Source organism: Primulina huaijiensis, chromosome 8, assembly GCF_012295235.1.
Source record: "Primulina huaijiensis isolate GDHJ02 chromosome 8, ASM1229523v2, whole genome shotgun sequence".
Classification (NCBI taxonomy): domain Eukaryota; kingdom Viridiplantae; phylum Streptophyta; class Magnoliopsida; order Lamiales; family Gesneriaceae; genus Primulina; species Primulina huaijiensis.
In genome coordinates, this window is record NC_133313.1 from 17,089,256 (window position 1) to 17,140,719 (window position 51,464).

The 51,464-nt window shown below is 34.0% G+C and overlaps 2 protein-coding genes and 1 pseudogene across 3 annotated transcripts in view; all 3 read left to right on the plus strand.

The window, feature by feature from the left end:
* Nucleotides 1-7,697: 7,697 nt before the first annotated feature.
* On the plus strand, nt 7,698-36,145 carry LOC140983173 (E4 SUMO-protein ligase PIAL2-like). 2 transcript variants are annotated; one of them, XM_073450101.1, is made up of 16 exons: nt 7,698-7,950; nt 19,487-19,559; nt 20,160-20,225; nt 20,674-20,739; nt 20,826-20,908; nt 21,596-21,647; nt 21,736-21,807; nt 32,151-32,218; nt 32,328-32,376; nt 32,458-32,542; nt 32,628-32,729; nt 32,912-32,963; nt 33,320-33,371; nt 33,983-34,099; nt 34,177-34,998; nt 35,242-36,144. In XM_073450101.1, exons 1-16 carry the CDS (start codon nt 7,790-7,792, stop codon nt 35,914-35,916), a joined length of 2,595 nt encoding a protein of 864 aa, XP_073306202.1. In that variant the 5' UTR covers nt 7,698-7,789; the 3' UTR covers nt 35,917-36,144. The 2 variants fall into 2 exon arrangements, with proteins under 2 accessions (XP_073306202.1, XP_073306203.1); XM_073450102.1 differs by lacking the exon at nt 33,983-34,099 and having other exon boundaries at nt 35,242-36,145.
* Nucleotides 36,146-43,212: 7,067 nt separating this feature from the next.
* On the plus strand, nt 43,213-46,410 carry LOC140982124 (meiotic recombination protein SPO11-2-like; annotated as a pseudogene).
* Nucleotides 46,411-48,129: 1,719 nt separating this feature from the next.
* LOC140982495 (DET1- and DDB1-associated protein 1-like) overlaps nt 48,130-51,464 on the plus strand; it is a 3,967-nt gene continuing 632 nt past the window's right edge. The window contains exons 1-3 of the mRNA XM_073449030.1: nt 48,130-48,416; nt 50,471-50,531; nt 51,248-51,309. Of these exons, the coding sequence (XP_073305131.1) occupies nt 48,333-48,416; nt 50,471-50,531; nt 51,248-51,309 (207 nt within the window). The 5' untranslated portion in view covers nt 48,130-48,332. The remainder of the gene's footprint in view (nt 48,417-50,470; nt 50,532-51,247; nt 51,310-51,464) is intronic.

Here is a 51,464-nt window from a genome sequence, read left to right on the forward strand (position 1 = left end):
ATGTAACGACATCCTACAATCAATAATAAGAATAATATATTATTATTATTATTATTATTATTATTATTATTATTATCATCATCTTCATCATCATCATCATCATCATCATCTATCACTATATTATATAAACAAAACAAATACAATATCAATTATAAAAAAAGNCTACCATCCAATTATCAACAAATAAATTTGCAACTTTTGACCACATTGTATCGATCGATGATATAAATATATATTTTTTAAAATAATTAAATTAAATTTTTTTAATCACAGAAAATAAAGTCACGCCTAATTGGTAGCGTGACTTCCCTTTTTTTTAAAAAATTATTATTTTTCAAAGGGAAGTCACGCCTACCAATTAGGCGTGACTTTCCTTTTTTTAAAAAATTATTATTTTTGGAAGTCACGCCTACCAATTAGGCGTGACTTCCCTTTTTTTAAAATCCAAATTATTATATGTTTTCAAAAGGAAGTCAGGCCTTTTTTTTTTTGAAAAAAAAACAGTAATTTTTTTTTTTAACAATAATGCAAATTATTAATGGAAGTGTGCAAATTATCAGAAAAATAATAAGGAAAGTTGCTTCTTTACAAAAATAGTAATTACTAAAAAATCACGTAATTAATAAAATTGAAAAAAATTTAAATAACTCTACATAATTAGTCTAACATAAATAATAATTTCATTTATAAATTTAATAATTAAAATAATAATTTATGTAAGTATACATACCTTAATATAAGATAAGTTGTCGAAATAAAAAAAAACATGTGCTGAGTCTTCGTCTTTTGAAAAATATGCAAAAGGTAAAAAAATAAATTGAAACATATACAAAAACTTACTGATGAAAAAATGAGAAGAGTGAATGAAAAATATGAAACGAGTGAATGAAAGGAGAGAATAAGTGTTCAATTTATAGAAGAAAATTTATAATATTATAATAAATTCGAAATTATTAAAAATATGGTGTGGCAGCTTTTAACATGTGTTGTGTTGCGGGTCAGAGTTAATGTATCACAGCTTTTAACATGTGCTCATTCCGCGTATTTTGCATCATAAAAGCAAGTCACGCCATGCTTTTTTTTAAAAAAAAATTAAAGGAAAGTCACGCCTTTCTATTATTTTTTTTAAAAAAAAAGGAAAGGCCATTAATTATTTTTAGAAAGTCACGCCTCTTCAAGAGGCGTGACACCTTAGTTTGTTAAATTTTTTTTTTACGTTATTTTATTAAATCGTTAAGAAATTTTTTGTAAACGGTGAAAAAGCCCCATTAAAATGGGTCACCTATAGAATGCAGCCGCAATAGAAAGCTAAGAAATAACGCAAAGACACTTGATTACTAGATTTTATTGAATTAATTTAATATAACTCAACATAATGTATTCATATATTAAGGAGAGCATGACTTCAGAATTGAAAGTCAATTATTAACGAAGATTAAGGGGTAGGTAAAATATAATCCTAACAATTGTTTATTTATTATTTTATATTGTGTTTGTTTCATCATTTTATTCAAATTTCGATTAGTTTATTAAACTTTCACCTATTCGATAAAGTTGACTAAAAATTATGTTTGAGGTAAATTTTTCATATATCAATATCTGCGGGACGATAATCGTACTTGTTATACTGTATTAAAACTTGACCCGTACACTTGCGCTAATATCGAACAACTTGGAGATATTTAACTGTTACAAACTATTGTGTTAGAAAATCACTGTCATAAATTCATATGTTAGAAAATCTGGATCAATGAGAACTTGAAACTCCATTTTCATCTGCTTCTTTTTGCATGAAACCGAAATGCTTTCTCTAGTAGCAAAAAATTTCATCTTCATTTAGGACACAGTAGTGTTGGATAAAGAAGAGCTACCAGACAATACTTTAGTGGGGAGTTTGAAGCTCGAAGCGAGCTAAGCTTCATCAAAATGATCGTCTTGCCACATAGAATACAAGAGATTTGCTTTGTGGCAGTAATTATAGCTTTGGAGTCGAACTCAAACAGAGTATCTTCAAAGGTGATAACATGTAAGCTCAGAAAAGTGCGTAGTCCAGAAGTCTCGGGAGACTTGAACATGGACACCCTGGCAGCAACCTCAATAGAGTAAACAAATTCGAAGTTGACTTGGTTGGCGTTCATCTTCTATGTGATCAGTTTCTGCAAAACTATGAATGAATAGAAGTAAAATATTTCAAGGATGCAAAAATATCGCAGAAAGAGTTATGAATGCAAGAATTCGAAGAGTTGCTGCGAGAGAAAATCAGTAAAGAATAATGAGACGGTGAAAAATTATATATAAATCCAGAAGAAACAAATATGGATCGGAGATACGTGTTGAGTACATGTTTGTGGTTATTTTCCAAAATTTTAAAATAACTTTATGTTAAGTAACCAATAAGAGAAAATGAAGGAATTTAAATTTAAAAAGAATAATTGTCGGTTCTCCTTAAAATTTAATAATTGGATATGAGTCAAGTTGTTCACACTAAATAATAACGTCCGCTGAATAGAGGAGTGCTGAAGATCAGCCAAGATCTAAATTCAATACACCCTTCTGTTTTATCAATGTAACATTAAATTAGTGTTTAGCAAAATTGTGGTAAACACAAATACATGATTCCCCCTAAAATTATGCATGAATTAAAAAATAATTAACATAAATCAATTAATACTAAAATATTTCAAAAATAAAAAAAAAACTTAGACTTAGGTAGTGGTCTGGTAAAGATCTTAACAACTCATTGTTCAGTAGATACATATTTCAATATGATATCTTGTTTCATAACACGATCTCTAATGAATTGATACCTTATATCAATGTGTTTGGTTCTTAAATGCAACTGTAGATCATTCTTGAATGCAACTGTAGATCGTATGTGATCGCAATCACACTTGTGTCGTCACATAATATAAGTGATTCATAGGCATCTATTTCATAATCTCTCAGAGAACAACAACTTTCAAGAGCGAAATATTTAGTTTCTGATGTTAATGTAGCAATAAAAGTTTGATTGTTACTAAACCATGAGATCTATCTGTCACAAATAAATTGACAAGAGTCATTTGTATTTTTTCTGTCAAGCTTACGTCCTGCATAGTCAGCATTTGAATATCTAATTAAATTTTTTAGTATACATTTTCAACAAAATAATGTGATTGTTTAGGGTCAGATTGAAATCTTGAATAGATACAGACAACAAACGTAATATCAATTTTACTGGCAGTTAGATATAACAGTGAACCTATTAGACCTCGATACATTGTTACATATATAAAAATTCCTCCTTCATCTTTGTCTAATTTATTTTATGAACTCAAGGGAGTTGTTCCAGAAGAGCTTATTTTCATGCCAAATTTTTTCGGCAATTCTTTTGTATACTTGACTTATGAAGGTTTCAGATTCAATTTGCTTAACTTGCAATCCTCAGAAGAGTGCCAATTCTTCCATCATGTTCATCCCAAATTTATCTTGTATTAACTTGACAAATTTCTCATGCAACTGAGTGTTAGTAGATCAAAAAATGTTGTAATCCACATAGACTTGCACAAGTAATGTATGCTCATTTTTCATAATTTAAACAGAGTCTTGTTCACAGAGTTATAGTAAATTCATGATCAATCATGAACTGAGATAGAGTGTTACAACATGCCTTAGGTGCTTGTTTCAATCTATACAAGACTTTGTTCAACTTGAATACATGATTAAGAAGTGTGTGCTCAAGAAATCTAAGAGGTTCTTCAACATAAAATTCTTCCTGCAACAATCCATTTAAGAATGCACTTTTAACATCTATTTGAAACATTTTAAAGTTCTTAGAAACAACATAAACAATAATTATTCCAATGGCTTGTATTCTAGCAAAAAGAGAAAATGTTTTATCAATTTTTATTCCTTCCTCTTGTCTGAATCTTTGTGCTACTATTATTTTTTATTTCTTATTACTAATCCTTCTCGATTCAATTTATTTTTGTAAACCCATTTGGTTCCTATAACATATTGATGATTAGGTCTAGATGCAAAATTCCATACTTTATTTTTATCAAACTGATTTAACTATTTCTTCATAGCTTTTATCCAACTAGGATCATCAAGGGCGTCTTCTGTCTTCTTAGGTTCAGTCGAGATATGAAAGCAGTATGCATATATTCATTTGCATTTGTTTTATAGTTTTAAGAGGAGTTGAAGGGTTACCTATTATAATATAAAGAGAGTGAGTTTTACTTCACTTGAGAAGAGGATAAAATATATCATCTACTTGTTGCTGATCAACATCGATATGTACTATGTACTGGAACTTCAGTAAGGGGTTCTTGATCAATATTATTCTCTTTTTCATTGTTTTGTTCTCTGTTGTTATTCTCTTCTGGTTCTAGATCAGGTACTTCAGGTTAAAGAGATTGAAGAGATCTTCTTGGAATAATTACTTCATCGTCACTGTCCTGTATGTCTAAATGAATTTTTTCCATTCTATTACTCAAATCATGTAGATTAGATTGAACTGGAATATCAATTGATTCATCAAATACTACATAAACTATTTTTTCCACATTTAGTATCTTGTTAAATGCTCTAAATGCTTTACTAAGTGCAGAGTATCCCATAAAAACCAACATCAAACTTAACATCGAAGACAGATAGATGATATTTACCATTATTATGAATAAAATATTTACACCCAAATACATGAATATAGGAAATATCATGTTTCACATTATTCCAGATTTCATTTGAAGTTTTACCAGCTTTCTTGTTTACAATTGTTTTGTTTTGACTATAGCATGCGATATTTACTGTTTATGCCCAGAAACATTGATAAATATTCTAGCATTGTTCTTGCAGCTTCTTTTATAGTTTCGTTCCTTCTTTCTGCAACACCAATTTTTTGGGGAGTTATAGCAGCAAAGTACTCATGTCTGATACCACATTCATCTACTAGAGCTCAAGAATTTTTTCAGTAAATTTAGTACCACGATCGCTTCAAATTTTTTAAATCATACATGATTTTTCATTTTGAGCTCGTTTTAGAAATTTAATAGGTCGATCACTTGTTTTATTTTTTCTATGGAGGAAAATTACCGAGATAAATCTAGAGAAATCATCTATGATTGTTAGAGTGTATTTCATTTTTATTAAACTTTATACAGAAATAGGACCAAACAAATCCATGTGCAACAATTCTAAACATCTAAAAAAAGCTTACTTCATTTGTTTCTGAAAATAGATCTGACTTATTTTTCTATTTGACATGCAACACATATTCTATTATTTACATATTTCAGTTTGGGCAGACCAATAACCAAAACTAGTTCACTCAGATTATTACTTGATTAAAGTTCAAGTGATTTAATATTTTGTACCATAATTTATGTTTATCATCATTAAAAGAAATAAAAGAGGTATGATTTGCAGGTTGATCATGTTTCCAATCAATTTTATATGTATTCTCATTTCTTGTTCCAATAAGTAGTGTATCACCATTAGCATTCTTTACTATGTAGGTGTATTTATGAAATTGTACCGAATATTTATTATCACATAATTGACTAATATCGATCATATTATAACACAAATTTTTAATCAATACTATATATTTAATAACAATATTACCATGACTAATCTTGCATTCACACACGATCTTACCCTTTGAGTTGTCTCCAAAAGTGATTCTTGGTCCACTGTATTCATAGTCTTCTGATAGTAGCTTAGATTGACATGTCTTGTGACTTAGCACTATCTAAGTACCAAATAGAACTACATACATCAGCGTCCTTATTTTCTTACATACACAAATATTATTAATTGACACCCAATTTTTTTGAGTCCAAAGCAGATTAATATTTTCTTTGAGACCCATATTTGTTTACACTTAACAGGTCGTGCACAACGTGTGTCCAATATTAGGCCATAAAATCTAATTGCTATGAAGTTAATTGACATGCATTATTTTGTATTTTGTTAAAAAAATGTAGCCAGAATATTATCAAATTTCTGTCTCTGCTACTTCCTATGTGGGCAGCTGTCCGTCCACATTGGGCCCAATGAAAACTCCGTCCATGTTAGTATTTGATTGTGAATTTATGCATTGATTATTTATCACGTAATTAAATATTAATTATTTATTTTACATCAATCTCATCATTGAATATAAAAAAATACATTTGACTTATAACATTTGGTTGCGAATTTAAGTATTGATCATTTATCTTGTATCAATCAAATCATTAATTATTTATCTTAAATCAATCAAATAATTGAATATAAAATTACAATATCATCTTCATATATTTTTAAAATTATATTTATTAATTATTAAAAAATATAAATTTGTAATTTAACACCTTATCCAAAATTTAATAAATCAAACTAAACATGTTATTATCTACCAATTAATATTCCACATCTAACTCAATTTTTTTAAAACGCACACATTTTTTTTTTATACAAAAACATTTGAGAAACGGTCTTATGAGTCAATTTTGTAAAACGAATTTTCTATTTGGTTCACTCATGAAAAATATTACTTTTTATGCCAAAATATTACTCATTATTGTAAACATCAACAAGATGGACATGTTACACGATTAAAGATTCGTGAAACTGTATCACAATAGACTTATTATATTTTTTTATCGCATCCAATCTCATCCATCCAAAAGAAACGAGCCTTAAAGTTACATAAAAAAAAGATCATACATAAAGTTATTAAAGAAATTTCACCATTCTTAATTATTTTTTTATGATATTTGATTTAACTAAATGAAATCATTACGGGATCGAAAAAAATTCATGTAATCTGAGCTATGAAGAAAATAAATTTTTTTAATATTAATTTTATATATCTTTCTCATAAATTTTATATTATTTTTGCAAACAAAATAAAATATGATATTTATGAAACCACGAAAAACAAATTAACACACATTTTTTTTAATGATATTTGATTTAACTAATTCTTAAATAATTAGTTTTTAACTGTCGAATCCAATTATCAAATAACATTTTAAATTTTTTGCAAAAACAAAATAAATTCTAAATCATTTTAAAAATGAAATTCTAAATCATGAAATCAAAATCTAATTTCAATTTCAATTTCAATTCCAATTCAATTTCAAATTTAAATATTTTTTATTCATCTAAATTCCAAACAGCGTTAATTTTTCCTTAGGGAGTTAAATTGAACCGAACCGAAACTAAAGAAAACAATTTTTTTTCGACCAACCAAACCGATCAATTTTATCCATTAAAACCAATTAAATAGAATTGATAAAATATCGATTATTTCAGTTACCGATTCGGTCAGCCGATCAATCGATAACCGAAATAACCAATATTGAATTTTTTTTATTTAACTCCTCATCTAATTTAACTTAATCCAAACACTTAATTAAATAAAATAATAAATTGTTGAATAATTATAATGGTTTATGACTTATAATAATAAAATTGGACTTTTGTTTAAAGCTCAATACTTTTTTTTAGATATGTTTAAAGGTCAATATAAAAAGATTTCATAAAAAGTTGGACTCAATAATAATTATAGATATAAAATATCGATTTAATTGATTTAAATGATTTTTTACATTTAAAATCGAATCGATTAAACTAATTTGATCGGTTTTTTTTATAACCGAACCTAAATAAAAAAAAACCGAACCTAAATTTCAATTTTGATCAGTTGCACACAGCACACCCTTCATTTTCCTGACAAACTTAAATATCAGGAGCCCAGTTTAGTAGGGGTGGAATACAAGGGGTTTTCCCATTCTGACGACGGCAAAAGTTTGAAAAGATGGCCGATACGGTCGGCGCCGGCGTTGGTGGCGCTGTCCTCGATGCGTCGAGAGTGAACGCGTTCCGAATTTCCATGGTGATGGATCGTCTCCTAGGTCACGTCCGCAACATCATTAAAAACGATACGGAGTTCTTAAATCTTTGCCTTTCCCTGTCCAGGTAATCATCCAGTCCATTTTACTTGAAAATCAATTTTTTTTACTATCGATTTTAATATTTTTGTGGTATATTTCTGTATGACTAATAATTCTTATTATAAATTATAATACGTATTGCGAGGGATGAAATGGGATTTTTGATATAGGAGGTTACCTAGTAAAATAAAAGCATTATTAGAGCCAAATCTGCATTCTTTAGATCATTACCCACAAAAATTGTTGTATTGGGGGGTAACAATCAAGCCCGTCTCTTGCTAGTTGGGCTAGTTCAACTCTGATGTGACCTTAAATTGCCGTAATAACACTCGTCGATTTAGTTCAAACTCTAGAAATTTAGCTTAGAATTGAAGAGGAAGAATTGTGTAGAAAGAAAACCGAAGTCTCGAGCAAGGGGATAAGACTAAGAGAAAAGCTGGGGAAAAGGAAGAAATCTGTCAATTCTCATTAGTCTCAAAATACAATATTTTTATTTTATAGCCTTATTCCAATATTCTAACAAACTACTTATCATAGTAATTCCACATCAATAACATCAATTTGTCCATAGCTAATATTGCTAAGTATATATTTATTACAATTTTTTATGGTGACTGTTGTGTGATTTTTGCTCACAAGGGCACAATGTCAAGCTTTAGTATATGATGAGTAGAGTATCGTTATGAGGATTGAAAATTTATATTCACACTAACTAATATAATTAAAATAACCTCAGCTTTATTTAGAAAATCAAGACTTAAAATTTCAATGAACTAAAATAAATTAAATAATTCAAAATTTCAAGGATGACTTTGGGTACACGATCTGAGATGGGTTCTAGATACAAGATTTCACTGTAAATCATATTAATTGATGATATCACCTATTCCAATTTATTGCCAAAAACCAGTAAGTGTTATTTGTTACCTCTCTCGAGTGCCGAGCAAACATGATCATTTTAATGTCAATATCGATATTCCTATCAGAAATCAAACATTAAAATAATTTAATCAAATTATGTGGTTCATCTAAGCCCGCCGAACTCTACAAAAATCTTAGATCGTCTCTTTCTATGATCCTATTTAACACTCCTCTGCCGAGTGTCAGATTTCAAATAAAGTTAACATCTAAATTGTGATCAGTAAATTGAAAAGCAAATAAAATAGGAGTAAACAAATAAATAAGATTATGATGAAATAATTACACATAGACATATTAAAAAATATCATTATAAATCAAGAAAAGGAATAAAAATCACAGATTAAAGTTTATTTTCCGTCCCCAAATGAATTTCTTTCATCTTGTGATTCAACTATCCCTTGTCGTCCGCTCTCATGTCCAAAATTTGTGTCCCAAGCCTCCTTGAATTCGTAGTTGTGTGTTGTATTGTTGGATGTTCTAGGGTGAAAGGATGATAAAAAGTGTCTCCTTGAGTCTTTTAGCCGTCGTCCCTTCAAAACCCGTCCAAAACTCCTTAAAATATGTTAAAAGTCGTTTTTAAAACCATAGCCGCTTAAATTTCCTTGTGCACGACGAATAGTGCGGGTGCACTGCTGAATATGTCTGGAAATATTATTTTTTTCTGAATTGCTGAGAAGCGTGGGTGCACTATTGAATTTGTCCGGAAATATTATTTTGTGAAGATTAGCGCGGGCGCGCTATGCAAGGTAGCGCGGGCGTGCTACTGCTTTTGAATTCTCATCTTTCCTCCGGGCTTTCTCTTCCATATCTTCGTCCATTCCATGCTTTTTTACATCACAAAACGATTGTTGCCTAAATTCCTGCACAAGACACAAACAAACACCAAAACGCATAATACTGCTTGAGAACTACACAAATCCAAGTTAAAACACATAAAAAATAAGTGCAAGCACTCAACAGTGACAAATATCAAGCTACTTGTGCCCCCTTACTCATACAATGAAGATTGGTGATAAATCTTAGGCTACAAGCTCAAGAATAGAGCTCAAAACCCAAAGACTAGTCTACTACATGGGAGAATCCTTTAAGTTTATCAACCACACTATGTTTCAAAGTGAAACTGATGTGAGGGTGAGACACGCAACAATGTTCAACTCTCAGGAAGTCGACACACATGGTGGTCCGCTTTGAATGGTTTTAATTCATTTACCGTCAAAATTGGTTGGGCCTACCAAACACAGTAGGTTGAGTTAGAGTTCGAGTCTTTCCCTCATATATTGAATAACATGTACTAGGATTATTAATAATAAAACCTAATATAGACAAATCAAATTAAATGAGTAACTGAAATTATTAATTTAAATTTAAACTAACAAAACTAAACTAATAAAATATGCCAAATCAATTTTTTTTTATAAAAAAGATACATATATCGACGGGCAAGATATCCACAAGTTCGTAGAAAATAAAAAACAATCTGATCACAACTTCATTGAATGAAACTCCAATACTTAATCAAGTCTGAAATCTATAAATGTTTGAAAACTGAAATATTTCTAGTCCACGTTGTAGCTCTAAGTCTGACGTTATCCCAACACTCGTCAATCGACTCCGCTACATTGTTGAAAATCCTTTTGTTTCTCTCCAACCAAATCGACCAGAAAATGCAATGGACTACCACGCTCCAAAAAATACTGCTACCAATATTACCATCATTAATTAAGACAAGCGTATCACGCGCTGATCTCTGAGTAACCCATGCAAGACCCAACTCGTTCAGAGCTTTAGAATAGATACCAGCCGTATAACAACAGTGTAATAACAAATGATCTCGAGTCTCCTTCTCGTCCCTGCAAAGTAAACACCAATTCAAACAAATTGCACACTGAGGCCATTTTTTTGGCGACATATCAGAAGTCGGCAATTTTCCCATAGCCAACGAGAATACTTGAACCTCATGTGGAATCGGTACTTTCCAAATAGATTGAAAACAAAGGAAGAGAGGAAAGTTAATGATTGGCAAAAAAGATTCGTAGAAAGAGTTAATGGAGAAAGACTCAGAGGAATCCCCTTCCCAAACCCTTGTATCCAAAGTACCCATCTCTGACCTAACAATATCTAAGACCCTGACGAAGAACTCAATTGAAACTTTTTGTCGTCCCTCAAATCCAAGTGTAGATCCCAAGATAAAGATGAATTAAGACCAAGTACATTAACGTCAAAGAAACGATTAATGGGCTGATTATGTAGCGAAGAAATCTGAAATAAGGCTAGATAAAGGTCTTTAAACAAAGAAACTCCTCATAACTTGTCCTGCCAAAATCTAATTATATCCCCCTTTAACCACCGATCTCACTAAAAGATGAAACATCTGGTGAGTTCGAGAGATAAATTTCTAAGTTCTACTAAAAGTAACATTTCTAGCTAATCCCACATCCCATCCATTATATTGCATCCCATATTTGCTTTTAATGACTTTTTTCCACGACTCTTTCTCCACAGAGCATCTCCACCACCATTTCCCCACCAGTGCCTTATTACTCAAACACATATTCCCAATCCCCAAGTCCCCTCTATCTTTCGGCAATCATACTTGTTCCCACGTGACCAAATGTCAATGCGAGTCTCCATCAGCTCTGTCCCATAAAAAAATTGTCATTATTTTCTCCATAACCGTCGGCACACTTTTTGGTACTCTAGAAAGAGACATAATATATTGGAAAGGCACTCAATACTGCCGAGATTAAAGTTAATCGGCCACCCCTCGATAATAATGTTTTCTTCCAACTAGCCAACTTCTTTGACAACTTAGACAAGACATCTTCCCAAAATCTCGCTTCCCTAGAATTTTCACGTAATGGAACCCCTAAATATTTAATAGGCCACTCCTCCCTCCTATACCCAATCTCTGTATGGCCAGCTCTTCCAAATCGACATCTGTTTAATTCCCAACAATTCATTTTTTTCCAAGTTGACCTTTAATCCCGAAATTTGACAGAATGAGTTCAAAATCTGCAACAGATTGAGCAAATGACTTTCAGTTTTAACAAAGAACAAAGTATCATCCGCAAATAGAATATGTTATATCTCCACTTTCTCTTTACCAACTTCCAATCTTTGGACCTCGTTCCTTTCCTTCGCCTTATCTACCAATCTTCCCAGCACATCTATAACTAGATTGAACAGGAAGGTGGATCCTCTTGCCTCAGACGTCTCACCCCTTTGAATTTGCCTCTCGATATGCCATTTATAAAAACCGAGAAAGAAACAGACGATATACAACCTTTAATTCACTTTCTCCATCTCACTCCAAATCCTTTATGTTGAAAAACAAAATCTAGAAATCTCCAATCCACATTATCACAAACCTTCTCCAAATCTACCTTGAACACCCAGCTTTTTTTCTTTTTATATCTCATCTCCTCCACCACCTCATTGGCTATAAGACGACAATCCAGAATTTGTAGCCCTTCGATGAAAGCACATTGGTTCTCTGCTATGGTTGAACTCAACACTTTTTGCAATCTTTTTGATAAAACTTTTGCAATGATGTTATATAGACTCGTTATCAAACTAATAGGCCTAAAATTCTGAACCTTAACTGCATCTTGTTTCTTTGGGATTAGACATATGTATGTTTCATTGGTGATACCATTAACACCACCTCCGTCAAAAAATTCATGGAACAATTTCATCACTTCTCCATTGATCGTATCCTAGCGTTTTTGATAAAATGCCATTGTAAAACCATCTTGCCTGGGAGCCTTCGATCCATCACACTCAAACACTACTCTTTTGATCTACTCCTATGAAAACGGTGTCTCCAAATCCTCTTCCACCCCTTCTCAATATGACTCCACTCCTTAAATATTCCAACATCCCACTCCTTCAGATTTTCTGTAAAGGTTACTGAAGAAATATAAAATAGAGTCTTCAGTCTGTCTCTCATCCGAAATCACCGACCCATACTCCAATTCCAACATCTTTATCAACGACCTACTCCTCCGCTGATTCAGTAGTGAATGGAAAAATTTTGAATTTTGATCCCCATTCCTCAGCCAATTCACTTTTGTTTTTTGACTTTCAATCTGATTCCTTCTAAACAACAACTCTTCCAAATCCCCCTTCACATCCTTTCTTTCTTTTATTAAATCCGCTGTCCAATTACCCCCATCTCTTGCTCGTCCAACATACTGATTTTGTTTCTAATTCCGCAAGTCTCACATTCACATCCCTAAAAACCTCTTTATTCCATTTTTTACACCACTTTTAATTCTTTTGAGTTTCCTCATGAATTTGTACCCTTTCCACCCTTCCCTCCGAAATGCTTCACCAAGAAGGTAGTGAATATTTGAAGTTTTTGTGGTTCAGCCATGCGTTCTCGAATCTGAAAGGAGACCGTCCCCATTTAACCTTTAAAGTATCTAGCACAACTGGAAAATGGTCAGAGGTAATTCTCGGTAGTATTGTATGTCTAAAGATCAGGAAAATATCCTTCCAACCCCCTACGAACAAAAATCAATCTAATTTGCAACAGATCGGTGTATCCCAGAAGTTAGTCCAAGTCTATTTAACATCAGTAAAGGTGGGTCATGCAGTTCCAGATCATTAATCAAATTATCGAAACACAACATGCTTGTGGGTATGGATGAGCTATTCAATTTTTCACTCAAGGATCTCAGGACATTGAAGTCCCCTTCCACACACCATCTATCACCTCAAATTGCTCTTAGCCCGCCCAATTCATTCCAAAATAATACTTTTTCTTGGCTTACATGGACCATACACTATTGAAAACCACCATCTGATGTCACCATTCATTTCAATTTCAATCGAAACCGAGAACTTTCCAATTAAATTCTCCTGAACTGTGACCAGTCTCGGATCCCATATCAGCAATATGCCTCATGATCTTCCTACCGCCGGTAAAAAAAAACCCTTTCGATAAATCTTGTTTTCCACATGGTTGCAACGAAACGTCTATCCACCGACTCTCTTTTGACTTCTAATAGCACCATCATGTCCAGCCGATGTACGAATTAACCCCCGTCGTCTGGCTGCTCTCATTTAATGTTCAAGAGCAAATTTTCATAAAATCACTAGAGAGTCCCTTTGTCCTTTCTCATAACTAATCCCACACTTCAAATTATTTAATTATTTGTTTTTCTTAGCTCTTGACTGACTCTCCCCTTCCACGCCCACTTTTATCGATTTCACCCCGACTCCTTTACCTCATCCTGATGCGTGCTCGCTAGCTTCACCCTTTTGAAAGTCTCTTCCTCCTTACCCAGCTCATCACCCAACCCCGGTTGCCCTCCCCCACCTAAAAGCCCTCTAGACAACCCCAGAACAGAGTGACGATGGAAAGATAGAATTAAGGTTGATGGAATGTTTTAGAATTGAAGACTGGAAACAATAAAGTACCTCTCCTACTATCGGTTTCGTATATTCTTGTTGACGTGGCCTGTAATTATGCGAATTAACTTGTGAAGATTCAAACAACCCCTTAATATCCTCCACGACCTCCTCAAGATGTGCCGAAGTGTAGCGCTCTTACCCGAGCCACTACTAAACAGACTAATAATCATGCAACATTAAAATTTGATAACAACAATTAAACAACGGAAAACAAATAACTTAATCATCTTACAACCTTAACGAAAACAAAACAAATAACAGCAATATTAAACATTAATACAACCATATCGAAAACATAATTCTAAACGAGAAAACAATAAACCACATAAAACCTCCACTGGATCACCACCGAAAACTCAACTGCTCTAGCCACTGCCTTGGTCGTCCGAACCGTCCAACCGAAGACCTGCCCCGTGGAATGGGGTGCCCAAGATGAAAACAAGGACGTGATCGACATTCGCCCAATACGAGAATATACGAGTATACTAACTGATATGATGCATGCTAAATGCAATATGCTCGGATATCATGGATCAAGTCAAGAATCTCATGCTCGGTCTAGAGACGCCTGAGTGTGTAGTCTCCGATCTGCCCTAGGCATGTTTTGGCTCCCACACTCATCATCAAAGCGTGGACCTACAATGTCCAGGTCATTAGAGCCCGCGGGTCCTGTTGGACACTGTAGCTCTCGATGCCCCATCGTTTACAATACAGAATAGGGCTGAGCGGCCCCAACAAACGAGGTATATCTCAAAAGATATCTGGCTCAATATGATATGTCATGCATAATATGCTAAAGCAGTAAAACACGTATCATGCAACAGATAAATATGCAGCATATAAGTGTGTATACTGCGCTTGGATATCTCAGTCAGTACATCACGTACCTCACTAAAACAATCTGACAGAAAGCTCTGAACCTAGACAATACCAACAATATGAAATCACTATCAAACCAGATCCTGAATTACCAAACATGCTATAAAGTTTTCCCTAATGATCCTTAAATCACTATTTAAGGCTTTAGGATTATACTTGCGTCCATCGTCAGCCCGTTGATGATGTCTCGATCTCAGTTCACCGACCTCCCCTCCTCGAGTCGACACTAGCTCCGAAACTTCCCAACACCAAAATGCTCTAGAAACTGACTAGAAAACTAAGACATAAGGCTAGAACTCTCTCTGAAGGATGCGGTGTAGGAAACAAAAGAAATTAGCTTCCATTTATAGGCTGCATCCGGACTAGTTCAAACAATTCGAATCAATCTTATCTCCCACTTGTCAGAATCTCATTTGTCTAGTTGGATTTCTCGGGATAATGTAATCTGAAGTAGATCGGGTTTTCTCCCAACAGCTTGATCCCGAATTATCAATTCCTTAATAATGTTTAATTAACAACCCTTTAATCATCTCTTAATCAATACTTCATTCAAAATAAAGATTCGGGTCATTACACGAAGTTTCTGAATGAAATGATGTAGGGCTATCAGAAACAAGAGACTCATATCCTTCTACATAGCAAACATCTTCTGAATTTTTAAAATTTATGTCTTCCCAATCACCAAAACCATCACCCCTCATCAATTATTCCTCCTGATTCATGTGGCCATTCTTTGCGGAAAAAACATCCGGTGACCTGACCTTATCAATATTTTTGATGTATTTCCTTCTGCAATATGTCTTCTCGAAGATGCGCCCAAAATTCCTTGACCTGTTCTCTACACTGAATCCGTCTGCTCCCTCATTTTCTCGCTTCTTCATAGTTTGAATCGATAATCTTTGGAAATCGCTGACATTATTTAAAACTATCCTTTTTAAAATCTTTATTTCTTTTCTCCCGTGACGACATAAAGGACTTGCTGAACCATTCTATACCGCTTTAGACTTTTCACTGCTTTGTTTAGCCATCACCTCCTACGCACAAATTCCATTCCCATTTGCTTTATCTCTCTCTTCTTGATCTTTTCTGTGATCTTGATCTTCCCCGAAGTCCCTGTCTGCTCTATTTGTACCATTGCTGGAGCCCACCCAAACACATTATCTTCTTCGAATATTTGAATTCCCCTACCCCGCCATCATCCTCGTCCTATTGACCACCACCTGGGCATAAGATTGACTTTCATAATTCTCGTAAGCTGCAATGCCAATGATATTAACAACTAATCTGATCTCTATCAAGCCATCTTTCAATGGAATTTGCAACACACTGTTAATTAATTCACCTTTAATGCCTCTCACTTTAATCTTAGCTGCCCATAGATCCCTAAGCCATGCAGTGTCATTACTAATTTCCAACAAACCACCACAAAGATCCCCGATATTCTTGAAAGTATCAGTTGACCATACGTTCCAAGGAAGTACAAAAATCCTGGCCCGACTGTTAATTTCTGGATTCCATATCTCGAAAGGTAATGTGACCTTTTTGTCAAAAAAAAACCTCTCCTCAAGTTAACGTAGTACTTAGACTCTTCTGGATTGATCAGCCATCACACTGCCTTGTTCGCTTGGAATGGAAAAAGAGTCCTCATCTTGACAGACCACCACACTGCCTTGTTCGCTTGGAATGGAAAAAGAGTCCTCATCTTGACAGATTGAGCAAGGACAATCCGAACTAACTCCCGGTCCGAACTAACTCCCACGGTGATAATGATCGCTTCATTCCAAATTCTTGTTCTTACGTATATTGCAGCAATCCTTCACTTCCTCCTTCCCCGTCTACTGCAACCTCGATGTTTGTTTCTAAGATACAGTATTAACTCTCCCTCGTTCTATACCCTGTTGATTCAAAATCTGCTTCTTTCCTCTCAGAAAATTAGATATAATGTTTGCTAACCTTTTCCAGCCCCACAATATGTAACCACTTGGCAAAACGATGAGTTGTTTACTGCCTTGCTGAGAGAATTTAGTCACCTCCAAATAGCTACCTCGCTTGTTGTATTGAGTAGATCCTTTGTGCACTACCCAAGGTCTGCTTCAAGCACATAACTTGCGTTCCTGGTCCGCTCTGTCAAGCAAATCAATTCCCCCCAAGATCCCATCTTATCAAGAACAACTTTTGTTCAATCTTAACTTCTTCCTCCCGTCGCTTATGAGCTGATACTTGATACAATCTCCGCTGCTGGTAAAACACCCTACTTGGGACGGTCATTTCGTTTCCAAGAAAAGTAAAAGTCCAGCAACAGATGGAAACCCCGACGATATGAAACAATTATAGTAATGCAAGCAGAATAATTTAAAGGTCTGATTCAGAAGAGAAAAAACCCCCTACGGCCAACTGCCTGTGAAGAAAGAAAGTCGCCGGTGGACGGAAGAGATATAAGCTGAACGGTGATGAGGTTTCTGGTCGGAGTTAGGCAAGCCTGAGGGAGACGGCCATATATGAAGAAACTGAGGGAAAAATGGCAAGAGAAGGTGAAACCTCCGACGATCGTCGACCGACGGAAGGAAGAGGTCGCCGATGGACGGAAATGAGAGGATAAGAACGATGATGGTGAGTTAAGGGATAATCTACCGGGAAAAAATGAAGAAAAAGCAAAAGCAGGAGCAGGTAAAAGAAACTCCTGCAACCGTCAGCCGGACGAGGGAGGAGGTCACCAGTGGACAGAAATGAAAGGAGGTGATCTGAAATGGTGGGTAAAGGTCATCTGCCGCTTCCAGTCAATAACGGATGGAGAGAGCATTTTTGAAAAAATCCTCTCTAGGGTCCACATCCAAATCCCTTTTTCAATATAACCGAATACACTTTGCCAAATCAAATTGAGTCACAGGGAATGATTGAGAAATAAATGAAATTCAAATAAAATGACCAAAGCACACGATGTTGCTGGACTCAACTATGTTACACATTTTATAATTCAATTTAATCATTGAAACTCGTACCTGATGAAATCCCCTTAAACATTTATCAATATGTTTATAGAATTGATTAGCCCATTTTTATTCAACTGTTTTTATATTTTTATTAAATAAAAACACTTTAAATTTTTTGGAATCCGAGTTTTCACCTAAAAACTCACACTAAACTCGAATGATGTTTCTAGTAACCAGTATGGAATTGATTCAACTATGGAATCAAAGTTTAACCATATGTTGATCAATATTATGAAGCTAATTTTAATCCCTCGCCTTGTGGTTTGTGAACAAACAATAACTATGCAAACAATAGACCATATTATTCACCGGCAATAATAAACTAATATCAATTAATAATTGAAATCTGGAAAAATAATCTCGCTGAAATTAAAATCAAATATGAAACATAGTCTGGCTTTGGATCTGTCGTGGCCTCATTCAAAAGAAATTTACCCCCTAAATACTAAACAAGGAAATAAATCAATGCATCAATTTATGAAATGAAATTCAAGAAAAGATCAAGCATTAGGGCACGGGCACGTGGGTTCTTTCTTGGCCTTTGACTTGATTTTGACCATTTTTCGGTTTTTTTAGGGAACTTCTCGAGGGCTTTGCTTATGTGGCATCTTTTTGTTGACTTTTCTGCATATTTTATTTGCTTTTCCAAGCTTTGGTCAACACTACAAAACAATTTAAAACACTACGGATAACTGTGAAAATCGGATGCACATAAGCCATATAAGCATGAAAACGACACAAAATTATACACAATACGACGTTTTTTTTTTCATGTTGATAATTCATTTACCAGTATTTGAGTTAATATATTAACTCAATCTATAAGGTAAATACGAACCACTTTACGAATACTGACCCAGTGTTGTCCATTACCAAGAATCTCCTTTCACATCGTCGACTCTCAACCAAGGAACCAATGTTATAGGCCCATGATTTCAAGAGAAGAACACAACACCCAAAAGAATTGCCTATTAGATTGAAGAGCTCCTTAAACATTATAAGTGCTCTGCATTTTGTTGTGCAATCACTGTGGGACACATAGCAGTCATAGAGAGTTGAAGTTTAATTCGATTTTCTGCACGTGTTATCCTGACACATGAGCAACTCCAAAGACTCATGTGTTGAAATAAATGAGGGAGTGCATGGGGTTCAAATTGAGTACTTTCTGTTATAATATTGTTAAAAAACCACTTTTATTAAAAGTTTGAGGCTTTGAGCCAATGAAAGTGGTATCAACAACATTTGCTCTGGAATTGTATCTGTGGCAGAGTGTTATATAGGAGATAACACTAACAAAGTACCGTATTTAACTAGTAGTTTTACTGAGTTATTTTTGTTCATTGGCAACTGCAGAGGTATTGATTTTGCTGTTTTACACTACGAGGTTCCAAGCAGAGTGCAAGAGTTACCTTCTCTGTTAAATCAGGTGACTTTGGATAAAAGTGCTGTTTCTTTGGGTCTTGCCAGAGGAGTTGATTTGCACTGGCAGAATACTTGTACCCTATAATTTTATTATTTTTTGGTCACAAATCATTAATTATATTTAAATGCCCTTAAATCGACTTTATGATCTGTAGGAAGACCAATAGTTCGTTTCAAATTCTGGCTATTAATATCCATTATAAATTGTAATAAAGTCGATATGTGTCTTTTGGACATTTATATTGCATTGCTGAATTCTCATACTATTCCATAAAACTTGCATGCTCGGTTCTGATTTTACATTATTTTTTGTCAAAGCATTATGTAAAATTTGTTTTCTGCATTGCTTTTTCTCTAAGTTCTGAGTAAATTAGTTAGTCCTTGCTTTGTTTTATTTGGTTCATTAGGCTGAACGTCTCTTATCTTCTCGTTACTCACATTGTTTATATGTATAAGTGCATGTTGTCTCTAACACCAGAGTTCTGTCTGACACTTTCATGAACTCATGCTTTATTGGTTATGAACTTTTGATGCCATTCTTTTTATTTCCTTGATATGATGATATAAGGATTTTATCATTTTTCTTCATTGATCATCTGTTTAGGTGTGCCGATTTAAGAACGATGCCCTCCTGCAGTCAGCTATAATGGTTTTGATGATTTCTGTTAAGGTTAGTTACCAGACAATATTTGGTGTGATTGTACAGTGTTGTGCTTCATTTTTATTAGTGTTTGAACTTTGAAGTGATCTTTTTATGGACTCCATTTATTTGAAAAGTGCGAGGAGTTGTATATATGTATAAAGTATTTGGACCACTCCATGCACTGCCAAACATCATCCTTCACTCGTAAGGCAGTGGAAATGAATTTTTCATGCCGAGTGCACCCTGCTTAAAGAAGCCTTTTTCTGGAGTGATTATAAACCCCTGAAGTACATTGCATTATGAAATATGAAATAATTCAGCTTTCCTACTTCTCGCATAATATCTTTGTAGTAAGATATCTCATTTTCCTGTTTTGAATCCTATGTTTACATGAAGGAGTGTTGGATAAAAATCACCTAGAAAACAACTTTATTCTTCATTTTCCAATTCTGACACTTCATTATTTGGCTGGCAGAATGCTTGTGAATGTGGGTGGTTTTCAAATAAAGATTCTGATGAACTAATTATCCTGGCGAAGGAGGTTGATCAGCAATTGAGTATTATTATATACACAACAATTTTTCCTGTTGGTTGGATTCATGTTAAAATTTATTTCTTCACTTGTAGATGGCAAGTAATTTCTGTGGCTCATCAAATTTTGGCGACAAGGCTACCTGCTCTCTTTCTGTTACCTCCACAATTATGTCAAGGTAAAATATTCGTGTCTAATCTTTTAAGAAGTGACACTGTGGTTCCAACTTGTCAGAAACAATTGCACGCCTGTTGTTAAATTTCCGACTTAACTGGAATTTAGGTCTCTGGGTATAAGTGCACACACATTATTTGCTTCTCCAAGACTTACAGTGATGAGTGAAAGTGCGGTATGCAAGCAATGCATCTTGACAAATTCGTTTACCGAGGGATTGACATTAAGATAACATAAGCACTTTTTTCCTGCTGGAGTGGGATGGTTCAAATTCTTTGCCTTATGTCCTCCGTAGCTCGATGTTAACATACTATTAATCCATTGATTCAACTGTCAATAATAGCTTGACATATTTTGATATAATTACTGCAACTCAGTTGGCAAGGTGATTGTGGTATTAAGTCTTGTAACCATGTCCAGTTACAAGAGAGAATAGGTACTCCACAGTTTTATGTGAAATTGTATATGCGCCAAAGCATCTGATTCATTGTGTTAATGATATTTGTATCTTGTATCGAACCTCTAATATTTCTGAACATGTTGTGGTTACTTTGTTACTTCCATTTGCATACTGACTTGGCTTTCTATTTTCTTTCTTTAATTTTTGTAAACTACGTTTTATGTGTCTTGTCAAGTGTTTTTTGCCATTCAACCTGCAACTGAAAGAATTTGGGTGTTTGTGTGTCCACAGGTTCTACCCGAGAATGAGGATGGGGCATAAATTAGTTTTCTTTGAAGTCAAGGTGGCTATTTTGCCTTCCTTCCGCATGCTTTGCCCTCGTATCATTTTAATTGCTGATATCATTAGTGCACTTTATGTTTGCTTTGTAGCCTGGGTTCAATGCTTATGTTAGTGGCTTCCAGATTTCAAAAACTTTAAAGCCTTCTCCGGGCCAAAAAATAGTAAGCATGCAAAGCTCTCAAGTGCAATATTTTATATTCAGGAACAATTCTGTGATTGTGCGAAAACTAGACAAAATGTATTGTTTCTGTAATTTTGCTGAATCACATTACCTGATGTTTCTTTTAAATTAGCTTGACCGCTTGATCACTTAGTATATTATCTATGGGAAGGCAAAAAAATCACTAAAACATGTGAGTTGATTTCAAAATTTTTTTTTCCTGTGTTTTTTGGGCCAAAGTTGATTTTTAAATATAAGTTGCAAATGGTGTTTCTCTAGCAATAGTTGGCGACTAGTTCAAACAGAGTTTTCAGTTGCCTTCTGGTTTTTCTAAACAATTATGATGAAATTGCACGGGTAATTGGTAATGGTCACACGTGACAGCATAGATAAAAACAATTGAATAAAGTAGAAAGAAAAAAATACTAAATAACTATCATCTTGTACACATTGTTCCTTAACCCTTGTACTGCTTATCTTATAACCTTTGATTATATGGAATCATATTATGTGTACTATTGTCTGTTTTTTCTCTGGTCCGACAGATTCAAGATCTTATGGTTTAGGCTACTTTGGTTCAAGATTTTGTGGTGGAAAGTGGAAAAGAAAATCGAAGTCAATTTATCCTGTTTTAAGCTTAATTAAATAAAATGTCAAGAAATGAATGTGAGTAAATTAGCAAAGATGTATATGAAAACATATTCGAACATCCTTCATGTTTTCTCTTATAACCAAACAAAGAAAATGCAAGGGGTGTCAATTCTGGTGGTTTCGGGTCGGGTTGAAGCATGAGTATTACAAAAAATTCCCAACCCAAACCCGAACAAACCCGAAAACTATTAACCCGAGCCCGAACAAACCCGACTCACCTGACCATCCCGATGTTTTTTTTGAAAATATTTTTTTAGATATATGATTTTTTATTATGCAACATTATTATTTTATTATTTAACAAAATAATTAAATAAAATTCAAAACACATAATAAATATTTTAGTTTAAATATATAATAAGAAAATATCTCCTAATCCTAAATATATGATAATTATGTTTCGGATTTAAATATTTAATTTTAAGACTAGAAGTTGTCTAAACCATTAATTATTCCATACAAGAAACAATTGTTTAGAAAATTCAAGTACTTCACAAAATAAATAGTACATGATAATAATTTATGAGGTCAATAACAATAAAAAAATGTTCAATCATCAAAAAATAACTTTCAATTAATTGTTTAAAAAATCAATATTTTACAAAATAAATATTTGATCAAGCATCCTCATTTATGAACAAATTCATTAATTTGAAAGTCTATTTGTGAAAAAATTAAAGTAAACTTACTACAAAAACTAACAATTATTTACAAAATAAATATTAAATGATGAAAATTTATGATATCGATACAAATATAACAATAAAAAAATTCAAAGATACAATATATAAAAATGTAACTAATATTTTTTAATTCTCTATAAAAATTTTAAAAAATTCAAGTCATAACTGACCCAATCTGATTATTTTTTGGGTCAGATTTCGGGTCCAGCCTAATTTGACCCAAACCCGAAAACTCCCAATGACCACTTTTATACTATGGAACCAAGGTCTCAGTCAGAATCGTCAGAAGCTCCCAATTCTAACCTTATTTTTTTCAGGTCGACTCGGGTTGGGTTCATTTTTGACACCCTTATAAATGCTCTCCTTTTTGTCCCATGAAATTTAAGATCCAACGTAACCGTAATAAATGCTTTCCTTTTGTCCTTCATAATGTGATTCAGATGCTTCTGAGCATGTAAGGGCAAAATAAAGCTGAATTCTTAAGCAGGTGTCTTTAACAACATGTTCTAGTTTAGGGGATGCTATGAATTGTATTTGTTCTATATCAATTATAATATTGTGTATAAACTCAAGAGCATTTAGCTTAACACTGTCTTTTAGCTTCTTTATTTGGTGCAAACATTACTTTTGGTGTGGGTTGTAGATCTGGATCACTACAAAACTGATTGTTTTTCCCTTCAACCTTAACTACAGCGTATGTTGTTCATTTTTGTCTGAACACTTTCTTAGGGATGGATTAATTAAATCTTTTCTGGTGGGAGCTTTCACGAGGCACTAATGGCTGGTGAATTATGACTTTACCTTATACTGGACCATAAAATACTTTTTTTCCTTTCGACCCTGGGTTTTTTGGAATGATGTGTATCAGAAAGTAAAGCGACCAAAAGTAAGGGTTTCCTCCAATGCATGACGAAGAATGAAGAGTATAAAATACCTAAGGGCATCTTCCTATAATGTTGAATTATGGGACACAAATAGTCTTTATTCCTTTCTTACACCTATTATAGATAAAATTACATATTATAGATAAAATTCTTTCTGTGTCTTCTTTTGTTTTTCTTAAAACTTTTAATTGTTTTACAATTTTGCTGGTTTGCATCATTATTGTAGTCACTTTTCCTTCCGTGCACCTAGTATTGATGAAATTATTTCCGCATCTACTTTTGTTTTTCTGTAACTTTTAATTGTTTTACCCTTTATTAGTGTGCATCGATATTACAATTATCTACTTAAATAATCTACATGATCATGCTATTGGTTCTGTCTTGGGTTTCTCTTAAAAAAGTCGCCATCTTGTTTTTGGTGACATAAAACAGCACCTTGTGCAACTCTGAATTAGTGAATTCACAAAAATAATAGATGTTATATTTGATATTATTTTATCTTTTATCAGCCTCGCATTGCCTATCACTCTCCTCTTTCTTTCAATATCCTTCGCTACGCACATTTCGCTATATATATATATAATATATATCTCTCTGTCGTTGATTTTCGCCAAAACAAATCCTCCATTCTTCTACAACGATCGAGCACGCGTCGCTCGATTTTTCCATCGATCGATTCGTTTCAGATCATGTTGACAAAGATAGTGCGAGTAATCTCTTTTGGAATTACTATGATCCAATATCAGTAAAACACACCTGAAGAGAGAGAATTTTTTGAAAATGCTCTCTCCTTTCTCTTTCCTTCGTTCAAACGGGTCCCTGCACGGTTCAACCAAAATCTTCAACTTCTGAGTTCAGGCGATCGTAACCTTCCCAAGGCACCGACTCCGGCCACCGGCCGTCGGCGGACATTTATTCAGTATTTCTTTTGGATTTATTTCGGAGACTACGGATTTTTCCGATTCTGTTATGAAAATGCTTCCTCCACTGCTCGATTTTCTTCTTATCAGCCTTCTCCTCATTTAATCTTCGTAAAAGAAAATAAGCTTATTACCGACAGTCACTAAACTTTCGTGAACCTTTCAGCCACTACAAAATTTTAAGTTAATCGTTGCGTTCAAAAATCTGGTTCATCGGCCTAGCTTTGGATAGTCGTAAATCTTCTCAAAATGGTTATACTCTATAGGAACCACGCTAATCATAGGAATGCACCAGTGGGTAGTAGGACAGGTTTGAGAGATGAAGTTATTAAGGTTGAACATAAATTATTCACGCTGAGAATGGGTAATGGAGGCAGGTCGATTTGGTGGTCTGAAAAACTAGGAATTCGTGCTATATGATGGACTTTGAACGCGAGGAAGCCCGTTGGATAAGCTTAAGATTCAAGGATGCTACCATTACACCAATGTCAGGCAAAACTTTCTATAGACTTCGAGGCAGGAATGCTGTGTTCACGATACAGCATTTTAGCAACAAGCGTGGAAGATTTTTGGAGCTGTCGAAATTTACTCAACAAGGATGGAAACTAACCACCGTTGTGCCAAATGGAAACAAATCAACGGGATGGAAAAATATATCAGTTGCATTGGGAAAGTTGTTGTCTGGGCAGCAGCAGCCGGATATAACGCAAGCAAAAAATGGCTCGTATAACAGCAAGGTGAATAGCTACAAGTAGGATGATAGAGTGATACAGAGGAATCAACGCCAAGGTCCGGGGAAAATTCTGAAGGGTAGTGATAGACAATATCCTAGAAAGGTATGGGATCAAGCACTCATTGTCACAAAAGGAAGAGTAAACATCTCTTGGGAAAAAATTCAAGTTGCACTCGGGGAAGCCACAAAGATTAAGGTAGAACTCTTTCCGTTCCAAGCGAACAAGGCAGTGTGGTGGCCTAGCAATGCTGAAGAATTCTCGTACTATCTGAAATTAAAAAGAGGGTTTTTTAATAATGGGATTTCTTTGGATTTCGAGGCATGGAGAGATGACATTAATTCGACGGATTTTGTAGAAAAATGCTGCAATAGTTGGATTAGTATCTACGGATTGTCTTGGAAATTATGGACACCGGCTAATTTTAAAATCATTGGTGACATCTGTGGGGGATTAATGGAAATTAATGCTGATACCTTACTATTCAGAGATCTTGGAGCTGCTAAAATTAAGGTCAAAGGTATTGAAGGAGGATTCATTCATAGTAGACTGAAAATACCGTTGGAAGGAGGGATTAGAGAGATAACTATCCGGGTTGAAACCTTTGACTCTTCGGCTTATGATAGCTATGAAAAACAAACGTATGCGCAAGTGCTGGTGAATGGCAAGAGGACTTTGGTGGGATGGGGCAACACGAATATTCATAGGAAAGCGCAACAAAATGGGATACATCATTGCGGGACTAGTAAAGGGGACATCGATAGAGAAGCTAGACCAGACCATGTACTTATCAAGGAAACTGTGGGGGAAGAAGTTGGATTGGGTATCAGTATGGGAAGAAGGCATGATATGCAGGGGTCAAGAAACACAGGGGAGGGAAAAAATAGTTCAGCAAGTAGGAGCGGAAGTTCAACAAATAATGGGGGAAAGGTTACCAAAATCCTAGCGAGAATCGTCCCTAAAGACCGTGCTAAATTCGGCAATTCTTCAATCAATTCTATGGAAGACAGGGAGCTAGCGTGCCAGGATAATGGGGTGGGTGTTCTAAGCAATAAGAATGTATTGCCTACTTTCGGGATTACCTATCAGAGAAGAAAAAAGAGAGCAGAGGTAGAAATCGAGATGGAAGCTGGGCTTGATGGAGGTACTAATTTGGGATGCCTAAGCACAAAGAAGGGGATATGCGAGAGGGATGTCAATGATGAGTTCGATTTTGAGGATTCACTTGATGATCCATTGGAGGTCGATTTAGAATCTTTCGAATCTGACTCCCAGAATTCAATACAATCTACAGAGCCAGTTGCAATGGAGGAAGCTGTTGAGTCATTGGCGGAGCTGTTCTCATCTCCACAACAATCATCTATTTCGACCAAGCCACCTAAAACGGTAAACTTGAATGACAATGTTGGTCAGGTACTTTCAGATATACACTCTTCATTGTTAAATCATTCTTTCTATCTTCATTCTATCCTACCAGCTTCGTTTTCAGCTCTGGGTTTGTCTAGTGGGTTGTTAGGTGGAGGGATGGTGAGGGAAGATGAAAAGTCGGGAATCGAGAAAGCAAATTCAGGAAGGGCTGAAATGGTAAACAAAATCTGTGAGGAAGGAAAAAAGGAGGAATTTATTTCAGTTGAAAGATGTGGGAAAGGCGTTAAGAAATCAAATTACACGTTAAGTAGAGAATTATCCAGACTCAAGTGTGGGATCAGTTATGAAAGAGGCTCAACCTCAAAGGGAGCAAATGTGTCAACATGAAAATTTTCTCTTGGAATATCAGAGGAGGAGGAGAGGCTAGAAGGAGGGAACTTGTTCGCAAAATCATACGTCATGAAAATCCGGATATTGTGGTGCTCTTGGAAACAAAAAAAGAACGGATGGATAGAGGTTTTATTGCCAGTGTGTGGAAGCCAAGATTTGTCGAATGGGTGTGGTTACCGTCGGTGGGAAGTGCGGGGGGTATTGTGGTAATGTGGGATCCCAGAGTTGTGGAAGTTACTAATAACTTGATAGGAGAGTTCTCAGTGTCAGTCGAGATACGTTCGCATGAAGAAGTAAGCCGGTGGTTCTCAGCCATTTATGGACCGGTTAAGCCAAGAGATCGGGAAAAATTTTGGGATGAAATAGCTGGATTGCACTCGATATGCGGGGATAGGTGGTGTTTGGGAGGAGACTTTAATGTAGTCAGAAACACGGGGGAAAAGATGAATAGCCGATCTCTCACCACGAGTATGACATGCTTTGACTGTCTGATTGAAGAGTTACAACTTATTGATCCACCGTTTCTTAATGCAAAATTTACTTGGTCTAATCTTAGGGCTGAACCAATCTGTTGTCGTTTAGACAGATTCCTCATCACGAGAGGCTGGAATGATATATTCCCAACATTTAGACAAACGGTTCTACCCAAGATTACTTCGGATCACTGCCCGGTGATATTTGATACGGCTAAAGTGAGGTGGGGACCGGTTCCGTTTAGATTCGAGAATGTCTGGCTGTCTCATCATAAATTCAAAGATTTGGTTCGGGAATGGTGGAATAATGGAAATACTCGTGGGTGGGAAGGTTACAAGTTTATGAAAAAACTTAAAAAGATCAAAGATGAGGTTTTAAAATGGAATAGGGAGGAATGGGGAGATGTGGGCATTAGATTTAAGGAGTTGAGTCTCAAGATTAAGCAGTTGGATGTGCTAGAAGAAAATGGATCGTGGTCTGGAATTTTAAATGAGGAAAGGAAGGAGTTAAGATGTGAATTGGAAAAGGTGATAATCCGAAGAGCTCAAATGGATAGTCAACGAGCAAAAATGAAATGGATGAAGGAAGGGGATCAGAACTCGAAATTTTTCCATTCTTTATTGAACAACAGAAGGAATAAAACGATGATAGACAAAGTGGAATTGGAGGATGGGTCTGTAGTCACCGAGGATACACAAGTCGAAGGGGAAATTATAAGATTCTACCGGAACTTATATAGGAAAACGGAAGGGGTGGAGAGGGTGTCCGATGGGGAAGAAGGGGTTTTTCTTGGTGTGAATTGGATCGAGATAGAGTTAAGTCAAGCAGAGGGGTTGGAGTTGCCATTTGCGGAGGAAGAGTTAAAAAAACAGTGTTTGAAAGTGATGGATCCAAAGCCCCAGGCCCGGACGGATTCACGATGGCCTTCTTCCAACAGAATTGGGATACGGTGAAAGAGGATGTAATGAAAGTTTTCGAAGAATTTTTCGAGAGTGGCATTGTCAATGTGATTACTAGCGAAACTTACATTTGCCTCATCCCGAAGAAAAAAGATGTTATCAGGATCAACGATTTTAGACCTATTAGTTTGATTACAAGCTTGTATAAGATCTTGGCAAAGGTATTGGCCAGCCGATTGAAGAAAGTCATGAGTTCTACAATTGCGGAGAACCTATGTGCTTTTATTAAGGGAAGACAGATCCTGGACTGCTGTCTAATTGCAAACGAGGTTGTGGAGGTGTATCGGAAAAATAAGAAAAAGGGATTTGTGTTTAAAGTTGATTTGGAAAAGGCTTATGATAATGTTGACTGGAATTTCTTGGATTACGTGCTAAGGAAAAAAGGATTCGGGGAGAGATGGAGGAGGTGGATCAGGGGGTGCGTTTCAAATGTTTCTTTTTCGATATTCATTAACGGAAGACCACGAGGGAAAATCAAAGGGGAAAGAGGACTCAGACAGGGAGATCCTCTATCTCCTTTTCTTTTTAATTTGGTTGTCGGTGGGTTGGGAAGGATGGTTGATAAGGCAAAGGAAGATGAGAAAGTAGTAAGCCTTGAGGTTGGTAGACAAAAAGTCCAAATTTCGCATATTCAATTTGCGGACGATACCCTATTTTTTGTAAAGTCAAAGGAACATTTGTTGGTAATTGTGGGTATTCTCAATAGCTTCGGCAGTCATTCCGGATTAAGGATAAATTGGGAAAAAAGTGAGTTAATGGGAATTAATAGATCAGATGATGAAACGGATGAGTTGGCAGTTGCAATTGGATGCAAAAAAGGACAATGGCCGATTAAATATTTGGGGATTCCTTTGGGAGGAAACCCGAGGAAAATGGAATTTTGGGAACCGGTACTCTCCAAAATGGCAAAAAAGTTGGCAAGTTGGAAAAAGTCTTTTCTTTCAAGAGGAGGTCGGCTTACTTTGATAAAGGCAGTTTTGTGTGCCATGCCATCTTATTTTATGTCGATATTTAGAGTGCCTAATCATGTGGCACTTAAGATGGAAAAATTAATGAGGAATTTTTTTTGGGATGGAGCCGATGGGGAAAATCATTGCCATGTAGTTGGATGGGAGCAAGTGTGCAAACCAAAGGATAGGGGAGGACTAGGATTGGGAAATATTTGCTTACGAAATAAAGCCCTACTTGGAAAATGGTGGTGGAGAGCGTCGGTGGAAACAGATACCCTATGGAAAAAGGTAATTAGCAGTCTTTATGGGTTTCATGACAATGGATGGGATTTGGGATTGGCGGAGAAGTCGACGTTCAGAAGTCCTTGGAAATGCATTTCTCGATCTTTCCCGGCTTTTCATCAGTTGGCTAGGGGAGTGTTCAGAGAGGGCAACATCATTCGTTTTTGGGAGGATGAGTGGGTGGGGGGAGTTTCGTTTCAAGAGCGTTTTCCTTCTTTGTTTCTCATTTCTACTGTTATCAATAAGCCGGTCACTTATTTTGTTTCTGCGGTCGATAGGAACGTCAACTCTGTAATCAGTTGGGACTTAAGATTTAGACGGAATTTCAACGAGATAGAGGAACGGGAGTTTACTGTCATGCTAGGGGTATTAGAAACAGTTAGGGTTCAGTGGGGTGTTGGGGACTTTAGAAAGTGGTTGGGGGATCCCTCAGGTTTATTTTCTGTAAGGTCTTTCTATAATTCATTTTTCACAAATCCAAATCTCCAGTCTTTTTCATTCGTTCGAAATATCTGGGATGTACCTGTCCCTACGAAGGTTCAAGTTTTCTCGTGGATAGTGGCATTGGGGAAATTACAGACTTGTGACTCCGTGCAAAGAAGGTGGCCGGCCTGTGCTTTATGTCCGAATTGGTGTTGTCTTTGCCGGAATAATGAGGAAAATCAGGATCATTTGTTACTGCACTGTTCATTCTCATATAGCATTTGGCTCAAGGTATTACAAGAAATGGGTTTTCTGTGGATTTTTCCGAAGAAGGCAAAAGACATGTTTCTATTACAACCAAGTTGGCAAGCAGGGAGAAGACACTCGAGATTCTGGTCTATGATTGTTCAATGCACATTTTGGTTGATATGGTTGGAAAGAAACACAAGATTATTTGAAGAGAAGTCGGAGTCCTTGGATGAAGTTTGGGAAAAAATAAGATTCAGGGTTGCAAGTTGGACGATAGTATTGCCAGAATATAAACATCTTCGCATCTCGGATTTAGTTAGGGACTTGAAATATGTTTGGTCGTGACAATGGCTGTGTAATCTTGTAATTTTCTTTAATTTGCGGATTGCTTATCCGCTATTGTAAATCTTATTATCATTATAATAAAATAATGTTTCCTATCAAAAAAAATATATTATTTTATCTTTTGGTTTTGGGATCTTGTGAACTTTTTAGCGGGATAGTGCTTACTCTGCATATTTCATGTATAAGACCTCTATATAATGATATGCTAATTTGGGGGGCGGGGGTGGCATGGTTGGACCAATAAATATATTTTGTATCTCAGTAGAGCTGCAACCCCTCCTCGATTTGCTTCCATAGTTTGAAGACCCATCCTGTCCACAAATGCTGACATTAATGAAAAATGGAACTTAGAATATCTAGCTGAGCTCTTTAAGACCTGATACTTTGATACGAGCTTTATTCCTATTGTTATTCACGCTACCTGTTTTACTGAGCATCAACAAATTTGCTTCTCAAGATTATTTTTACATATCATGAGTAGCCTTTAATTATATATCAAAAGATCTTCTTGAAGGTAGATGTTCCATTGTAATTGGAAGCATTAGAAAGAACCTGCTTTGAGCTTAGTCAGTGACTCTCTTTGGGGTCAACAGAACCCACCTTGTTATAGTCATTTATTATTTTAACTTGATGCGCTGGACCTGGCCTTATTTTAGTTACCATCTTAAAGCTGTGGAATGGTAATCTCATTTGCTTGAATAATTGAAGCTACAATAGGGTTCTCTGATTTACTGATTTGACCAATTGTAATTTATTAGCAGTTCATTATAATCCTTTTATATAATGAAGTACACAGCTTAAGCCTCAGCACAATAATAAAATACAGGGTGAATATGTGTTTTGAAGTCCTCTATCTTGTTCTTGGTGCTTGTTCTAGGACATCTTGTGGACAGAGAGTATCCGTTCATAAGTGTAGAGCACAACTCGTTGAAGCGAGATGTTTCCTTTCACTGTATTATGTTATTCTTTAAATCATGAATAAAGTTTCAGAGATATCTTTATTTTTTTCTGGATGATAATTCATTTCATCTACAGAGGTTATTTGTTGCGCAAACAGATAATATAATGACATCTTCCTGCCTCACTACCCCCTCCAAAGTCAAGTAATTTATTCTTTTGCTACTTCATCAATATTTTCATTTTGAGCATAATTAGAGTTGTTTCTTTCTTTAAAATGAAATAATTTAGCATTTTCTATATTTATGTCTGCAGCTTTCTCGTGAATGGGAAGGGAGTGGAGAAGAGGACTACTATTTCCATGGTTGTTTAAATTAACTTTGGACAAACTTTGATATTTAAGCTAATTGTAATGAGAAATACTTGTATCTTTTCTCTCAACCAGGATACAGGACCTCAAATCCCGACAGATGTGACACAAATGCTGAAATACGGGTCGAATCTTCTTCAGGCTGTAGGTGAATTTAATGGTATAAGCCTCAGGTTGTATGTCTGTAAATTTTGTTTTGAGTCAATATGTAAAGGTGTTTACACCCAACGTCGATATTTGTGAAGGGAATTATACCATAGCACTTGCTTTCATGAGTGAGATGCCAAGCCTTGAGAGTAGTGCCCTTCAAGATTATGAGCAGCATGCTCTCACAGCTGTGGATTCAGGTACCATTAGTAAAATTTCTGGAACTTATTATTGGTGTCAAGTTGGCCATTGTTTTGCTACTTTTTGGTCTGAATAGCATTCATTCTAGAATAACATGCATGATAACATCTGTTCCTTAGTGGAATGCCTGTGTGCTTTAACTGCTCATGTTAGTTTGCGAACTTTAATTTCCTCTGTGTAGATTCTGAAATAATTGAAGGGCCATCAAGGATATCGCTTAATTGTCCTATTAGGTAAACCTTGATTTTTGTTGCTCAACTCAATAATGTTCTTTAACATTCATTTATGCACCATTTACATAGAACTTTAACAATTTTACCGGGCACCTCATTCTTTTGTTAGTATTTATTCATCGCGACAAAGCAAAAGATACAATGTGATATCTGGTCACAACACCACCAATCATTGAAAACATTATGAGATGTATCATCTACAGTTTTGATCTGTGTTGCTCATCAGTTCTGGAATTTGGATTTTGACTTCAACTCTAAAAACTATCTTCGTTTCTTGTTTTCGCATTTTCCTTCAGGTTTTAGCTGGCCTTTTCTTTTTTACTGCAGATTTCTTACATCCTTTTAATCTTGAACAGCTTCAAGCGAATTAAAATTCCTGTCAAAGGATATTCATGCAAACATATTCAGGTAATTTTAGGTATCACATGGTTAGTTGAAAGAAGTTGCACTTGACTGTCAAATGTGATCACAAAGTTAGTCGAAAGAAGTTGCACTTACTGACAAATGTCATTACAAAGACTCTATCTTTTATTTTTAAAGTTGTGTGATAGTTTAATATACAAGCATACTTTCTCCACTCTAATCCCATTTTGAACCCGTGGATACTGAGTTTCTTTTATAACGTTATCTGACCATTACAGTATTGGTCTAGTTTCTACTTTGACCCCTTTATCTGATATGCTGTACCATTTACAACTTCTGATTTGTTGATTTTTGTGATGATTGTTACAATTGATTTATACTTTTAAGACCTGTGTATGTATGCAACTAGTGGTTGTTTGATGTGTTTGTTATAATTGATTTGTAACTTTTAAAATGTGTGCAACTGGCAGTCGTTTGATGCAATGATAAATCTAAGATTAATAACGTGGGGAGGTGAAACCATAATTCTGTTGAGCTAAGAAAATTTAAGTTTTCGAAATCTTCACTCGTATTTTCTGTCGGATTTCATAGCTTGCTTCTCATTTTTCTTAACATTCTTAGTAAGTTTGAAATCTTGTGTTCTCATTTTGCGCCAGTGTTTTGATTTTGACAACTATGTGGGCATAAATTCAAGAGCACCATTCTGGCGCTGCCCTCATTGTAATCAACATGTTTGCTTCACTGATATACGCATTGACAGTAAGATGGTCAAGGCAAGTATATTATCTGCATTTTTGTTGTATTCTTGAATAGTTTTATTATTAGGTTTATATGTTTGGAGCTTTTTCAGATCCTGGAAGAGGTTGGGACAAATGATACAGAGGTAATTTTTGCCTCAGATGGATCTTGGAATGTTGTGGCGGGAACAGATGACTCTTTACAGAAATCAGTGGCCAAGATCTCCGATGATGCGCAGGATGAGCATACACTATTTGAATTTGTTCCATTGTCGAAAGCTCCTGTAGATGTTCTCGATCTTACTGCCATTGATGATGCAATATGTTCTATTTCTGATGATGAAATTCAAGACGGGATACTTACCCCAACAAATGATGCTAACCAAAGTAATGCATGTCTTGATGATGACTTCTGGTCTGGATTCGTTCTGCCAGACTTTGGACAGGTGTCATCACTATCAAACGCACCTGTTGATGGTATTTCTGCCACCGCTTCAAACAAAATTGTGCAGACTCCTGTTTTAATCCATCCAGTTGGTCCTAATACTCCAAATCAAGAACTTGAGGCTGTCTATGGCAATTCACTTGTTACATCCTCCGTGCTACAAAGTGAAACTTCTTTATCAACTACTCCACCATTTCAGCAGCACCAATTTGGAAATTCATCTGTCACTAACGAGTATGGAAGGTTCCCGTTTCTACCCAGGAATGTTACCAGAACAGCAACAGCGGTTCAGGCCCTTCCTGCACAGACATTATATTCTGTCCTTCAAAAACGGCCAAGAAATAATGGGAGCACATTTACCCAGAAAAGTTCATCAGCAACTTCTCAAGTCTCACCACGGGCCCAAATGGTTCCCAACTCAGTTCATATGAATCCATTTTACGCTTCACAGAGGTCTTCATCTCCATTGCATCAGTCCATGGGTATGCAGGTAAACTTGTGCTCTGTACCTGATTTAGCAGTATTTTGCAATGTAGCCAAGTGATTTCCTTATAGATTTCCCGATAGTTCAGATTGTTTTTATTATTAAAAAATCTATGGGAGATTTTTCGAGTCAAAATGGGATCTTTGTTCTTTATGCTTCTGACACAGTATGAAGGCTCATAAACCCACAAATACACTTATTCTGTAACATCTTTACCCTTCTCAAACTCTTCTTTGGAATTGTGGGCAGCGAAATAACTCATTTCCTTCCGTTCAATCATCTCAACCAAGTGTTCCAGATCAAGGCAGGAATTCTTTTAGTGCTTTAAATGAACGTCGTAGTTCAACTCCACCTCACCTTGGTGGCCCGAGGATGCCATCATCTGCTCAGTCACCTGCGAACTTCTCTAGGCCTCAATGCCAAGTTGGAGTTTCACGGGACCAAACCAATCTCCCGGCAGGGGCAGTAACTAGTCAACAAGTTGGTATGTCGTTATCTGTGCCCGCAAGTGAACAGATGGCTAGGCCTGTCGAGGCATCTAGAACAACACCCTCATACATGATTCCGAATAGTCATAGGATGCCATCAAGAGACCAGGTAAGAAATCTAGAAATTACATCTTGTCAAGGTCAGACCACTGCTGCCATTGATTTAGCAGAGCAGAATTGGCGCCCGGCAGGCCGTATGCGTGGAGCCTTATCAGGTCAGGCTTACGCTGATGCTTTAAACCAGTACATTCTTCGGCCTAACCAGCAAGCTCAGGCAGCGAGGCCTTCACTTCCAGCTAATGTCCCAGCACATTTGCAATCCTTGATGACCGATACAACTGAGCAGCCTGCAGAAGTAAGCCGTTCTTCTGGAGCCCCGGTTGCCGGGCCCGAGGTTTCAAGCAAATTACCAGAGGTATCATCCGGGACAAAGTGATTTGGAAGATTGAAGGGAAGTAGTTAGTTGTACAGCCTGCATGTAGAGAGGCCAGTTTTGCCCCTCGAGGCCTTTATGAACGTGAATTATTGTAGTTTTTTTTTAATAACTTCCGCCCGTGTGTGCATTGTCTGTTTGTTGCCTACATATTATACTTGGGTTTCAGTATATTTTAGTTCGATATTCAAAAAAATGGGGATGTATTCATTGCCAAGGAAAACAAACTTCTTTTGGCTTAAAATATTACAAAAGCGGGTAATGTATACATTAGGATCGAAAATAAATTTAGATGGGGTGAATACTGAAATTTTATTCTTGTTAGTTGAGTTCTCACTAAGTCAATCAGTGTGAATTATGAAGAAATAGGCTTACTCAAACAAGCTGAACAAATGTTGGGTTTGCTGAATAGTAGAAAGGTAGGTAGAGTCAAAAGTAAATAAGCAAAAGTTGTTTCTGGATGTTCGGAGATTTCAAAACTCTTATATTACTCTTTCTTGCTCACAAAAAGTTTGCATTAAACGATTTCGGTAATTACAAATAATTTGAAATCATCTTCTTGGGTATGAATTAACATTGTCTAATGGAAACTCTTAGTAAAATATCTAGACACTTTGAGTAGTACAATTTTTTAATCTTAGTTACACAGATTTCACATAGAAATTCTAACCACAAATTCGATTCTCAAAATGACTGGATAATGATTTATAAGTGTGTGTTGACTATTTCAGTTTGGCTCAAGGAAAGTTTCTTTGGAGAAGATCAATTTGTTTTTGACAATCCAAATATAGATGGTATAACTGTGTAATCTTCAGATCTTATTCAATTGATCTATTTATTGTTTAATCTACAACTGCAATTTTTTCAAAATGTATCCGTTTTTAAATGCAGATGTTGTCGTTTCCATGTTATCGTCTTTTCTGACATGTTCTAGTAGCGCTCCGAAACTTGACATCTTGTTAATGTTCAATGATTGTTAGAACTGTTACGGAAAACTTTATCTGTTATTTCAATTGGGCTCTGATCCTTAATCACTGATTATACTAAATCTTCAAGGAATGTATGCATTTGGACTGACTAATACTAGATAGACTATCAGCTGGGCTTTATCAGTCAACATTGAATCGTTTGGCTATCGGTATCCTTATTTTGTTTTATTAGTCTGTTTTTGAATCAGTTAGGCTTCTTAGAAAACATCTTTTTATGAAAATTCAATTTTTCTCATTGTATTGAGTTCACTTAGATTTTGTAATTTTTCGTTGGATCAACAACATTATTCAATCACCAAACTTAAAATGTTCCAACAATTTTTTTTTTGGTGTTTGACAAAATTATGAAAAAAAAAACTAAATTCATTATTCTCAACAATATATGCAACTAATTATCTAATTGATTATATAGACATTGTTATTCATGTATCATCTTCTAAATTGACCAAAATATTTTTCATTAGGCTTCTTCCGCTCATCAGTTAATTAGGCTGATTGGAGCCAATTGACCTCTTCTCTTCCCCCGTTTTGTCAACACCAGATGATGGCTTTAGGTAGGCAAGAAAAGAAGCTAACTGAGAATTGACGCCATCAATCTTGTCATTAAAATTTGCTTGAACTTTCTCTATCTTGGTGCATATTTGAAATTTGTTGGCTTGAATTTGCCAACCAAGATGAGTAGCAGGCTGTCTGGGCCTTTTTTATCTACTCCATTCTATTAAATATGTTGATCATTCCCCTAGATAGATCTGATACTTTTTTGGGCGTTTTATCTTTTAAAAGATTCTAAAGCTTCCTTAGTATTCAGATTGCTTCTTTTCAGAACTGTTATAGAAGAGGATATGACAATGAGACTTGAACTGATCTTATCCAGAGTCATTTCATTAGTTAAATCCAAATCAGGAGAGGAATAATCTATTCTTGGCAGTTCTTTAGATTTAGAAACTGTTAGTTCAAGAGTCTGACTGCTAAAAGGTGCTGCTTGTTCAATCATTAGGACTCTTGATTAAGTTTGGCTGATAGGTACCTCAACCCGTTCATCTATGGTCTGACTGATTTGTTCTTCAGGTTCTGGATCATTTTGCACAGTCATATTTATCCCTCTCAACTACTTCTTGTATAATTCCTCCAACAAAAACAACTTCATCAGATTCAATCATAAGTAGATACTCCGATAGGATGACTTCTACATTAGATATCACTGCATCTGTTTTCATAGTCAAAGGAGATGTGGAAAGTGGTCCGCTCAATAAAAAATCATCATCATCATCATCTTCTTGTTGTGCAATGAATGCATGAGTGCACGATGTGCCTGCACGAGTGCACAATGTCATCGCTTTACGAAAATGATTAGTATAAGTTGTTATAGAAGTGCATTGTAGCATATTATAAACTCATTTTAAATCTTTAATTTTTACCATGTGGGACAAAAGGTATTACATCGCCAATACTAATGTGTAACTTGTGATTTAATTGTGCATTTTTTGTTCCATGAGAAAAAGATAGTTTAGCTTTTCTTCATTAATGGCTTCTTCTTCAGGTTTAACAACTTTCTCCTTGCCGCCTGCTGTTCAAACTCAATTATCAGAGAAAGAGCTCTTTCTAAATCTGAGCAGAATGTGAGTTTAATTTAGCCGACAAATTAAACTAGCTTGTAGTGCCTAGTGAACCTTAAAAAGATTTATGTTTATCACGATGTTTGAAGAAATGTATGTGTATTTACATGTAGTTAAAACGGTTTAATGAACAAAGTTAGTCATCCTTGCAAGATTTATCGAGTGTAAATAAAATGTATATTTATTTTTTTTGGAGAATCGATTATTATTTGAGCAATATGTCGTCTTTTCTGCCAAAGAAAAATGGTGATTTTAATATGAAGGCCAAAAAGATTGAAAATAGGAAAGAGAAACGAAGTTTTGTACGAGAAAAAGAACCAGTTGCAATGAAGAGGATTATTTCCCATAAGGAGGAGGGAACTTTTATGCAGTCTGATGATAAATTTAAGATGGTTGAAGGAGAAAAGAAGAAGGTGATGGGGAAGGTGAAAGAGAAAGAACGACTAATGATAAATCCAAGTAAGTTGAAGCAAGAAAAAAGAAGATTAAGGAGGTAATGTGGTTATTTAATTCTAATTTTTGATTCAATAAATATGAATATAATTTGATTTGCTTTGTAATATATGTTCATTGTCATTTCTTAACATTTTTTTGCATTACTTTCGATGTCGTATGATTTTTTATCACAAAAATATTATCTTGTAATATATGTTTATTGATTGAAAAATATTAATTGTAAGCAAAAAATATTAATTTTCACTGAAAAAATTGGTTTTTATGTCAAACGTACAAATTTGTAATATATATTTATTTTACTCAAAAATGTTACTTTTTAAGTCAAACGTATTAGTTTTCACTAAAAATAATATTATTTCTTATGTAAAAATGTTACTTCGTAATATATGCTTATTTGATTGAAAAATATTAATTTTTATGTCATAAGTATTAGTTTTTACGGTAAAAGTATTATTTTTTATTTTAAAATTATTAATTTGTAATATATGTTTATTTGATTGAAAATATTATTTTTTAAGTCAAAATATAAATTTTCATTTCAAAAAAAAGATTATGTCAAAAATATTAATTTGTAATATATTCTTATTTGACTTTAAAATATTACTTTTTATGTAAAAAAAAAATACTAGTTTTCAATGGAAAAATATTATTTTTTATTTCAAAAATATTATTTTGTAATGGATGATTATTTGACTGAAAAATAAAATTTTTTAGGTCAAAAGTATTAATTTGTGATGTAGGTTTTTGGATTGAAAATATTAATTTTTATGCTAAATGTATTAATTTTTTAATTAAAAGTATAATTTTTTATGTCAAAAATATTACTTTGTAATATATATTTTTTATTTAAAAATAATACATTTAAGGTCAAAAGTATTAGTTTTCACAATAAAATATCACTTTTTATGTTAAAAGTATTAATTTGTGATATATGATTATTTGTCTGAAAAATATTATTTTTTAAGACAAAAATATTATTTTTAAAATATATATTTTTATACCAAAAATATTATATTGTAATATATGTTTATTTGATTGAAAACGGTTAATTTTATGTAAAAATAATAGTTTTATATTAAAATTATTTTCGTTTATGTCAAAAATACTATTTTGTAATATATACTTATTTGTTTGAATAATATAATTTTTTAGGCTAAAATTATTAGTTTTTCATTGCAAAAGTATTATTTTTATTTCAAAAATAATATTTTGTAACATAAGCTTATTTGACTGAAAAGTATTACCTTTTAGGTCAAAATTATTAGTTTTAACTACAAAATATTATGTTTTATGTCAAAAATATTAATTTATAATATATGCGTGTTTGATTGAAAATTATAATATTTATGTCAAAAGTACTAGTTTTTATCAATGTTTTTATAATCGAATCGATGATCGAATTAAGTTACCTTAAAAATGATCCAATGATTGGTCCGACCGGTTGAACCGATGTTCTGACCAAAAAATCGTTATATTATATAAAATAATAATTTAATATAGTAAATAATATATTTTAAATTTTAAATATCTTAAATGTATATATAAATAATAAAAAAGATATATTTATACAAGTTTAAAATCTAAATGATATATATATAATAAAATATAATTATATATATTTTTAAAAATCAATCAATCAAAATAAGGTCTAATATTATTAAAAGAATATTTTAATAAATTGTAAAATAAAAATAATCATATATATACCCAATTTTTTTTAAAACAAATTTTAAATATAAAAAATATTTTTTAAAAGAAAAATAAAAAAATCAATTTTTTTTAAAAAAATTTGAAATGTGCGAAGTGGTCGGATCGGTTCTGACCGATTTGATTGGTCAAGCAATTTTTAGTACTTTTCAGACCGGTTCTCGATTGAACCGATCAATCTAGTCCTATTTTGAAAACACTGGTGATTACAGTAAAAATATTGTTTTTAATATATATTTTGACATAAAAGTATAAATTTTAGAACAAAAACATTAGTTTTTAAGGTAAAAGTATTATTTTTTATGTGAAATTTTTAATCTAATTGGATTGACAAACTAATTTAGAGTCGAGATGGAACATATCCATTATATGGGATACTCTTTAATCATATCTTCTTCATTGACTTGAATTTGAAATATTGATTTAAGGGAAGTCAAAATATTTATATTCAATCCAATAGGTATTGGTGAAGATTGTTTGTGAAAATAAATATTATAGATATGATAAATTTAAAATTTTATTATCACAAGTAAAATCAATACACCAGTACACATGATGCCCAAATCCTTAGCATTTATATTGCAAACAATTGATAGTTTGATACAGTAAGAACACATAATTATCAGAAACATAAAATGTAAAAACAAATACCACTCCAGCATAGTTGCCAGTGTTCTGGATGATGATTGAAAATGCTCAATTATATATTTGTTTGGGTTTCTAATAGGCTCATGATAGTTTATATTTTTGTTATCATATTTCTCATTATTTTCACTTCCGACATTCTTAATTTGATACACTTTGCTGTTATTTTGTTGTAAGAAGAAATTTTATGATAATGGAGCAAATTTGATCTAAAGAGGTGATTTTTATCATATTTGAAATTGTCAAGATAAAGATGTGAAAGAAAGACGAAAACAGAAGAAGTCTTGAAACAAGACGTGACCAAGCCTTGTGGCTGTTCTTCTGCTCCATGTGAAACCGAAACTAGAAGAAGTTCAATGAGTGAATCTCGAAATTTGTGAAGATTATACCAAATTTTAGAGTCATAATTATGGTGTTTGACTTAAAAATAATTCCTGGAAAGAAAAGTTGTTTTTGGGAGAAAAAAATAAAGGATAGAGAAAAACTCTATACTCTTTTTTTTGATATCTTTTTAGCATTATGTTTTCTTTTTGTTAATGGGCTTCTTTCTTAGGTCCAATTAATCATTACATGCGAAGAAGAGAAGGAAGCACACAATTGACAAAGCGAATTCCTTTTCTCTTTTCACCATGAAACACAAGGAGGCGTAGGAATTTTTTATCTCTACTCAAGAACTCTAGGTTAAGTTTTTATTTCTGATTCAAGTAATATTTCTACTATTTCAATTTTAGCACTGTGAGGCTTTTTTGTGCGCTTTAATTTAATATTCGTGTTTTGTTCAAGTATTTGTTGGTTTATATTTGTTTGTGTTTCAAATCGGACATTTGGCTGCGAACAAATATTGATCATCATACCATTAGACAAACTGAGTATAACCATAGTAAATAGAAGATGCAACATTCTTAATTTACAATAATAAACTACATGATGAGACAAACAAAGTACCGTAATCAACATAAATGAAGAAGGCTTGAAAGGATATTCAATAGGAACTGAATTCTTCCATGCTAAATCTTTTTTGCTCATTGCAAATTGTCATTCAAATATATTCTCCTAAAAAATACGAAGTCAATGAGCCAGTGTTCACAGATAAGAAAGACGAAAAAAAACAGAAAAATAAATTATTCTGCTTTGTACACGGTCAAGAGAAAATGAAGAAAACTGATTCGAATTTCAACTTCCAAGCCATGTAAACGTAAATCTTGTGTGAACATAAAGGAAAAATTAAGAAAGTAAATAACAAAATCAAATGTAAAGTTTACATAATCATCCAATTCCTTTTACTTTAAAACATAAACAAGTAATCTAATTCGGAATTCCCAAGTGAAATCGACAACAAAAAAGGATAATAAAATCAAAACTAATATTAAGATCCATAAACTCATAAAAATCAACAAAATTCAATCAAATCGAATTTAGTTGATATGAAATTCATTTCCTTAAAAACCATACCTCTAGAGGGAAGCTCGTGAAATCATTGGAGGGATTGTATTTCATCTCTTTGAGCTACTGCGGAATTCTCTTCAACACGGAAGTTTTCCGATTGTACTTTTCCTCGGCCGTAATTTCTCCAATCGGGACTGCACCCGATTCAACTCGCGTCTTACGGATGTCTCACAAGAGTCCTACCTTACTCAAATTTATCTCAAGATCCTATTTGGACTGATTAATTTCAAATCCACCTATTTCAAATATATTTAAATGTATTTTTATAGTTTTAGAGAAGAAATATGATAAATAGAATGCTTCATGTTAATTAGAATGATTTCAAGTTCATTCAATAATAGAGACATTTGAAATTATTATATTACATCTAATTAATGTGTCAAACTTGACCCAATCTCCCGCGAAAAACAGAGACAATTTCATCTTGTTGGCCAACGAAAATGGTGGAAATGTTAAAATCCTCCATCTTCTATTCAGATCAACACCTTTGCAACGCTGATTTCATTCCTCCTTTCGAGGTTCCTTGATCTTATCATTATTGTAATTTTTAGTACAAAAGGTTTGATTCTTATTTTGTTGGTTCGGTTTCAGGTTCGAGCGAGGATTGAAGTTGCAATCCTTAATTTCCTGAGGAATGTGAATTCAAAGAATCCATCGATATCTGATTTACATCTGGTTCGATAATACTTTTGGATCTTCATGTTTGTAGCTTGTAAAATTAATGAATGTTTGTTTATGTCCTAAATTATGGTATTTGAAATTGGTGGAAAAGTGACATTGTTCAGTTACGATGTCTTCGACGTACACTTACTTAATAGGATAACATTTCTAATTGGTCTAGGGTACTTCCGAATCTTCCATTTCCAAGAACACAATCTACACTTCGGGTTGTCATGGCAAATGTTCCTGTCATGCATTTTCTGTATTGTAACTCTCAAAGTTTTTGTTTATTTTTCAAGTGAATTAATCAATTTTTATTTAAATTTTTTGAGGTTTAAGATTTTGTCGCTCGTTTGTATTTTGTAACAGTTAGACAAAAAGTTGAGCAATCGTAGAGCCAGCCTCGTTTATTAGAGGTATCCTTTTTTCTTAATTTCGGGTTTGAATTGCGTGGTCATTGAAATCATTTTCCGTGTTGATAACATTATTTTGGGCAACCTTGAATTGTGGAAGGCGATGGAGATGTGCCATCAGATTCTGGTTCAAGAAAAGAAAGTGACTCAAAGGGGATTGTTTTATAAATTGCTATCCAATTCACCAGAGTATTTTACTTCTCAGTTGCAAGTCAATCGGTCTATCCAAGGTCCAAACTTTGTATTTTCTTATTTTTCACAATTTTTGGAGCTGCATTGATTCTAGAATCATCTCCCAACTGGGATAGTAGTAAAATGTCGAAGAATACCGATGTGGTGCAACTTTCATACTGCGCCTATGCTTTACTTTTCTTACAGTATATTTGACAGATCAAACTTGATTTTGTTTTAATTATCTTCCTTTATCTGCCTGTAGAGCTACTAAGTTGTGGCGTTCTTTTTTCTTTGATAAGCAAACAGATGTGGTGGCATTTCTTAGATGTAACCGCTATAGCATTGACATTATGGCATCCAGTAGAGTAGTTGCTGGCCGCCTATAACTTCAGGCATTAATCTTTAACTTGCTGGCCTTCTATAGAGGTTTATAATTTTTATTATTGAAGTGGATCTATCAACGAGATTATGTTAATTTTGTCACTGAAATTTTCACTGATCTACTTTGGCTCGATTGAACTTATTTTATAGTGTTTTTTCAAACAATCATTTGCAAAGATTTCATACTATTGGTTAAACTTTTTTTATTGTGCTTTTTTTCAAACAATCATCTGCTAAGATTTCATAATGGCGTGAAATGTAGCATCCACTTTCCTCTCTTATAGTTTATTATTAGAAAAAAGAAACTACAATTGTTATAACCGACTGTTTTTTCAATCGTTGAGAAGGAGCCAAACCAAAACATTGTTGATTGTTCGGTTTGTGGATCTTCTGGTTATGCCATCTCTGGAAACCTAAATTTTCTTGAGAATTTGATCACGAAGAGTGATGCCAGATACGTCATTATGGTTGAGAAGGTATTTGTTTCCTTGTTTAATTATGACTTATTGACTACAGTAGAAAGCCCTTGCGGATGCTTTTATGACAAATGAATAAAACATTAGTATTTTTCAGCATGCCATATTCCAGAGGCTAGCTGAGGACGGGGTACTCAACCAAATTCCCTGTATTCTCCTTAGGGCCAAAGGTTATCTAGACATTGCCACAAGGCATGGCCCTTTCGACATTAAACTCAGTCGGCAGTTGGCATAGGTTCTTTTTTGTAAGTTGGTAACTTTGCGTAATGATTTATGTTTGTAAAATTTCATGTGTGCTGCTTCTTCATCGAATGAGTCGAGAGTTTCCAAAACTACTGATTTTAAGCCTGGTTGACTGGTATGAATTATCTTCATCAATCTCTGCAGACTTGTAAAATGAACTGATCCTGGATATGTATGCTGCTCAACTTATGCTCTAGTTTTCCAATATTCTATCTTATATCCATTCAAATACACACACACACACTCTTATAATATCTGAATGTGTGTGTTATCACTTAATATATGTTAATGGAATATTAAAACTACCTAAAATTGAATGAGATTTATCCCGTGTATTGTTGTCTTAATCATTTGACAACTGATCAAATTTCTTTTCACGTGTCGCAGTAAAAAAAATAACTCATGTTTGAACCATGTTATTAGTGAATACCATGATGAACTAAATTTAGTAAACTAAATTTAAAATTTATGTAATCTTTGTTGAGCCCAAAAATATTTCGTACCTCCATGTACTTGTAGCCCTAATTTTCATTGATAATTCAGTGTTATTTATAAGTCTTTTACCTTTTGATGTTTAAATATGAAGGAATCCAGCAGGATTGGCAATACTGTGCACCTTCAAGTATGGAAGCATAGGAATGGGCTTAGAAGCATACAGATATGGTGCTTACTTCTAACCTGTCACAATCCTTCATGCCTGAAGCCATGTCAATACTAAATTGAGTCGATCTCTGTAATTTAACTAGCAATATCAAGTGGCTGGGATTGCATAAGAATGATGTTGAACAACTCATACCTGACGAATCACTGATCCAACTAAAGACACGTGATCATCAAATAGCTAAAAGCTGGGCAAATTCAGAAATTTTTCCAGTAAATTTACACTATCGCATTAAGTGAGTATATATCTTCATGTGATTGTCTTTCAATAAGTAACTCATTGCAGTCTTACCCAACTGATGCTATGCACAATGCTATCACTATCCTGCCCATTATGCTTTCTTGTGTCTTTTCTTTTTCTTCAGCCTTGTTTATTAGTTGTGCACTTGTTTTTACAGGATAAATACAAAGAAGAGCTAACCATGATGGTTCAGAGTGGCCACAAACATAAATTGAAGCTCTTTATGTTCATGGCTTTGATTTCCGGCTAAGAAGATTGTGCAAGCCAGTAACATATAATTTACCTTGTCGAATTGATATATTCCTAAGTGTACAATTGTTTTTTGAAGGTCGGGTGATTATAATGTTGATGAAAGTCACTGAAAATGCAGTTCTTTATCGTTCTTCCTAGAAAATTTATAGTAGGAAGATATGGTTGGATTTGCTACTGAGACTTGTCTTATCATTACTAAGATGAACTTTTAGAACCAGCAGGCCTTTGAACCTTGATTTCTCTTCTCCACTTAAAGTTGCTCAACTTTTATCATTTCACATTTTAGATCAATCATTTAAAATATAATTAGTTTATAATATTGTTCTAGTCTATTTAGCTTTTCAACTTTTCATGATATAATTTTACATTTTCATGGGAATATATAGAACTGAGGTCTCTCCTAGGATTAACAGTTAACTAAGTATATGGTTGGTTCATTGACCATAATTTCTCTAAAAAAAATTATTACCGATATAAATATTCAACTTGTGCTATTAATTTTCAAATAAAAAATTTTCATGTCAAATTACCTGGCTAAGAAGTAGAGCACCCTCGAGTGGGATAAAAAAAATCACTTAGGCTTCATTTGGGATAAAGGAAGGAAAAGAAAGAATTTAGAAGGAATAATTTAGGGAGTATATTCGTTGCAGAGATTTGCTGGCTTTTTTAAATAATAGTTTATAAATTTCAATGACTTTTACAGAATCTCACAGATTTCTAAAGATTTTCAGAGAATTTTATAGATTTATTTTGCATGATTTTTATTGATGTTTGTAAACTTTTTTAAAAAAACCCTATGGATTTATAATTTATTATTTTGATTTTTTAAAATTTATTCGAACTAACAACTGAATGTGAATAATTTTTACTCATTTCAAATATTTTTCTCTCTCAATATAATATTTTTTATATATTGATTTTATGAAAGACAACAAATAAGTCAGTACTAAATTTATTGCAATTAAACTTCAATTATTCGAGTCAATTCAATATGTTTATTTAAATAATTAATATTTTTAAAAAATACATAATAATAATTTTTAATATTAATAAATAATAAAAATGAAAATAATTTCATTCATTTTAAATAAATTTTATATAAATATATATATCAATTTTGTTTTTAACAATATATCAAACAAAAAAAATAAATAAGACAATTATTTGTACATGAAAATAAATAATAAGATGTTAAAATATTTGTAATTAGTGTAAATTTTAAAAAAATTAATATATTTAATTTATTATAGTTATTCTTATATAGATGTGTTGATAAACTTCTAAAATTATGTATTAATCACATAAATTTATATCCAAATCTTTATGTTGAATCAAAAATATTTTTTGACATTTTATTGTGGTACTTTAGGCTTTAATTCTTGTAATTAATACAATTCTATGGAGTCATTAAAATTCTATTGACATTTTGAATATCTATAGACTTTCGTAGAGTTTTTAAAAGTCAAGTTTGAATATCAGATAACTTTCTAAAATTCTATAAAAGTTTACATTGAATAATCCTAAACTTTTATATAGTATATAAAAATCTAGATTGAATATCTTTAGATTTTTAAATTTCATAAAAGTTATTAAAATTCTAGAACCAATAAACCCTCTTAAAAAATATGTTGTTTAGGAAAAGAAAGTCCTTCAAACTCAAAATGTTTAGTGGGAGGAAATAGGAGGAACACTCTTTTCTTCCTCCACCTTTTTTTTCTTCTCTGCCTTTCTCATTCCTTATTTTCTTTTCTCTTCTCTTATATAATCTTCTCTTCCTTTGGAACTTCCAAACTAAGCTTTAACGTTCCCGGGATTCATATAATACCAATNTATATATAAACGATGAAAAGATGAGTGGCAAAATGAATTCACCTGCTGCAGTCAATGTTAAGATTCTCTTTTGCAATGCAATTTGCCAACACCACCTGCCTTGTAACGCCAATTGCCACCTATATGCCTTTGCTTTGCAAATCAACTCCCAATTTCTCTCTGTATATATCTGTTAGTTTTCTCTTTATCGCTTCCACTCACCGTAATCTCCTCCTGTTTTTGAACGACGGATGAAACCAATGCTGGGTAGTTGGCCTTGTATCGATCCTCACAACTTCAGCCAGTTCAAACCCAATGATCCTTCCAATTCATCGGTAATATTCGACTCAATTTTCTTTTTGTTGCACCTCATTTGTTTTTTTAGTAGAATCCCATCAATTATTCATCTTCTGTGGTTAAGTTGTCTTTTGTTCTAAGTCTCGTGCGTGAGTGTTTGAGAAATGGATTTGCCGAAATGATTGAATCTTTAACTGTTTAGTGGACTCGTGAGGCTGTGATTTATGGTCCCTTTTGCAATTGGGGCGTATTTGTTCATTGATGTCTTTTTATAAGTCTCAGCTTTGCCTTTGACTGTGTTGTTTTGAGTTGTGTTACTGCATTACCTTGTTGGTTCAAGAATTGGGGTTTTTTGGTTTTATGGAAAAATGCTGTGGCCTTTGACAGTTAAAAGCTTTGATTTGGTGAAGAATTATCGAGTGGACAGTGCTTAGTTCTATGATCTTAATTTTAGTTTACTGTGTTGTGTATCTCTGTTTGCTAGTAGTTTGATCGGCATTCATTTATGTTTTTTATTGTGCTATTGGAATTTGATTTGTGTGAGACGTGTATGTTGGATTAGATGAGCACGTGTCTTGCTGTCGCGTAACGGAATTGTTGTCTTTTGTGTAAAGGATCGGCTTCCGTTATTTAGATACTGGTTTTTTATTATAACGGACACGGCAGTTGTTGGATATCAATTCTAGCTATTTTCCTACCAATGATAACCGTGGTGAATGTTTTCCAACTGTGATCATTTTCGTAATTTGCGGTTAACGAACCGAGTAAGGGTACATGTCTAGAAGCTCATAGGCATAAAAGAATTGCATACCAACAGGTTGCCTATAAGACAACATCGTTGTTCTATATTTTGTTCCTTGTGTGGTATTAGTAGTGTTTCTTTCTGTTTTTCAGGGTGTAAATCCCCAAAGTGTCATACTTTTCTTGCCCTCTCGCATTCACTTGGTCTTTCGAAGAATATTATTCCTACCGTGATTTGGGCTGAGATTTGAAGATGGAAAAATGTGCTTGTCCATAACTTACCACATCACCTTGTTCATTTGTAATTACTGGCAAACATAATTAACCACTTAAGATTCTCTAAAGATTCAACTTTCTTGTAAGATTTGGGTCACACTGTCGAAGAAAGCATTGTCTTTCACGAATTTTCTTGGTTGTCTTGATTTCCTCATTTCACGGAAGCCACGCTAGACAGCTTCTCTAACTTGATAGGTTAAGATATGCAAGATTCAGATGGATCTAATTTCAAGAGTATTAGTAATATTTTCCTCAGCTAACTTTTGAATTCAAACTTGTTTCGCAGTCCACCACTTCATTGGCTACATATTCATTGTTTGATGCTCATTTATTGAAATAGGACATACCGGTGATTGGTCTAGTATGAAAAATCTGCACAAATTTCTATAGCAAGTGCAAATTTACCTTATTTTTCCAGTTGAAGATAAATTCATTCGAAAGAGAGAATCAATTTAAAATGCTATCATTTAAATGGTTGTCGTTGGTTATGGGCTTTCCTTTCTCTGCCTGTCTTCGTACATTTGCATACACAAACACACACTTATACATAATACATGTTTCATGTTTTGTTTTGTTCCTTTCTTTTCCTGAGGTACCCAAGATTGTAGGTTAGTCCGCCTCCATTGTAGTATACTCCAGGGCACAGATGTGACAAGCTATTGTGTCTAAGCACACTCTTTCATAGATTTTTCTAATACAATGTCTCTGTCACATGCACTAGGCGTGGCTTACATTTGAGACCACGATCCTGGGAAACCAAGTGCTTCACCATTGGGTTCATCGGTTGCATAATATTATTTTACGTTTGAAGTCTGTGATGACCTAGAATTTATGATTCTCAATCTTCCCCAAAAGATTTGAATGCAAAATGAATATCATTTGTTCTCAGAGATTGTGATTTCAACTTAGTTTATGTTTCTACATTAATGTTTAGGTTTATCCTTTACTTAGCAGTCCATGACTTGCTTATTTATTTTCTAGAGCTATAACGAATTTCCTTTTAGTTGTGCCATGTTTGTGGGAAACTCGAACAATTGTTTCTCACATACTTTGGTTGTGTTACTCGTGTATCCAGAAAATGACACCCGCTACTTATCACCCAACTCATGATCGCACCCTTCCACCGCCTAATCAAGGTAATAAAAAAATTTGATGTACCTATTTTCCATATTTGAGAGTAGATTCCCATCTTTCTTATTTTAATTTGCATGTTACATCTTTCTCATGTTCTTTCCATATTTCAGCATGGTAGTGTTTAGTTTTATATTCGACATTTTGGAGTTTGATTTTGAAAATATATTTTTGGTGACGTAATTTATATATGACTTTCTTTTCCGACAAGATATTTTTACTGCAGATATCGTATCATCTAAGAATGTGATGTAATTGTTTAGTTTTTTACTAGTATGTCTGATATTTATATTTAGTATGCTATGTTAGAACATAATACAAAAATAAAATATTTTTGAGAAGCGATGAAAATTTGAACTAAACACAATGATATATTAAGAGATGTAAAATGTGAAAATATTTTTGAAGGAGACAAACGAAAATAACGTGAGAATGGTTTTATTTTTGGAGCAGAAAACTTTTTCCATGAGAAACCATTAAACAAAGCCTGTATATCTCTTGAGATTTCGCATAGTCTGCACATTTGCACCATTTCTTCCTGTATCAAATAAATATACATCGAAGTGATCGAAAGCTTTAGCATTGCCAAGAATAATATTGAGAGTTCGATCTAATAGATGTGATTTCGAGTAGGTTGCACAAATAATTTGCAGTTTTGATAACGGATGAATATGGTTTCTTTACGCTGTATTCTCAACTTTTCTTTTATTTCATTTTGCAGTGATAGCTGCCGAAGCAAAAAACATACTTTTAAGACACTTTTACAAGCATGCTGAACAAAAGGTTAGCGTACTTCATGATTTTCCTTTTTCCTATCTTGTGATGAGATGGCTTTCTGATTATCATCTTTATTTTGAGCCTTAGTTCTAATGGTGTGCTAAAAAAACTCGTGTCTTGGTGATCCCTAATCGACAAATAATGCTCAATGCCTTCATGTC

Excerpts from the sequence above, each read along its gene's own strand:
- LOC140983173 (XM_073450101.1), top strand. The coding sequence starts at position 7,790 with ATGGCCGATACGGTCGGCGCCGGCGTTGGTGGCGCTGTCCTCGATGCG. Across the intron at positions 21,808-32,150 it reads CTTCTCCGGGCCAAAAAATA|AGGTTATTTGTTGCGCAAAC; the intron begins GTAAGCATGCAA and ends TTTCATCTACAG. Across the intron at positions 34,999-35,241 it reads ATCAGTCCATGGGTATGCAG|CGAAATAACTCATTTCCTTC; the intron begins GTAAACTTGTGC and ends AATTGTGGGCAG.